At 42.7% G+C, this 72,089-nt stretch overlaps 2 protein-coding genes across 5 annotated transcripts; both read left to right on the top strand.

The window, feature by feature from the left end:
* Positions 1-11,877: 11,877 nt before the first annotated feature.
* LOC121855251 lies at positions 11,878-64,518 on the top strand. 4 transcript variants are annotated; one of them, XR_006086752.1, is made up of 10 exons: positions 11,878-12,230; positions 13,558-13,886; positions 17,859-18,066; positions 22,797-23,827; positions 24,833-24,891; positions 25,243-25,315; positions 25,535-25,569; positions 25,856-26,488; positions 26,651-27,562; positions 27,667-31,723. XR_006086752.1 is itself a non-coding variant. In XM_042350137.1 (10 exons), exons 2-9 carry the CDS (start codon positions 13,560-13,562, stop codon positions 64,224-64,226), a joined length of 2,511 nt encoding a protein of 836 aa, XP_042206071.1. In that variant the 5' UTR covers positions 12,029-12,230; positions 13,558-13,559; the 3' UTR covers positions 64,227-64,232; positions 64,379-64,518. The 4 variants fall into 4 exon arrangements, 2 of the variants coding, with proteins under 2 accessions (XP_042206070.1, XP_042206071.1); XM_042350137.1 differs by lacking the exons at positions 26,651-27,562; positions 27,667-31,723 and adding exons at positions 64,082-64,232; positions 64,379-64,518 and having other exon boundaries at positions 12,029-12,230; XM_042350136.1 differs by having other exon boundaries at positions 26,651-31,723.
* On the top strand, positions 64,383-69,860 carry LOC121855252 (histone PARylation factor 1-like). The gene is made up of 8 exons (XM_042350138.1): positions 64,383-64,568; positions 65,328-65,464; positions 67,097-67,237; positions 67,597-67,769; positions 67,801-67,820; positions 68,175-68,300; positions 69,051-69,178; positions 69,468-69,860. The coding sequence occupies exons 1-8, from the start codon at positions 64,385-64,387 to the stop codon at positions 69,525-69,527; spliced, it is 969 nt and encodes a 322-aa protein (XP_042206072.1). The 5' UTR covers positions 64,383-64,384; the 3' UTR covers positions 69,528-69,860.
* Positions 69,861-72,089: the final 2,229 nt, after the last annotated feature.

Here is a 72,089-nt window from a genome sequence, read left to right as displayed (position 1 = left end):
GGGGTGGTAGGGGGGGTAGAGTGCAGTGACGGTCATTCTATTCTGCCTTGGCATGACAGCCTTGGGAGATGTGTCATGCAGCTCTCTTTAGCATGACAGACTGCAGGGGGAGGGGTGAGGGAAGGGGAGGGGAGGGACTGTGGAGGGTAGGGGGGATAGTGGAGGGAAGGGGAGTAAGGGGGTAGTTCTCTTTGTTCTGTCCAGTCGCTGGCACCGTTTAGGAACTCGAGAACTGGCATCTGGCACCCCCTACCCCCTCCATAACCCCTCCCCCCTCCATAACCCCTCCCCCCATTTCTCTTTCTCTCTCCCTCCTTTCTATCCTTTCTTTTTTTCGTATTTCTCTCGTTTTATTCTCCTTCTCTCTCCCTCCCTCCCTCTCTCCCACGTTCTCTCCCTCCCTCCCTCTCTCCCACGTTCTCTCTCTCCCTCCCCCTACTCCCCTCCTCCACCCTAGGCTGACATAGCTCCTTCCTACAGTAATCTTCGTATTAAATTAAATCATTGTAGTCACTTGTAGAATATTTCCGCGTTGTGTGTGTGTGTGTGTGTGTGTGTGTGTGTGTGTGTGTGTGTGTGTGTGTGTGTATCCTCAATAGAAACTCGTATATACAGTTAAGACATTCCTGAGCTTGTTTTTCCTCCTAGTATAGTCAAGAGCATTCAGGTTAAACATCTGACACAAATAAGAGAGTTAATATATTTCGTGTCTGTCCTGGGAGAAAAAATGTGAATAGTATCGCTTTAATTCTCTCTCTCTCTCTCTCTTTCCAGCCCTCACATACAGTTGTGTAATTAAGGGTCATAAACGTGTGTAAATAAGGTCATACAGGTGTGTAAGTGAGTTAATACATGTGTGTAATTAAAGGTCGTACAGATGTGTAAGTAAGGTCATGCGGTAATAATCTAGAGTAAGGTCGTGTCGTATACATACTTTTGACGTGTGGCAGACAGTTGAGGTCACGACACACAGTTTGGGGTCATCCTTGCCCCCCCCTCGTGGTTTTATTGACCTTGTGTGTGTGAGAGAGAGAGAGAGAGAGAGAGAGAGAGAGAGAGAGAGAGAGAGAGAGAGAGAGAGTAATGCACATAATGGTACACCCCCACCTACCGCTTAACACCCCTACCCACCCCTTAACACCCCTACCCACCCCTTAACACCTCCCCCCACCCCTTTACTTACCCCCTCCCCTCACTCCAAGGTCAGGCCACGTCTTGAGGTCAACCCAAGATAGCTGGCCAATCAGGGTCACATATGTTAATTCTGGCCCCGGTGTTATACCTTCAAGGGTAATTACTGTCAGGTGTTCATCAAGGTAATTACAGGTAGGTGGTTTGTTCAGGGACTCGTCTCAGGTGTAGTTATTTTTGTTATTGTTATTGTCGGGATTGTTATTATTTTTATTGTTGTTTTTATTTTGTTTTTGTTGTGGTGGTGGTGGGAGGATTGGTGATGGTACTGTTAACCTCATAACTATATTGTGACCTCATAATTATATTGTGACCTCATAACTATATTGTGACCTCATAACTATATTGTGACCTCATAACTATATTGTGACCTCATAACTATATTGTGACCTCATAACTATATTGTGACCTCATAATTATATTGTGACCTCATAACTATATTGTGACCTCAACTATATTGTGACCTCATAACTATATTGTGACCTCATAACTATATTGTGACCTCATAATTATATTGTAACCTCAACTATATTGTGACCTCATAACTATATTGTGACCTCAACTATATTGTGACCTCATAACTATATTGTGACCTCCATATATATGTTGGCCTCGAGCATCTATGAAGTATCGAGGTTGACCTTATACTCGAGGCATCAACACGTTGGGGGTATATTAAGCTTGACTCTGTACTTAGAGGTCAGGTCATGATAGGAGGAACTACTTGGTGTTATATTTGACCTCATTTGACCTTTTATTATATTTTAAGGTAATTTAATTTTATTTTTAGTGTTATTTGAGGAAGTAATTTGTGTATATCTTAGTTTAACACACTCGAGGTGGTTGATTGTTATTGTAAGGTTATTGAAGACTGAGAGAGGGACTTCAGTAATTGAAATGGGTTATGGTGGTTAATGATGATGACTGATGGTGGTTGATGAGGGTTAGTGAGTGATGGTGGTAGTCTGTGAATGGAGTGATCGTGGTGGTGGTTGGTGGTGGTTGATGGTGGTAGTTTGTGGATGGAATGGTCGTGGAGGTGGTTGATGGTGGTAGTTTGTGGATGCAATGGTCGTGGAGGTGGTTGGTGGTGGTCGATGGTGGTAGTTTGTGCATGGAGTGGTCGTGGTGGTTGTGGTGCAAGTCGCAGGGGGTCGTCCGGAGGTGGTGCCAGGGACGTGCTCCTAGTCAAGTGCCACTGACCTAATTGGCACTTGGCACTCTCAACAACCCCGGGGAGAGCAGTGAGAGGGAGAGTGTGGGAGAAGGAAAAGTGTGTGTGTGTGTGTGTGTGTGTGTGTGTGTGTGTGTGTGTGTGTGTGTGTGTGTGTGAAAAAAAGAGACATGGGATAAAATAGAAAGAAAAATAATAAAGAGAAGATGAAACTTCACACGATAACGAATCACACACACACCACCACACACACACACACACACACACACACACACACACACACACACACACACACACTAAGACAGACAGATATACACGAAGGACAGGCTGACAGACAAACATACACAGGCCACACAGACAGAAGGAAAGACAGAGAAGCAGACAGACAGGACAATATCATGGTTAACAAGCAACTGAAGATAACTAGCTGTGAGGAGGCCCAAGTGGGTGCCTGACGCAGCTGCTGGTGGCACTGACAGCCGGTCCTCGTTCTTGGCACTCCCCGCCCTCACTCACACCCACATACACCCACCCTGACACCTCCCCTTGCCTAGTGCCCCCCACCCACACACACACACACATATACAGGTATATAAATATATACACGTACACATACACACGTAAATACACATACACACACGCGCTTATACCTACACCCAACCTATTTAACTAACCTAACCTAACCTAACCTAACCTAACCTAACCATTAGTTCTATAGGGTCTCAGTCCTGATAATATCGTGTAGGTTAGGGTAGGGTATTGGGTTAGGTTGAATGGGATGGGATTAGGTAGGTTAGGTTAGGTTGAGGTAGGTTAGGTTAGGGTAGGTTAGGGTAGGTTGAGGTAGGGGTAGAGTTAGGTTCCTATCAGACTTGCACCCCATCCTCCACCCCTGAGGCCCTCGAGAAATGCCCTCGTACATTGCAACAAATCTCACAAGACCTCGTATTTCAAGGTCCAGGAAGTGAGGCCAGCCGGAGATGACCTCACGAACAAGACCACCTCTCACGTGTGGTCATTACAGAACGATACCTGAAACAGTATAAATCGAGTTAATCTTTTTTTTTATTATTATTTTACCTACAAAAAATAACTACTGGAGAAAATGTCATTATTTCGAGGTACACATGATTATTTGGCACACACACACACACACACACACACACACACACACACACACACACACACACACACACACACACACACACACACACAAGAATCATAGGGATAAAAGTTGAACTGGGAGAGAAAAAGAGAAGACTCAGCGGACAGTAGTTGAGTAAAGGTGTTGGCACTTGGTGTTCCCTCCTTGACGTTGGTGGAAAGAACACTATCAGGGGTGAGTCTTGGCATCATCTTCCTCCCTCCTATCTCCCTATATCCTTCATTCTCTATCTCCCTTCATTTTCTCTCCCCACCTTCCTTTCATTTCCCTCCCTCCTCCTATCCTTCCCTCCCCATTCTTCAGGTGATCAGAAACATTGGGTCTGGTTAGGTTAGGTTAGGTTGGGATTGGGTTAGGTTGGGTTAGGTTGGAAGAGTTTATTTAACAGAAATATAGATAAATAATAATAATAATGTGACATAAAGCCATAACTGTTGTTGTCCTGTGTGTGTGTGTGTGTGTGTGTGTGTGTGTGTGTGTGTGTGTGTGTGTGTGTGTGTGTGTGTTGTGTGTGTGTGTGTGTGTGTGTGTGTGTGTGTGTGTGTGTGTGTGTGTGTGTGTGTGTGTAAGACGACACATGTCTCTTGGGGTTCCTCCCGGTGGTCCTGTGAGGTGAGAGGTGAAGGCAGTTCTGTTCAACACGTCAGCCTAACCTAACCTAACCTAACCTAACCTAACTAACCTAATAACCTGGAAGGAGAGGTTCAAGGTGTGGGGAGTAGGAGAGGGGTGTTAATAAGAGCCCCCAACCATGACAGATAGAAACTTAATCAGAAACTAAGGTCGATATTTGGCAACATACTTGGACCACCACCACCACCACTACCACCCCACCACCACCACTACCACTACTACCACCACCACCCCCTACCACCACTACCACTACCACTACCACTACCACCCCCTACTACCACCACCTCTGGCACGCTCCACTGTTTACAAGGGGGATACGGACCATGCTGCGAGAGACCTTTTTGAGGACGAGGAGATACGCGAGAAGAAAAACAAGATGGAAATATCTGAATGAGAGAATATATATATTGTACAGGTGTTATAAAAGGGCTAGGGAAGAATTAGTTGTTGATTTGCTTTTGTTTATGTAGATGTGTTTGTTTGTGTGTGTAAGTATGCCTGTATGTGTAAGTATGCCTGTGTGTAAGTGTGCCTGTGTAAGTATGCCTGTGTGTAAGTGTGCCTGTGTAAGTATGCCTGTGTGTAAGTGTGCCTGTGTAAGTATGCCTGTATGTGTAAGTATGCCTGTGTGTGTGAGCGTGCACTGTGTGTTTATGTCCTCGACCGTGTAGCTCAGTTTACACCATTGCCGTAGTAGAAGGTTTTGGCCTCAGGGAAGCATGTCAACCATCCCAAACACTTCGTGATGTGTACACCAGCCGCGACCTTGTGTTGACTTAAAGATTGTATCAAACACCTTATTTATTTATCTAATTCATGGTTATATACATTGTTTATATATCTGTACTGTATCTACCTTGTTTATATACCTGTACTGTCTACCTACCTTGTTTATATACCTGTACTGTCTACCTACCTTGTTTATATACCTGTACTGTCTACCTACCGTGTTTATATACCTGTACTGTCTACCTACCATGTTTATATACCTGTACTGTCTACCTACCTTGTTTATATACCTGTACTGTCTACCTACCTTGTTTATATACCTGTACCGTCTACCTACCTTGTTTATATACCTGTACTGTCTACCTACCTTGTTTATATACCTGTACTGTCTACCTACCTTGTTTATATACCTGTACTGTCTACCTACCGTGTTTATATACCTGTACCGTCTACCTACCTTGTTTATATACCTGTACCGTCTACCTACCATGTTTATATACCTGTACTGTCTACCTACCTTGTTTATATACCTGTACTGTCTACCTACCGTGTTTATATACCTGTACCGTCTACCTACCTTGTTTATATACCTGTACTGTCTACCTACCTTGTTTATATACCTGTACTGTCTACCTACCATGTTTATATACCTGTACTGTCTACCTACCATGTTTATATACCTGTACCGTCTACCTATCTTGTTTATATACCTGCACCGTCTACCTACCTTGTTTATATACCTGTACTGTCTACCTACCTTGTTTATATACCTGTACCGTCTACCTACCTTGTTTATATACCTGCACTGTCTACCTACCTTGTTTATATACCTGTACTCTACCTACCTTGTTTATATACCTACCTACCTTGTTTATATACCTGTACTGTCTACCTACCTTGTTTATATACCTGTACCGTCTACCTATGTTTATATACCTGTACCGTCTACCTACCTTGTTTATATACCTGTACCGTCTACCTACCTTGTTTATATACCTGTACCTGTACCGTCTACCTACCTTGTTTATATACCTGTACCGTCTACCTACCTTGTTTATATACCTGCACTGTCTACCTACCTTGTTTATATACCTGTACTGTCTATCACTCTCATACTCTCCTCTCCCCCCCACACACACGGAGCTTGACTCTATATTGAGCTTTTGCCGTGACGTCATCCATGAATTATCAAGTCCCACCCTCCCAGGCTTACAGGTAGTAAGGTCAGGGTTCACAGGTCACAGTTAACAGGTCACAGTTAACAGGTCATGAGTCAACAGGCACTACTTGTTGGCACTGTCCTTGGTGCCAATAGCTGTTGATGATGCCTGGATACACCCACATTGTGTCCTCGTGTAGTGTGTGTGAAGCTCGGGCACTTGTACTTGGTCTGTGTGTGTGTCAGTAAAGGGGCGGGGCTTGGGGGTGGAGCGAGGAGGCGGGGCTTTATGATGATTTGGGCACAGGCGAAAGGAGGAGGTTATAGGGAGGGGGTGGGTGGTTGATGGTAGTAGTGGTGGTAGTAATAGTGGTTGCTAGTGGTAGTTGTAATAGTGGTTGTTGATGGTGGTTGGTATTGGCAGTCTGTTACCTTTGGTATATTGTTTCACCTTTTGTTTTTATTCACAAGATTTTGTTTTTCTTTTATTATTTAAATTTTTCAATTTCCTCTTGTGTCTTTTATCTTCTTTCTTAATTACTTTCTGATTTTGTTTGTTTTATTTCTTTTATTAAATTAATTCCTTTATTTGGATTATTTTTTATATATTTTTTATATTTTATTTTCTTCTTGACCTCATTCGAATTATCTAAGGTCAAAGGTCAATATTTACCCCTCAGTTCCTTTGTGTTTTTGGTCAATAATGATAAGTTTGACTCCATGAAACAGCAACACACAACTCGGTATAATGATGTAATACGAAAGTCATTCTGGTTGACCCGAGAGAGGAAGGAGGTCATAGGTCACGGACTATCACTGAATTTGTTTGTTTGTTTGTTTTGTGGGGGTCAAGGATTTTTTTTTTTAGTATTTGTGGCATTTGTTTGTTGTGGTTGCTGGGGACGATGGTTAGGTTAGGTTATTTGACCTTTTTTTATTATTTTTGTCACCTGAAGATTTGCCCCTCTAGCTTATTTCACACACACACACACACACACACACACACACACACACACACACACACACGGACACAATAACACATACGCACACTATTGATTACATCTATGATTCAGTCGTAATCTTAATGGTTGTCTGATGTAAATATTCTATTGTATTGTTGATGTAAGTGTTCAGAGGCATGACTGTACGTGCTTCTGTGTGTGTGTGTGTGTGTGTGTGTACGTGCGTGTGTGTGTACGTGCGTGTGTGTGTGTATGTGTACGTGTGTGTGTACGTGCGTGTGTGTGTGTGTACGTGTGTGTGTGTGTGTACGTGCATCTGCGTGTGTGTGTACGTGCGTGTGTGTGTGTGTACGTACTTCTGTGTGTGTGTGTGTACGTGTGTGTGCGTGAGATACGTGTCTTGGCACTTCCTCCACAAAACGGTGTAAAATTCTTAAATACTTACAAGACACAAAAGGTTAATATATTATCCCGCATTTGACATTTATCCTTTTAAGGAAATTTCACGACGTTCAAATACCTTTTTCTTATTCATGTATACGAAAGAAATTAATTACCTCTGTGATTATTATACATGTGAAAGTGAATTAATATTTAGATGAAAAAGACGAGAGATTGACAACAAAACATCCAACACCTCCACCAGAAGAATTAGAAACAGGTTCGAATCTAAATCCTTTTTTATTATTGGTTTCGATCCTGCATAATGGCATTTGATCCAATTCCTCCGAGCATCTGTTGTCTCCAGGGACCTTATCTCCATTCCTTATATATCAAGGGTTACGACACTTATGCCCTATTTTTGGATTGATTGTTTATTTATTAATTTTCTGGTTATATTAGAGTGTTACTATAAGACAAGCAATAAGGGTACCGTTATATCGAAGAATAGTATTAAGAAGGTGGCTGGCGCGCGCTGAAACGAACGACGTACACTATATTTGTCCTGATTGGGCAGTGGGGCCCCAAGGACGGTGATGACGTCAGTTCCCACCTCCCGTGGTCGCTAACCCATGATCAATTGTTGCAAGGTCGACTTCCCTCCCTTCTTTCCTTCCTTTCTTTCTTCTCTCCCTCCTTCCTTTCCTTCACCCTCCTTCCTTTCCTTCACCCTCCTCCCCTCCCCTCTTCTCTCCGTCCATCCCTTCGCTCCCTCCTTCCCTTCTCTCCTTCCATCCCTTCCCTCCTCGTCCCTTCTTCCCTCCCCATCCTTCATTTCCCTCCTCCTCCCCTTCTTCTCTCCCTCCATCTCTTCATCCTTCCCTCCTTTAGTTAATATCGTAAAAATAACATAAATTATCGTATAAACTTGCACCAGTCTTTATATTTTAAGTGTAAAACAACCAAGCCTTAATTTATGTGTTATTTGTTTTAATTGATCATTGTGTTTACGGTTTGTGTGATTGATGCCTCTATTGCCCATTAAAACAAAAGATTTATTTAATAGTGTGCTGATATTAATTCCACTCGTCTCAGCTTACATTTGTCATCATCCTTCTCTCTCGCAAAGAATTTCATTGTTGATATCGCCTCAGGGAATATTAACTGGACGTAGATGACCATTCACAGTATAATGTTATCACTGCACTTCAACAATTCAGTCTTTAAGCGTATGTCAAGGTCCATGATAAATATAACTGTGTGTGGTTTAAGGCGGCGAATATGGTTGTTTTTCCTGTAGTTATCCCTGTAATGTTAGTAAAAGAAAACGATTCGAGTCACCGAAGGGACATTCTCTCATTTTAACAGTAACTTATTTAAAATGTTAGCATATTTAGGAAGGTAACAACAATAACGATGATAATAATAATAATAATAATAATAATAATAATAATAATAATAATAATAACAACAATAACTATAATAATAATAATAATAACAATGACTTTAATAATAATAATAATAATAATCAGGTGAAATAAACTGAAGTGCCTAATCTTCCAGTGGTTCTGTCTAGCCACAAGTGTAGATGTCTAGATTTATTAATTAATTCTCTAACCTAACCTAACCTCCTAATCACTGTCACGAATGATACTCACTCAGTCTTACTTATGTACTCATCCTGACACTTCACCATGAGTCACTTCTCAACACACTCATAGATACGAGTACATCCTGAAGGGTACACCCACAACTTGACCTTAAAGTGTTATATCTTAAGTGTCAACAACAAAGATGATATGAGTTAATTAGTTTTTTTTATTGGTAGTTATATCGTAATTAATTTATCCTTCAATTAATGTTTAAGTGAATGTTATCGAGTTAAGGTTGAGTCTCTGGGTAATACACACACACACACACACACACACACACACACACACACACATACACACACACACACACACAGACACACACACACACGCACACACACACACACACACACACACACACACACACACACACACACACACATACACTACTTCATTGACCACCGGAGGCACTGGTCCTGCTGTGGCGGCTGCCCCCGGCCAACGTTGGCCCATTCCCCAAGTCCCTCTCCCTGACCCATTCTCACCACCGGGATATCAACATAATCAAAAGTGACAATTTCGTTCTGGAAAAGAGTGGGACCAGTGATGAACAGTGATGAACAGTGTTTAAGTCAGTGAATTCAGCACCAGACAGTACCAGTGAGAGCCGCCACCCACCAGTGAGATAAGCACCCCTGGGAACTGACCGCCATCTTCTGACCAGGAGGTGTTAATCAGTCCACCCTGGGAACAACAGTGGATCGGCTTTACACCTGACTACTGTGACCACCACACCACTTGGTGTCTCCATAACCACGTGAGGTCCTTCATATTAGCATCTGCGGACGAGTTACTGCGCAAAACAACAGGAAGATCTAAAAAAAAAAAAAACTCGAGCGCTCTGAAAAATGGCAGATGAAATTCAATGTGGACAAATGTAAAGTACTTAGTCTAGAAGATGTAAACAGAGAAACCAGTTACCAGATGAACGACGATGTTATACCTAAGTCCGACTGAGAGAAAGATTTAGGAGTAATGATAAGGAGGAACCTTAAGCCAAGTAAACAATGTGTATTTGCTCGAAACAATGCTAATAAAGTACTTGGGTTCATACAAAGCAGTGTTAGTTACAAGACTAGCGAGGTCATCCTAAACTATATCTTGCGCTTGTGAGACCTCACGTGGATTACGCAGTTCAGTTCTGGTCACCTTATTACAGAATGGATATAGAATCCTTGGAAAGAATTCAGAGGAGAATGACAAGACTAATCCCGGGCATTAGGAACCTTGAGTATAGAGACAGGTTAAAGCATCTTAATTTGCACTCCATCGAGAGACGTAGAACGAGGGGCGACATGATAGAGGTGTATAAGTGGAAGTCAGGGCTGAACAAAGGGGACATTACAAAGGTACTCAAACTATCCAACCAAGAGCGAACTCGTAACAATGGTTTTAAATTAGACAAATTTAGATTTAGTCGCGAAATAGGTAAACATTGGTTTGGTAACAGAGTAGTGGATGAATGGAACAAGTTACCAAATATCATCATTAACGCGAATACTCTGGATAGCTTCAAACATAGGTTGGATGGATATATGAGCAATAGGGGTTGGGTGTAAACGGGACTGCCCAGTATGGGTCAATAGGCTCTCAGTTTCCCCTATTATTATGTTCTTATTTTTGTCGAATGTATATTTTCAGCTTTCGGGCTACAGAACTTTTTCAATAAACCGGTAAATAGCACACACACACACACACACACACACACACACACACACACACACACACACACACACACACACACACACACACACACACACACACACACACACACACACGCCAAAGAGTGTTAGATGATGATATTGAGGACCAGTGTTTGTAAACCCGAATAAATGTTAAAGACCCAATAGAAATAAACCTTTAAACTGCTATATATGAGTCTATCTGTCTGTCTGTTTAACTGTTTATTTATTAATCTGTTCTGTCTGTCTGTCTCTAAATTTAATCGGTCGACCAGGTTATTAAACACGAGAGATCATTTATGTAACAACATTTTGTTCTCATAAATCCAAAGAACATACGCTGATTTAAGATTATTTCGCTATATTAACAAACTTTACCGATGTTATATTATGTTTGGTTAGTACTGAGGATGTTTATATAAATGTTTCTACTATGTTATATATATTTACTCGTCGGTGACAATTTTCCAGAGCAAAAAATTTGAAACATTTTAAAATTATCGTTTTATCACAGTACATAGTTATCTTTCTACAGCACTCAAATTAATTTTCGTTATCGTGAATTGTAACGAGCAAACTGATATAACAAGAATTTCCCTCCGCCTTATCAGTGTTGCTTAGTTCCGTGATGTAAATTTATCTTGGCGGGAACACTTGGCTGGAATGAGAGCTCCGGCCGGACACTGATGACGTCACACCCTGTACCTGCCCACACACACAGTGGTGCCAGATTTTAGGATTTTTAAAACCTTTATTGTTATACCGCTTCTCTTATCAACCATAATTTAATATTCTTATAGTATTAGTGTATAATGTGTATTTATTTTACTTGTAATAGATTATATTGACCTAGGAAGGATATATTTGTAAATAATATTGTAGTGTGGCACATGGTAAGGCAAGGTTAGGAAGATGTCGTCACTAGTGTTTACGTCACTGGCAGTTGTCAAGTATCTCATTTATCATTATATTTTTAGCTATAAATCCGTTTCTGTTGAATAAATACGATATAAATTTATAAATATACATTGATATTATTATGTCTAAAAGGTTCATATTGTTAAATTGGTCTATTACGAAGCTCATTTAAATAGCAGAAAACAAACGTTAGCAACTGTATTTACATCACCAACGGTCTCCAAAACATTGACTATAGTTGTTCATTTGGAGAGAAATCCTGGTAAATTTATACATATTCCAAACCAATAACTCCAAAAAATAGGAAAATAACGAGAATCACAACAATATTCAGAAACATCCATAGGGGAATTAATAACCCGAGCTGAGTGTTAATGATAGGTGGCACCACTGCACCCGGCTACAGTGTTGTTGGCGTGGGAGACGAAACCTAGTGACCTTTTCCGCCTCCATTCATTAACTGGTGTACTTTCTGAGGAGCTACTGGGATACCGGGACGGGCAAACACCACACTTACCTCCCACTCAAGACCTTGTCCGCCTCAGTGTCGAGCATTTGGCCCTGTGTCAACAACCATTCTGACGCTGGTAATTCTTCTGTCCGACACCGCCAGCATTGATCCCGTCTCCTCCTCCTCCTCCTCCTCGCGGCTGCCACGACGTGTTCTGTACGACACTCTCCACCATCTCTCTATATATTTCTCTCTTTCTATCTCCCTCTATCTCCCCCTACCCCTCTCTCTTTATATCTCCCTCTCTCTATCTCAGCATCTTATATATATATATATATATATATATATATATATATATATATATATATATATATATATATATATATATAATTTTTTAGTATCTCTTGACCTTGTATTTTTCCCAAGCAATATAAATATTTTTCTATTGCTTTTTACCCCCTCCGCCCCCCCCTCCTTCCGCCCACCCTTCCTCCCCCCTCCCCCCCCACACCGCTAGGCTTTTGTTTGTGTTTTATAAGTAGAGTTGAATGCCATATATGTTTGTGTTTATAATAGGATCATTAACATTTCGTGTTTCTTTTGTTTTTAGGTTTAAGTGTTTGTTTATATTATCATCTGAAATAGGATAGTTGTTATTATTGTAATTGTTATTATTATTATTTATTATTTTTCTTATATTAATATTATTATTATTTTGATTAATGTTATTTTATTATTATTATCGTTATTGTTATTATTATTTTATTATTATTACAGGTATTGTTGTTATTGTTAATTTACAAGTGAAAGTGATTGACAACACTGCCGGACCGTGTTTTTTTTAGTGAGTGATTTATAAGGGCTCCTGGCTTGTGATTTACGAGTGACATTTGGTGACGCTCCCTTATCTGTGATTTACAACGGCTAGGGATTGACAACTTATCCTGAAGTGATTTAAAAAAGTACCAGTAAATGATAACATTCCCTGGTTGGTATTTTCCAAAGAACCAGTGATTGACAACACTTCCTGATGTGTTTTTGTTAGTGAATGTGATTGACAAGATTACCATTAGAAGCGACAGTGATTGATGACACTTTCTAAGGTCGTGATTTGCAAAAGAAAGTTATTGCCAACATTATTCGATCAGTGATTTTTACACATGTGAGTGACGAGAATATTTTTGACCGTGATTTATAAATGCCAATAGTTTACAGCACTTGCTAACCGTGATTTACAAGAGTGATTGACAACACTTACTCGTGTTTTACAAGGATAAATGTTTTACAACACCTCGACCGTGATTTATTAGTTTGTGATTGACAACATTTCCTAACCTGTGATTCATGTATACTGGTGATTGTTGACTTAGCCACCCACGAATTGTGATTTCTGCCACCCATCTCACGCCTAACGAGTGACGAGTGAGTGACCTTGAGTAACACACCGTTCCTCTTCCTCCCAGAAATGCTGATGGCCGCAGCTCCAGTACCAGTGATCAGTGCAACTAATCACCGCCCACACTCCCGCCCCGTGACCATCACTCGCCCCATGACACCCCTAAGTGACGCCCTTCCCCGACCCGTGCCACCCTTGCCGTCACATGCCACACCACCACCCGCTCTGCCCGTGTCCTTGTACGTGGGTGTGTCCGTGTCGTCCCAGCTGGTGGACGTGAGGAGGTTCCCAAGCGGTGGTCAGGGGGAGGAGCTGCCCGTGTTGAGGGTGACCCCGCATGACCTGACCTATCGAGGGGAGGGCGCCGACCACATCGTCCTCAGGGTCATTGGCAAGGTGAGTTTACCTGATTGATACCAGACTCCCGTACCTGTATTAATGGAGCTAATTATTTACCTTGGTGACTTGTGATATAACTTTTTACAACCTCGCTATAGTAAAATGTTATCCCGATATCGCCTATCAGATGATTATACACCAATGGCATGATTTTTGGTCGTTACGGTGCTGGGCGGGTGAACAGGTGGCTTATCCATGGCTTCTTGGTACAGTGAAACCTCTATTTAATGGACAATATGCGAGAGGTTAATCCGTTAAATTCCCTTATATTGAGGTGTCACTATTCAGGAGCTAGTGAGTTACTCCACCACTTTGACTGAGTGTACTGTAGAGCAGTGAGTGCCAATGTGTTTTATACTGGGAGTGCCATTATGGTTTATACTGGGAGTGCCATTGTGTTTTATACTGGGAGTGCCATTATGGTTTATACTGGGAGTGCCAATGTGTTTTATACTGGGAGTGCCATTATGGTTTATACTGGGAGTGCCATTGTGTTTTATACTGGGAGTGCCATTATGGTTTATACTGGGAGTGCCATTATGGTTTATATAGGAGTGCCATTATGTGTTATATTAGTAGTGGCATTATAACAACGCCAATTGACCAATCAGAGTGAGGGGTGATATAGAGGGTGAAGATATAAAGCCTAGTACAGACAGCACTGTAGTTCACACGTCTCTACAGTATACTCGTGCTGTAGCTTAAGTGTGTCTCGTGTCTTTGGTTACGAGATAATTTCAAAATTCGAGTCTTTGAGAATCTTAAGCAATTGGTTAAGTTATTGTAACACTTTAAGATTATCCTTCCAGCTTATTTCATCACCCTAACTTAACCTAACTTAACATTAACATTTCCTAACCTGAGCTAAACTAACCAGACCTAACTTAACATTAACATTTCCAAACCTAAACTAACCTAACCTAACATAACATTATCTTAACATTTCCTAACTTAACCCAACCTAATCCATCTTAATCCATGTTAGTCCAATGCAGCCTGACTTATTGTGTTCATTACTCGGTACAGCTGCCCAGGATAGACACGTGGCACTATCATGGTAAATTACTTATCACGGGTGGACGCAATATCCTGCACAGGTGTGACACTTAACACACACACACGTGCACGCACCCAAACTCATACACGCACATATACGTATCCTGTGCACTCCAACTTATGCATATACCCACTTATGCCTGCACTCAGATACAATGCTTGCACGCACTCAAACTCATGCATGCAGATCATTCTGATTCATTCAAACTAAAGGAACAGAAACGTGTTCTAGACATGAAACGTCCGTGGCTTGCGCTGTGTGTATATGTACGTGATCTGAGCTGTGTGTGTTTACGTCCGTTATCTGAGCTGTTAAGATTAAAGAAAAACATTCTTGTCTTTGTGAATTTTTAGCAGTTTGTGTTCTAGTGTTATGTAGTACAGATCAGTCAGGTCAGTCAGTGTGTTGGTGCCTCAGTCACCTGTACTCAGCAGCTGGTTGGGTGATGTGCTGAGGTGGTAAGTCATCGTGTGTTGACGTGTCTTCCAGGAGGTTATAAGAACTGTTTCCCCTTGGGACATTCATTTCCCCACAACCACTACACTACACCCACCACAACCACTACACTACACCCACCACAACCACTACACTACACCCACCACAACCACTACACTACACCCTCCACAACCACTACCCTACCCCCCCCACAACCACTACACTACACCCACCACAACCACTACACTACACCCTCCACAACCACTACACTACACCCACCACAACCACTACACTACACCCACCACAACCACTACACTACACCCACCACAACCACTACACTACACCCCACTACACACAACCACTACACACCCACCACAACCACTACACTACACCCACCACAACCACTACACTACACCCACCACAACCACTACACTACACCCACCACAACCACTACACTACACCCACCACAACCACTACACTAGGTAAGGCTGTGTTAGGTTACGTTAGGCTAGGTTAAGTTAGGTTAGGCTAGGTTAAGTTAGGTTAGACTAGGTTAAGTTAGGTTAGACTAGGTTAAGTTAGGTTAAGTTAGGTGAGGTTAGGTTAGGTTATGCTCAGATGTGTTCAAAACAAAGCAGTAAACAATGGTGAAAATTTCCTGTGTTGAAGAATGTTGATAACTGCATCAGCAACTTGCAATCGCAGCAATAACTGGAGACACTACTTTCTTGCTGACTCTGAATAATGTTGCAAGAGTGAGTTTAAACAGCCAAGGATGTAGTGTAGTGTTGGTGTCAGCTGATGTATGATGAGGGAGAGAGAGAGAGAGAGAGAGAGAGAGAGAGAGAGAGAGAGAGAGACAGAAAGAGACCAAATCAGTGACAGGGACAGACAGAAGGTTAAGGGTTCACACATTTCTCACATACTGAACCACAATGGCTGTCAGTGTCCACCACCACAGGTCGTTTCCCTGGGCGGTAGTGTGGACGAGTCATGGCGCCTCGGTTTCACAATGTGCGGTATGTCAGTCTAGTTGATGGCCGGGAAGTGATTTGGTTAAAGCCACGCGTATCTGGGCTTACCGTGTGTTGATTGGTTCTTTACCCGAAATCACGTGGGTTATTATCCCCTTCAGGATATTAATATTACTTTATTTCATTTAACCTCAAGGTGGTATGTATTTAAAGTTACATAACAGATCAAAATTGTCTTGTCTACCCATGTCGGTCAGTGATATCGTGGGGGTGCCAAGTGAACGATAACAGTCACATGCCAACGAGAGTTCTTGAGCGAGTGGTAATTACTGGTATATACTTGTTAGGTTTCGTGTTGCGTGTCTTTGGGGATGTTGTAAGTGACGTATTTTTTTATGTGTGTGTGTGTAAGAAAGAACGAAAGAAAGATAAAAAGAAAGAAGCAGACTTGGAGGCGCTGTACCACTCTACCACTACCATAAACAGAGTTGAATATATGACTCCAAGATCTAGATGTATAATATTATGTACCAAGTTGTCGGAGAAGGATTATAATATACCAGTGTTATTAAACCGTATCTAATCGTGGCTTCTACCCAACATAAGAGGTGGAAAAACAAAAGATTGCGAGAGATATGAGAGTTGAAATCACCCTGAGACACACTGAGACACCCTGAGACACACTGAGACACCCTGAGACACACTGAATCACCCTGAGACACCCTGAGACACACTGAATCACCCTGAGACACCCTGAGGCACACTGAATCACCCTGAGACACACTGAGACACACTGAATCACCCTGAGACACACTGAGACACACTGAATCACCCTGAGACACACTGAGACACACTGAGACACACTGAATCACCCTGAGACACACTGAGACACACTGAGACTTTTCCGTAATTTGAAACCCTCTCCTGCGGCTCATAGACTTAAATCAAGGAAAAACTTTTCTGGGGCGAGTGTTTGCGCATCCGGGTCCAGACTGTGAGTGTTTATACGTGTATATTTATGTATGCCTTATGTACTGTAGGTGCGTGTTATAAGTATTGTGATTGTATGTTGTTTGTATGCGTGTTAGTACAGCAGTAACTATCATACAAATTGTTATAACTTCATAATATCAACTTATAGCGAAGCACCATAGTAAGACAGGTACACCATACTGTAGTAAGTACTTTTGTTATATAATCAAACTGGCACCATAATGAAACTAGCACCATATTCAGTCAGGCACCATACAGAGATACACAACACAACACTACACAGACACACACACCACCATAAAACGCGCATCATGACCTCCTGCCCTCAACACTGCGCCTTTCACCAGTGCCGCCGCCGCATACCCCCTCCCTCCCTCCCTCCCCCCTGGATGCAATTGGTTGGTCAGGGTCGCCGCCTGGCTTGTAGAGCAAAACCTTTTCCCACTTTTCTCGTGTCGATGGTTGTTTGCGTCTGTTGTTTATATTCACGTGTTCCTACCCCCCTAACAGGGGCAGGTGGTTCGACTGCGCAAGACGGCCGTAGGGGGAGTGACCAGCCGGGAAGATCTAATCCTCCGGGCCACCAGGGATGAAGACTTCCTGCACAACGTGGCCCGTCCCATCCTCGGCCCCTTACTGACCGATGAGTCACGCCTTGCCATCTTAGACCCGGAGACTCTGACAGCCCTCAAGCACACCGTCGAACCCAGGAGACAAGGTAAGGGGCTAGGAGACACCTTTAGGGGCAAGGAGATAATATGAAGGGCTAGGACGGAAGGGAGGAAGTAGGAGATATAGTACCTTTATATGGTATGTCGATGGAGGTCAATTTAGAAGGCGTACAGGCAAGAGGACTGGCATGGGAGCATTATGATTCGAGACGATAAGGTAGTCAGACCCCCCTCCCCACCCCTCCCCACCCCTCCCCACCCTCCCCCTCCTATAAAACTGACTTAGTGTTATAAATTATAAATAGACTGAAAGGTGAGGATTTACCAACCTTGAGGTGATAAGATAATGCATTGGTGCTCTGAGGTTACGGTACAGACTCAGGTTTAGTGTATCACAGAGATAAGATGGGTGTTGGGATCTGGTGTCTGAGGAAGAGGGGATCAAAGGAGAGAGAGAGACAGAGAGAGTCAGGAAATTTCGCAAGATTGTGTTGCTAATCTGATATTGATGACTCTCTCTCTCTCGTTCCTTCGTTGCCTCCCCTCTATGGCTGCCTGACGGAGGGGAAGCACTTAAAAATGTACGCGTCAAGAGGGTAGGGAAGGGGGCAGCAGGAACGTCAGGGGATCAGCGTAGCGCATATAACCTCACGGGCATGACATCTTATTTGTGTTTCTTATTTTACTCTCTCCTGTAAATTTGTATATATTTACCTTTTCAATTTTAAATACCTTAAAGATTTACCAAGTCGTCGTCTGAGAGATATATTTATAATCAATGTTATTTTGGTCGGTTAGTTTACAGAATTAGCCCTCGCGTTTTCTCTTATACGAAAAAATGGTTTGTTCCAGTTTTTATTATCCGCCGCAGTAACATAAATAAGTGTTGTATTATATTGTTGTATTAACGTAGAAATACATTGTCATATTCTCTGATAGTTCCATTCAACTCTGTTAAGAAAGTTTGATAAAAGTAAATTTTTGGTCAGTATGAAGTGTGAGAACTGAGTGACTGAGTTTCGATACAATAATAGCAAAGGAAAGTTTGTTTTTTATTCATAGAAAATAAAAATTACTTGAAGGGAAGCTACTGCAACATTTAAATGGAAATTATCTCATAAAATCTGACGGTAGAGAGATAAAGTTCAGAAATTGTCGCGAGTTTAATCACTCCCAGATATTATTCAGTATTATTATTCGTACTTGTGTTCCTCTTCCTGTGTTGGGTTAGGTAATACAGTGTGAATGTCATATATTTTACTCTTATTGAATATAAACCCGTTGGTGATCTCTTTATCTTTGTATACGTAACAAGCAAAGCTAATATGGAAAATAATGCAGACACACCAAAGATATTATACGTTTTCTATTGTAGATGGTAGCGAGGTAAAGAAAATGGTGCGTTTTTAAGACTAACTTAGAATTCTGATAGTGTTAGGTATCTTTTTTGTGTTCAGTTTAATTAATTACGTTATTTTGATGTATTTTGAACGAAAGCTTCCTGCCTCTATATCCAAACCTCCATGCAATTGTTGGTATTTTTTGTATTATGTAAAATTATAGCTGCTGATTGGAAACTCTTCAGAGGAGGTACCCAGCTGGCAGTAGAATGATAAATACTGAAACTAGAATATTGTTAAATAATTAGTAATGTTGTCATATAAGCTCACAATGATGATAAATAACGGAGAAAAGGTTCTGAATAACTTTTAAAATCTCTTATGGTTCTTATCAAAACGTTCAACATCATTTTGCAACATCACCATAACCTATATATTCCTCTATCGATAAAACGTGAAGCAGATGAGAAAGTTTAACATACATTTCTCACGTTCCCTTTGACCGATGCACGAAGGAGGAAAACTTAAGCCAAGGGCAACAATAGAGAAGTGAAAGTAGTGCTTTAAAAATCTGCCGTGTCGTAACCGCAGGCGTGACTTGCTTCTCACGTTCACAGTTTCCAAAGTTGTGTTGACGGGCAGCCTAGTGTTGTATAATATGTACCCTAGTTAGCGTGTTTATATTACCGTGTGTGTAATCTGTGTGTGTGTGTGTGTGATTAGCGAATGTGTGTGTGTGTGTGTGATTTTACTCTGGTGTAACAGGTTATTCACTAGATGTGGGAGAGACTAATTACATATGAAAACACTCTTGGATCTGTGGTCTGTAATCTGTGTGTGTGATACGCGACACCTGGCCTTCCTGACTCTCCCTTTGTTGGAATAACGTGACGTCAACCCCACGCGACTGATAACGCAGGTTGATTCGTTAATTCTGTTACAGTATGTAGAGCGTTCGAGTGAGCACTGTCCTGTCTCTCGATCACGTAGAATAATATAAAAAGTAGAACCACCGGATGTATCAAGTTAATTTAATTTATATTTGCCCCCCTTTAGTTGTGTCCGTTGACCCTCGGCATACAGATTAGCACAAGTTTTCCGCGTAGCTGCAGCTGTTAATGAGTAAGGCAATATGTATTTTTGGGGAGGCGGATCAACATTAGAATTGACACCCTAACTTATTTCATCTGAGGATTATTAACCCCCCCTCTAACGCTACCTGGGAAGGTTAGGTTAGGTTAGTAGTAGTTAGTTATGTTGTCAGGTTAGGTTAGTAGTAGTTAGTTATGTTGTCAGGTTAGGTTAGTAGTAGTTAGTTATGTTGTCAGGTTAGGTTAGTAGTTAGTTAGTTATTAGTTGTCAGGTTAGGTTTAGTAGTAGTTAGTTATGTTGTCAGGTTAGGTCAGTCAGGTTAGTTAGTTGTTAGGGTTGTTGTTAGTTGTCAGGTTAGGTTAGTAGTAGTTAGTTATGTTGTCAGGTTAGGTTAGTAGTAGTAGTTAGTTGTTAGTTGTTGTCAGGTTAGGTTAGTAGTAGTTAGTTATGTTGTCAGGTTAGGTTAGTAGTAGTTAGTTATGTTGTCAGGTTAGGTTAGTAGTAGTTAGTTATGTTGTCAGGTTAGGTTAGTAGTAGTTAGTTATGTTGTCAGGTTAGGTTAGTAGTAGTTAGTTATGTTGTCAGGTTAGGTTAGTAGTAGTTAGTTATGTTGTCAGGTTAGGTTAGGAGTAGTTAGTTATGTTGTCAGGTTAGGTTAGTAGTAGTTAGTTATGTTGTCAGGTTAGGTTAGTAGTAGTTAGTTATGTTGTCAGGTTAGGTTAGGAGTAGTTAAATTAAGTTCTCAGGTTAGATTAGGATAGATGTGCATTAGGGTGTTTAATCTTCAGGTAATCTATGGTTTCACAGAATCAAATCTAGATTGACCAAAACATACACACAAAAACTTCTTATGTGAGGACGAATCTAGACTCATATTAAGTGATAATGTGGGGAATTTGGGGTTAGAAGGAAGAAAAAGAATTATAATACCCAAAAAAAACATAACACCATTCACAGGTTGATAAAATATAAACCAAAGATCACAGTGTTGGGTATAGTCTCGCTGGGCCTAACGTCATATGGCTTTTTGCGTCTCATAGTGGAAGCCTCGGTATAACTTTCACATTATTCCGCCTAGTTAACACAATATGTAGAGTTAACAGTTTCCAAAGTGATTAAGAAGGAAGATGTTTATAGTGTTTCGCCGGTTTGTGTCATTATGGAGGAACTGTGTTGTAAATAAAGGTACAGAATATATAGGGAGACAAAGGGTGTGGAGGGAGACAAAGGGTGTGGAGGGAGACAAAGGGTGTGGAGGGAGACAAAGGGTGTGGAGGGAGACAAAGGGTGTGGAGGGAGACAAAGGGTGGAGAGAGAGACAAAGGGTGTGGAGGGAGACAAAGGGTGTGGAGAGAGACAAAGGGGTGTGAGAGAGAGAGACAAAGGGTGTGGAGGGAGACAAAGGGTGTGGAGGGAGACAAAGGGTGTGGAGGGAGACAAAGGGTGTGGGGAGAGACAAAGGGTGTGGAGGGAGAGTATGGAATCACCACAGTTGACGCGGGATTGAAGCCTTGGTCATTGTGGACTTGTAACGTGCATGGTCAGTTGTTGATATAATGCTTCAACCCCTCAATCTTTTAACACTTAACATGGTGTGAAGAGTTATAGAGGTGTGGAGTGGTGAAAGGTGTGGAGTGGTGAAAGGTGTGGAGTGGTGAAGGTGTGGAGTGGTGTGGGTGGTGGTGTGGAGTGGTGAAAGGTGGGTGGTGAAGGTGTGGAGTGGTGAAAGGTGTGGAGTGGTGAAAGGTGTGGAGTGGTGAAGGTGTGGAGTGGTGAAGATGCGGTGCTATGAAAAAATAGTGGCGTGGTAAAGATATGAGATTGACTCGATTTTTACGACATGTTTCAACATTGTCTTCCAGGGGCTACAGACAAGATGTACCACACACAGCTTCATTCACCCTGCAAATTATACAACTGGAGTGAATTATGTACAGTAGCTAAAACAACTATCTGTGCAGGAAGGGGGTCGATATGCTCCGATGTTTTACGTGTGACTAGTGACAGCCTTCATATACCAAAATTTATCGTCCATGGTCTCGTATTGTTTCCCCACAAAGTATACACAGATAGTTTTAGCTACTGTACATTATCTGTTGTGGAAAAAGTAATATTATTTATGTATCAATATATGCTAATGATTTACAGTAGTTATCAAGGAAAATATAAGAATTAAGGCGTTGAAGATTTTTTTTATGTGATTTTTTGGTAAATATTTGTATAGGGATAAAGTTTAGCTACTAAGATATATATATATACATGATGAGATAAAAGTTACTCCACATTAAACTGTTCAGTGGATTGACTTCAATCTAAGATGGTGTTTTGTTTCTCTCTCTCAACAGGTTATCGTCAACACAAAGAGATCAACAATCATGGCGTCGCCTGCATCTGTCCCGACGCAGCCAGTATCTTCATATCCAGACGTGACACTTCTTCATCGTCTTATTTATCATCGTCTTATTTATCATCGTCTTCCGCTCTCCTGATCCCGTCGTCACTGCCACGCCCTCCTTCCTCTGTACCATCATCGCCTTCGTCATCGCCTTCGTCATCTAACACCGCTTCCCTCGACGCTAATTCATCACGTCTTTCTCCTGCACCTTCGTCAACGCCACCTTCTTTATTCTTGCCGTCGCCTCTTACCACCGCCTTCACCACTCTCTCCTCGTCGTCACCACAACGTCGTCCCTTTATGCCATCGTTATCATCGTCGTTGCCCATTGCCACTAGCCTCTTCACTCCTCCATCGTCGTTTGAGTTAGCACGTCCTCGCCAACAAGTGAGCATCGCCTCTTTAGTGCCACCCACAGAATCTCAAGGAATAAACAACAATGTGAATCTCAGGGAATTTCTACTCCCCAAGAAGAGTACAAATGTTAGCGGCGACACTGCCTCTAGAACATCACCTGGAGCAGGTCTACTAGAGGAGAATGGTAATATAGGAATGTCAGCAACTAGAAGTAATAGTCTAGGAGAAGACGGTCTTCTAGATGCGAAACCATCATTTAGAGAAAGTCTCCCGGATAGAGAAAGTAATACCAGAGGCTCAACTAGTAGGAAAAAGACTGTAGGGGTGGAGAGGAACCTGGAAGCGACGTCATCATCCATAAATGGTTTTCTAGACAGTAATAGTGAAATGTCGGCGAGTACGTCTACAAATCTAGGACTGGATGGGATTATTCTAGAGAAGACACCAACATCTTGGAGAAGGACGCAAGGAACGGATATGTCTCTAGAAGCGACTCTCCCGGGACCCATTGAAGCTGTGGAGCCTAAGAATGTGTGCATAGAGATCAAACCCAAGCAAGGCTTCCTGGACTACTCCACGCCGGAGCTACCACTGTGTCGCTACTGTGTGAAGCAGTTCCTCAAGGTGAGTGCTTGTTCTCTCTCTCTCTCTCTCTAAATGGTGTTAGTGAATGTATTTTATAAAGGTAGGCTCTCGGTAATTCGATGCCACACTGTGTTATTTTTGCTTTAAGTGATGTGGGTAAATATTTTTTTTACATCTCTGATTACGAGTAAATTTCAGCAGACTAACCTTGAAGATCTCCGGGTCAAGAGCCGAGCCCTTGACTGAAGGGCTCGGCTCAGCTCCTCAGATGTTACTACGATAAATATCTTTGTAAATGGAGGTTTAAGATTACATGCAACTGGTTGACTTAACAGCTTGAGCATAAAGGAGCGTCCCAAGCCAAGGGCGGTTACCCCATTAAAGCAGAGGACCAGACCAGCCCATGGGTGTGTGGAGGACGTGTTGTGAATAAAGCGATTACTGTATGTACAAGTTCCTTCAACACAGTCATCGCTTGTGTTGGTTTAGTTCACCATATTTACACACCACTGGGATGATCTGCACTAAGAGTCATATCTTTAAGTTGATTTTATGTTAAAAAATAACCAATGAGTTGTTAGAAATGATCTCACTTACAATAAAAGTCAATACAGAGATATAAAGAGAGTAAGATAGCTGTTAGTAGTGAGTGTGTTGACTTGTCGTTTACCGCACCAGCATAATCGATCAGCCAGCCTAGTTCAGTAGTGGCTTATGATAATGTGGTGGTGATAATGGCTACTTTGCTCCACTCTCTCCTGGTATACTGGTTTTGTTCCCTGGCCTGACGAGTGAGGAGGGTGGTGGGTGGTGGGAGACGTACTTATCATCTAATATTCCATACAGTTGTGACGGGTCTACATGTTCCATTAAAACAAGACACGACTCACTGTTTACATTATATGGTACGGGCGGCACATACACACACCCACCCACCCACCCACCCACCCTCCCTATTAAACAAAGCCTAAATACCATGACTACTGAATCACCATAAGTACAGTACATTACAACAGCAATTTAACCTCTCACTCTCCCTTCCAGCGGCGCGTCAAGGATGGTCATGGTCGAAGTAGTTACTGCCCATTGGATCTCTTCTCTGGGTCAGTCTAAACCTTTAATTATGTATAGTTATTCTCTATCACTGGTACTTAATTTAACTCATGCTAATTATAAGTTTATAGTCATTACTTATGGTTAATTATGACAGCTTACGGGTTAATTATGGTTGTTTATGGGTTAATTGTGGCAGCTTAGGGGTTAATTATGGCAGCTTTTGGGTTAATTATGGTAGTTTATGGGTTAATTGTGTTAGTTTATTGGTTAATTATGGTAGTTTATGGGTTAATTTTTGAAGCTTATGGGTTACGGGTGGCAGCTTTGGTTAATTATGGCAACTTAGGTGAATTATGGCATCTTAGCAGCCCACTAACTCATGTATTGTTCCGCCACAGAGAGCCGGAGAGGATGAGACGGGCTGTGAACGGCCTCATACTGTCACCCCAGAACAACTTCAAGGTGTTTCTGGTGTGTCATCTGTCTCTTATTATTGTTGTAGTGCTTTTATTACTTATTATTATTGGAACTATGATTGTTTTAATGTTTGAAAATACAAATAAATAATAGATTGTAGTAGGCATTGTCTCCGTTCACTGGGGTTATATTTCATACTGATAACCTAACCTAACCTCCTGTTGTGGCCATCATGTTATATGTTGTTGAGTATAATTCTTCTTTTTTTTTCAGGATGGTGAGCCAATGGACGACTGTAGACCATTCAGGTGAGGAGCTCTTGTTTATGTCCTCAAGACTCAACTGGGAAAAAAAAAGACTTGTTATTAATGGTTATATTATTGTTGTTTATTATGATCGCTTAAAGGAAGGTTATGTCATTCATGTGTTTGTTAGAAAGGTTGACCAGGTCCTGACAGTGATGTAGTGACTCCTGGGGAAAGAAAGTGTTGGGCTGATAGTCGGTCTTTAAGTGATAGAAATGTATTAAAGGATAAATGTTGAATGAAGTTATATTGAGATCTGTTACTTGACCTTTTTTCTTCTTTGTTTCAGTTACCTTCGAGATGTGATCATTGCGGCCCTGAGGTTTGATTTCGCGTCAGGCACCGCAGTCATACCTCAGGGCCCTGGATCGTTGAGCCCCAGGTCACCCCTAGGGAGAATCCTGGCCTTCCAGACCTTGGACCAACTGGGTGTGTTCAGGGCCAGTAGACTGTACCATAGTTATGTGAGACGTTTGGGTGACTCCAGGGCCGCCGACGCCACACTCCAAGACCTAAGGTGCTGGACGGGCGACACACAGTACTGCCGGGCGCCCCGTGACCTCCAGCAGTGTACCAGGTGTAAACAAGATGACCAGCACGATGCACCCCTCCTCCACGCCGCCACCAGGAAGAGGAAACACCACCTCCTGAAAAACGAATCCAGAAAAACGATGAACACTGAATCTCCAATGAAAACAGACAAGCTTGTCAATGTTGTTGCAGCAGGTGACCACAGTGACGGCAGCTTACGGAGTACTGAGGAGCTGCAAGTTAAGAGTGTATCAACTGATGACGATGGAGGCAGTGAGGATGAGGAAGACATGAGTGAGGAGGAGGTGGTGAGGAAGTTACAAGAGTATCTGCTCTCCACCACAGCCAAGGACCTGTCCCTCATGATCCTCCTGAGTGGACCTCACACCAGGTATGTTCTTCTGTTTGTTCTTCAGCGTTACACGTGTTGTTCCCCATTACTTATTCACTTGTTCTATACTGATGTGACACTTGATGTGGTAAAATACAGTTAAGTTCATCACAAAGTTACCATCTTGAGGACAGATTTATCACAATGATTTGCCCTCACCAGTGCCCCTCCACCCAGCACTGGACCCAACACCTCACCCTTCATCATCGAGTTGGAGGCCGGGGTGTGGTTTAAGTGTCAAGTGACGGGGGTGGACCTTGTCGCTAAACCCTCGAGTAAGATCGTCAAGCACGAGCGGGACTACAAGCGGTTGAGGGATGTTTTAGTGGAGCTGAGGAGTCGAGGCGAGGAGCCGATGTGTTGTGAGGTATAACGTTGCCTTACTCCTTAACAGCGTCCCTAAACTTCCCTCGACCGTCAACATCTTCCAAATTTATACAGAACATCATTGTGCCTGAGTTGAATAATATTTTTTAAGTATTTATTAATCATCCGAAGTGCTTATCATATCGCTGGGTCTTGGTGCTAAAGAATACATAAATTAAACCTTCGAATTATCGTCATCTTTTACACAACAGGTGGTGAGGAAAGGTGATGTCATGAGTGTTACAAGTTAATGTGTGTCCGTACAGCCGCAGGAACCACACGAGTGTTTTACGGTTTAACGAGAGTGGTGTGAGGCAGCTGGTGTCTGTCAGGTGTACGGTAAGAGAGGTGTGGCAGGTGTGAGTAGTAGGTGTGGCAGGGACAGGGAGGTGTTTTTGTGGGTGTGGTGATGGAGAGGGTGACGTCACTGGTGTGGTAGGTGTCTAGGGATGACGTCACAGGTATGGAGAGGGTGACGTCACAGGTGTGGTGGTTGAGAAGGTGACGTCACAGGTGTGGTGGTTGAGAGGGTGACGTCACATGTGGTGGTTGAGAGGGTGACGTCACATGTGTGGTGATGGAGAGGGTGACGTCACTGGTGTGGTGGTTGAGAGGGTGACGTCACAGGTGTGGTGAGGGTGACGTCACATGTGTGGTGGTTGAGAGGGTGACGTCACATGTGTGGTGATGGAGAGGGTGACGTCACTGGTGTGGTGGTTGAGAGGGTGACGTCACAGGTATGGTGAGGGTGACGTCACTGGTGTGGTGGTTGAGAGGGTGACGTCACATGTGTGGAGAGGGTGACGTCACAGGTGTGGTGATGGGGTATGTGTGATAACCATACCATTGCACCATCTTGAGGTATTGTGATAACAACTGTCTCTAATACTTGAAATATTTGTTCATTTGCATTCTTGTGCCTTATGATTCTCCTACATATTTGTTTTAGTTGCTGGGCGTAAGGACCTCAAGTCTAGTAGGCCCCGGTTCTAATATGCTCGAGTCCTAATGGGCCGCTATCTTAAAAAGACCTCAGCTTCAATAGACACCAGTCCTAATAGATTACAGTTTTAATAAGTGCCAGTACTAATGGCCTCCAGCTCTAATAGGCCTCAGGTTCTAATTGGCCACATTTGACCAATTACTTTTGTTTGAGTCCAGTGGTTAGTATACTCTTTATGGGCCAATAGTTAGTAGTGGCGTTGGAGCCATTTCACCAGTTCACTTAAAGACTAAATCACCCAGAGTAGAATTGAGAACGGAAGACAATTATGAGTATTCTTATTATCGTAATATTTTTTTTTTCTAATTTACGATTCCCGTCACGCGATTTTTAGTTTACATTTACGCTTAAATTACCATAAAAAAACAACATATTTATACGGATTTTAAAGATATATTCCCCCCAAGAGAGAACAATTGAAATACCATACAATAATCCCATGAAACAAAATCGCATCAAATCATCTTTATTTTAATTGTAATCATCCATTTAGGTTAAGTTAGATCATTTTATGTTAGCTTAGGTTAATTTGGGTAAGTTTCTTGGGGATTGTTTTTCTCAGCCGCAACTATTGGGTTCCCGGTGGATGTGAAAATTGCTATAGTGATCAGCCGCAAATATTGGGTTCCCGATGGATGTGAAAATTGCTATAGTGATCAGCCGCAACTATTGGGTTCCCGATGGATGTGAAAATTGCTATAGTGATCAGCCGCAAATATTGGGTTCCCGATGGATGTGAAAATTGCTATAGTGATCAGCCGCAAATATTGGGTTCCCGATGGATGTGAAAATTGCTATAGTGATCAGCCGCAACTTTTGGGTTCCCGGTGGATGTGAAAATTACTATAGTGACCAGCCGCAACTATTGGGTTCCCGGTGGATGTGAAAATTACTATAGTGACAGACAGGTGTTCGTACTGTCTCTGTTTACATACACTGCCATATGAAGCCAATGATTTTATTTAATAAGAGATACAGGTAATTCTTTATTGTCCTCTGTTAAATGTTGAGTACTTTATTACACCACTGAGTACGTTATTATTGTTCTTATTTTACTATTATTTGTTATTATTTTTACTGTTACTATTGTTTATGTTATTTCTGTGGGTTTTAAGCCTGGTGGTAGTAATAATATATTTTTTTATTATTATTATTATTATTATTATTATTATTATTATTATTATTATTATTATTATTATTATCAATTATAGTAGTAATAATAGCCAGTTGAATTATCGGTGTTATTCCTATTATTATTTTTACCTAGACGTAGAAAACAAGCAAACACCACTAATCCAATTCCACAAATTACCGAATCATATTAATACCGAATTATACTGATACCCTATACTGAATTATACTGATACCGAATTATAGTGATGCCGGGTTATTTTGATACTGTAGAGACACATTGTAAGAGGGGAAGTTCTTAGGCCAGTTTATTATATGTCATCTGTTTTCTTTCCATGGCTGTGATAATGACGGCAGCTTCAAGTGGTGGTGAAGGGGATTAGGACAGAGAAGGAATACCCGTGCATCTTAGCTCCCCCCAAAACCCACCCAACACCCCCAAAATCCCACCCCACCTCCAAAAACCCCACCCCACCTCCAAAAATCCCACCCCACCCCACCAACACACTCCACCCTCATTTAACTTCTTTTTATTATCGAGGATTTTCTCTTACCAATAAAAATAATAAGTAAAATAAAATGATGTATTTACTAAACTTTTTAAATTTGAAATAAGGAAAATAATTGGTGGTTTATGTTGCTGTGTTGAAGAGATGTTTGATATTGAAATTTTTGGCGTCTGATTTGTCAAATTTTATCGTCCTGTAATACAAAACGTTTCTTATTGGTCAGTCTGTGGCTCACCATCGTCTCTTATATCAAGCTTCAGGACCCAGAATCATTGACTTAACCCTTCAGTCCGATGACGACCGCTTGATTATATAATATTCAAAAGGTTGTCATCATACTCAAAAGGTTAAGATTCTTACATTATTTCTTCCCTATACGTTAATGAAATCGAACTGTTCTATGGACTGTAAAATCCCAATGCTATTTTGTCTATTAACGTTTTATCAAAATTAAAAAAATGAAGCTCTCGAATCTGCTGCTAGAGGGAGATGTTTATGATGTTCCCGAGTGACGAGTCAAATGAGCTTCGTAAATGATTATAGGTTTGACTTGGGGAGGGCTTATCAGGATTATAGGTAGCCATTTGACTCGTTATACCGCGTAACTGTGCAACAACGAACCAACTGTGCTATTTCCCACGCAGAGAAATGTGAAACTGCCATATGCTAAACTAGTCAAAGGTTATACCACCACACGCTGTCATTGTGTACAACCGTCCACATTACACAACGAGATGTAATACGTTTGTTTACCTCTCACGTGTCACTTCCTTGTATGTTCATTTTTGTTAGTAATTAAGGGTAAACATAATGTAGTAGCAGAGACACAGCCAACTGTTATTATTAGTCCTGGGATCGAGTTGAGCTATGAAGATTGCCATCATCTTAGCGCGGGTATATGTACGTTAATTATTTTGGTCTGTTAGTTATCGTCTACTCAAGGGGTTAAGGAAAGGGTCATTATTGTGTTAGATCAAGAAGATAAGGAGGGATAAGATGGCCCAGAGACATTCCAGAATCAGTGTAATAGTTTGTTCAATATTTTACTCGTCTAAACTGCATAAAAAATACATTTGGGTAAAGAAAAACTAGATCCGAGAAGTGAGACATGTGAGGGAAGACTGGTAAAAAAAAAGAAGAAATCTGAAAGATATTAGAATTCTGATTATTTATTCAGAAATAAAAGGATAGATAAAGGAATATCCACACAGTTCCAGTATATCAATATGGTGCCCCAACCTGTGATGTTCTTGTGGGTTTTGACATTTAGAATTTATTTGGGAACATCAAGAGGTCGTGCCTTAGTCTAGATATGAATGAATGCAAATAGAGTTATAAAACAATAATGAAAATACTTAAGAGTTATTAAAGATAGAGAGGGAGAGGGAGATCCGGTACTGGATAGATCTGGATGAACCTCATGTGACCCATTGTGTTTTGGAGAATGAATTATGTTTTTCGATGTGAGAAGTAATGTAATTGTTGCTTCTTGCCTCCACACCTTGAGGCGGCTCCGTCATTCATTCCATTTCTCTATTGTTTCTTCTTTTCCGACGTCTGTTTATTTTGAAGTTTATAAAGTATATTTGGGAGTGAAAAAGACGCTCAAGTCGCATTTACTCAGAAAACAAATTTAGGGATGACAGGAGGAAGTTTCACCTGCCAGGACGAGAGGCAGTACTGACACACACACACACACACACACACACACACACACACACACACACACACACACACACACACACACACACACCTATTTCGTGGTATTTTTTACCAGAAAGTGAGAATTGTTATTTACAAGACAATAAAATATACTAATATAATATCATATGCAGGATTTAATCAGGATCTCTATTTTAAACCTTCTCGCTTGCAAGATTTAACAATATTCTGCACAAAAGATTTTAATTACAAGATGCATGACTAATAACATCAGTTTTATTGGTCAAATGTTTTTAACTAATGTATAACACTGAGCATCAAGTATTCTGATGTTATAATATATATAGTCGGGAACACTGACTTACGCATGTTGAAGGAGAAACTAAAAGTTTTCTCCCCTTTTATGTAAAATTTGGAAATACTGAAATAATGCAAAAGGGCGTTGCATAATATATATGTAGTGTCTGTTTTTCTATTATGTGTATAAAGTTTAAAGCTTATTACACACCGTGTATTATTTATTTTTACATTAACTGCATCACAGCAATAAAATGATAAGGTGAATGTGCTCAGTTTTTCTCACTCCTTACAGACATATGGTGGCGTGTGTGGCAGTGGTCTAAACTACCCGGTGGCCACAGAACTTGGTTACATTTGATATATTTTCGAAAGGTTTCCATAATAACCCTGAATTGTATGTTTTCCAGGGATGATCTGCCTACACGATAGGTTGTTACCTTGGTGTAGTCTATTAGCCTACGATCATTGTGGGGGGGGGGGGCAGTAATTAACACTCCCAGCCTATGATAGCCTATAGCCCAAGGTGATACGTGACATTATAAGGACTCACTTTTCTGGTCATTATCACCAAGTTTATTCTATTAGTATTTATTATGACTAGTTATGCTGCATAGATTTATTCCAAATAAACTTAGATGTAAATTTATATGTCGGGGTGATATTAAAACGTCGTAAAGCATTACTGTATATACAATCTTTCCCTTTGTCATTCACTACATACACACACACCTTACACACACACTATACACACAGGCACGTTCAATTCATCCTTGACATACATACACACACACACACACACGTCTTGACCAACTCGTCAATCAGCACACAATAGACATGTCCAGCAAATTCTCTATCAAACCTTTCACCACATCTAACGTTCATTACACTTCCTGCCCGTTTATCGTGTGTTGCTTATAGTCATTTATTTTTCCTTTTCCCATTCATAACATAACCTAACCAGACCTAACCAGACCTAACCATCATATGCAATCTGTTGTTTAATATATGTGGTCAGTACAGAGTTTAAATAGGCTGTGAACAAGTTATACCACGGTTAATACATACATACATACATACATACATACATACATTACCCAAATCTAATGTAGACGTTGATTGCTCTGTATAAATAACTAAATATCGGTAAAGGTGTAATTTATGGCTACAGACCTAGTAGTGATTTTTTTCCCCTTGTGATTCTCGCAATAACGTTCATTTTATTGAGTTGAATCAGTGACATTGGCGGGAGGGGAGAGGAGCGGGCCTGGACCTTCCTCTCTTCAGGGGAATTTATTTAAACCTTGACTCACCTTTTAACCTCATTGCATCCTGATTCATCTGCCCACCTACCCACCACCTCTCCACCCCATCTCCCCACACCTCCTCCGCCCCATCACCTGCCCGCCCCACCTACCCACCACCTCTCCACCCCATCTCCCCACACCTCCTCCGCCCCACGTTGTTAGTGTAAGCAAAACAAAGACTAAACTCTCACCCAAAGTCAATATTTCTCAAACAAGACCAAGATGAGATGACATGGTGGTAAATATAACTCGTATCTTAAATAATAATAATAATAATAATAATAATAATTAGGCGTATTTTTCTGACACATTGCCACAAAGGATGTTATGAGACCTTGACAACAGTTGTACACACACACACACATAATTATATGAGTGAAGGAGGAAAATTGCAAATGTCAGGGTGACCGGAGGGGGGGGGGGGTGAGGATGTTCTCTCTCTCTCTCTCTCTCTCTCTCTCTCTCTCTCTCTCTCTCTCTCTCTCTCTCTCTCTCTCTCTCTCCTATGAGTAAGGTGTGATTTATTCCGTGGTTTATACAGGGTGGTCGAAAAGTCTGGGACCTGCAATAATTAACAATGTAAGTGGTTAGGTTAAGGTAGGTTAGGTTAAGGTAGGTAAGGTTAGGTTAGGTTAGGTTAAGGTAGGTTAGGTTAAGGTAGGTTAGGTTAGGTTAGGTTAGTCCAATGTTATGACCTCTCCCCCAAGACTCTCAAGTTTGTGTGTCCTTCCCTCACCCCCCTCCACTCCCACTCCCTCCCTCCACACTCAGATTTACGTTCATCCATGAGTGTGTTGTGATGGAGTGGGGTATCTAACCTTCTCTACTGATGATCTTGATCCTCCCTTGTGCTATGTTCTACTACGGCGTCAGGAGCAGGGGCAGGGGCAGGGGCAGGGGCAGGGCAGGAGCAGGTCAGGGCAGGGGCAGGGTCAGGGGGCAGGGCAGGAGCAGGTCAGGGTCAGGGGGCAGGAGCAGGGGCAGGGCAGGGGCAGGGGCAGGAGCAGGTCAGGGGCAGGGGGGGGTCAGGGCAGGGGCAGGGTCAGGGGCCATTATGACACAACTGGAGGTCATGGTGGGGGGGGGCCTTGGCGCTCTATCTACCGGATGTTCTTATTTTTTCCTGCCTCTGTGTTTGCTGTTAGTGTTCCTGTTTTTATTATAGTATTGATGATTTTTGTTGTTGTTGTGATGATGGTTAAGCATATTACTTTTGGTGAGGCAAAATTCGGAATGCAACTGAGCAATCTAAATATTTCAAGAAATTTGGGGGTGAAATTTATCGCCTTATTACTGATGTTTAACAATCTCTGTCGTTAAAAATAATATAGAATTGTGTAGAAAATTTATACGTGTTTTGGGTCGAGATATTAATTAGGGCAAGGAGTTGGTTTTTTTTTTACGGGGATTAGCCCACTCGGGCACAGGTCTCAGTGTGTGCACCAAACACTCCTGTAACGGTAATAGAAGGTATTCCTGCTATAACTAATTGTTGTAGTTATACCCACGGACGATTGTTGTGTGGTCACCAAACCTGTGTGTCATCTTCCGCGTCACAGGAGGAAGGTGCGTGGCGGCCATCACGTATGGGCTGGTTGTAGTCTAATATCAATATGAGTTTGGAACACAACTGCACATAGCCTGGCACTGTTGCTACTCTACTCTCAGGTGCCCCAGTTATTGACCTCACTTTACGTACAGGTATTAAATTATCTCAGTATTTTAGTTCATTGTTGGTCAGTGAAAATTGTTTATGTAATAGTTATATATAATAAAAAATAGTTTGTTTCTCCGTACAGTGTTCGTGTGGCTGAAAGTCTAGAGGTGTTTTACTATGTAAGATTACAAAAACAAGCTGGCCTGTGATTGGTAGTTTAATGTGCAGCTTGGGAGATCCTGACTGTTATTGGCTGAAAACGTAAAATCCCATGTTGTTTTTCGTTCATGAAGTTCGCTGATTGGTTCTTTCCCTATACTATTGGACCAACTGTCTTGAGTAACACTGAACTGAGTGACTGACTGGGAGAACCAATAAACAGAAGGGAGGTATTTAATTGAACAGGTTGACTGGATAAAACAAGGCAGCAGTATTCCTGTGAGCTGACTGGGTTAAGACTGGTAGCCTTCCCGGGACAGGTGGGCGAGTGACTTTCTCCTTTGACACATCACCACCAGTATGAAGTGTCAAAGGGAAAGTTATTGAACTATTGGCTGGGTTCAGATTTGACTAGATACCATTTTTTCAGAACCTGTGTATGTGTGTGTGTGTGTGTGTGTGTGTGTGTGTGTGTGTGTGTGTGTGTGTGTGTGTGTGTGTGTGTGTGTGTGTGTGTACATGCTGACTCTTCAACCACCATGTATACTCATATACTATACCACGTCATCTACTATACATACACAACATTATCTGGTATACATACATGATAAAAATATCACATATAGACGTATTCTTTTACTACATATGATATAAAGTCATGTATTTAGGTTAGGTTATTGGTGGACATGAACGGGATGTGGATGATAGATGTGTGATTTGTGGTTTAGAATGGAGGAAAAAAACGATGTGTGTGAGATGAAGGAGACAATGATGGATAAATGTGGGGCGGAGAAGGAGGAAAAGTACACCCGAGCGTGAATTGTAGTCTCCCCCTCTCCCCTAACCTCTCCCTCCCCCTCTCCCCTAACCTCACCCCACCCCACTTTCTCCCCTTCCTCTCCTCTCTCTTCCTCCACTCCTACCCCTCTTCCTGTCTCCCCTTACCTTGCCCCCTCTCTCACCTGCCCCCTCATTTTCCTGCCTCCTTCCTCCACCCTCCCTTCCTCTCCTCCCCCTCTCTTCTCCTTCTACATCCCCCCACACACACACACACACTGTTTCCTGGGCCATAATTCATCATATTGACAACAACATGCCATGGTAACTCGAAGAACCTGTTTAGTCGTAATATTAATTTAATACTCGACCTTCAGGCTGCTGGTCAGTGTCGTTGCGTTGTTGTTGTGGTAGTGTGGTGTTGTGGTGCTGTGGTATTATGATGTTGTTGTGGTGTTGTGGTGCTGTGGTATTATGATGTTGTTGTGGTGTTGTGGTATTATGATGTTATGGTGTTGTGTTGTTGTTTTTGTTGTTGTAGTGTTGTTGCGCCATTCGCTTGGGAGTTACTTTTTATTGCTGTTATTTTTGTTAAGTCATCCCATATAATGAAGTCATACGGCATCATTATCCTCAACACTACGGACACGTGTGGGGGTGTGGGTGGGAAGAAGGGGTGTGGATGGGTAGAGGGGGTGTGGGTGGGTAGAGGGGGTGGGGTGGGTGAGGGGTGTAAGTGGGTAGAGGGGGTGTGGGTGGGTAGAGGGGGTGTGGGTGGGTTGGAGGTGGGGGGTAAGGGATGTGTGGGGTGTTTGTGGGAGTCGGGGTAGGGGGTGTGTGGCAAATCAGGTGAAATAAGCTGTGGGGGCTAATCAGGTGAAATAAGCTGTGGGGGCTAATTATCAGGTGAAATAAGCTGTGGGGGCTAATTATCAGGTGAAATATGCTGTGGGGGCTAATTATCAGGTGATCTAATTGGTCTTATGGTGACTCCTGTACCGTATTCAGTGATTCACAGGATTCATATTGCACCCACACCTGTAACCTGTTTCTGGGGTTTTCTTTGTTTCGTCTGGATTCATTTGGATTCGCCAGGATGCTTCACTGGCCTCGAAAACCCTTGTCTCAGTGGTGCCGACTCCCTGCAGCCACACCACTGTCATCCTGCTTCCCTCTCCCCCCTTCCTTCTCCCTCTCTCAATCCCCCTTTCCTCTCCTACCCACTTTCTCCTCTTCCTCAATCCTCCCTTCCTCTCCTCCACTACCTGTCACTGCCCACTACTTTCCCCCACTGACCCTCACACTTTCCATTAACCTCGTTAGCAATTTATCCTCTGTTTTGTATCGTATATAATCGTCTCTCAATTATAGATATTTTCCCTCAGTTATGTTCTATAATGCCGAGTTTAATTTTTTATTTTTTTTTATGTTTTTACTGATTTAATACTAATTTTTACCGAGACTCGAGTGATTAACCAAAAATGATAAAGATGATGAACTTTCACTTTTAGAATTCAATGTTTTGGATCATTCGTGTGTGGAGGAAAACACGGGATGGTGGGTCGTTTGTGACCTTTCACGAAGTGCCAGCTCAACGAATGCTTCCTCATTTAATATTTGTTTCTAGGTCATATACGTGATTTCTTCGTGATTGTTTCTGATGATGAGAAGTTGTTATTCATTATAATTCTTACCCAAATGACTTTTCTTATTTCCTCTCTCCGACAAAAACCTCCATTCTATTCCCTCCCCCATCCCTTCTCCCCTCTCTCCCTCACTTCCCTCTCCCCCACCTCCTGGTCTCCCTCTCCACCTCTCCCCCATCCCCTCCCCCATCCCCTCCTCCCTCTCCCCCTCAGTCGATGAATATACAAATCCTAATCTCTCTTACTCACATGACCCTCAATAATTGGGTCCACGGCCATACACCAAGAGTCTGTACATGCCTAATACCTGCCAAATATCTGCCTAATACCTGCCACCGCCCACACCATCTCCAACACCTGCCAACAAACCGCCACACCAACACCCGCCTACACCTGCCTAATACCTGCCAAACACCAACACCAACACCCGCCCAACCGCCTAACACCCCCAACCTGCCCACACCAATACCCCACGCCCACCAACACCTGCCTAATACCTAACACCCGCCTAATACCTACACCTGCCTAACACCTAACACTCCGCCTAATACCTGCCAAATACCTGCCTAATACCTGCCAAATACCTGCCTAATACCTAATACCTGCCTAATACCTAATACCTGCCAAATACCTGCCAAATACCTGCCTAATACCTGCTAAATACCTGCCTAATACCTAACACCTGCCCGATAACCATTGCCTGCCAACAGAAATTAACAGAGAACCAACCGAACACATTAACACTGACTGACGTGAAGCAGCAACTCCAACTTGGCTTATAAACTGGTATACTGTAGAGGCTAAGAGGGCGAGTGTGGTGAACGTAGAGTGTGTTATATAAAGGTGAGTTATCATAGTCTACACCCTCCATGACCCCTCCTGGAACTCTCTGACCCAATATGGACCGGACTCTGTAAAGGTCTTACTTCAGGGTAACCATTGAACTCAAGGGGTTAAATCATCGTACTCAGGGGTTAAATCATCGTACTCAGGGGTTAAATCATCGTACTCGAGGGGTTAAGTGATCGTACTCAAAAGGATAAGTCCTCGTACTCAAGGGGTTAAATCATCGTACTCGAGGGGTTAAATCATCGTATTCAAGGGGTTAAGGGATCGTACTCAAAGGGGCAAGTCCTCGTACTCAGCTGGTTAAAGAGGTAATTTCAATGGTACGCTTGCTGTTTTTCTCGTCATAAGTTCGCACATCTCTAAGGGATTTTACTCTGTGATAAAATTTACGAGGATATTTTCAAGATTTAAACGTCGTAGCTGTTTCCTGAATGTGTTTTGTGAGGTGATAGCGTTTTGTAAGGTGGGCGTGGGGTGGATGGGAAGCAGTTTGCCACAGGTAATGAGAGAGTTCTTTATGTTTATTTCCGGCAAAGTGATTAGAAGTGACTTTTATATATATGATGATTACGCTACATAAGGAGAGAAAAATATGACTCAATGACGGTAACGATGTGTAATGATAGGTGTACCAGGTGTTGAAGTGACGAAATCTTGTTATTGAAATATAATTGTAGGGAAGAAACTCGGGTTTGTGGTTATAAATTCCATCCTTAGACGAATTAAGTTTATTTTAGGATTTTTGTTTTTTCTCCCCTCGTATTTTCTTCTTCTTTATAACAGTAGGAATTAAGACTTGATAAGACCTCCTGTTGCTTGTGTTGTTTTGTTGACATATTGAAGACTAGTTGGTGAAGATCAACAACAAGTCGTGGGAACTAAATGACACTTTTTTGGCACAATTTTCATCAGATTATTTACACCACATACAATATTTTGTTTACCCGGTAGTGAGTGTAGTGTTTGGGGGAATACATTTAAGGAATATATTTAATAGTTTCTAATGGAGATAATGATAGGTGGAGGAATGTGTACACGAGATGACCGTATAGGGTTTAACATGGACCAGTACACACCCAGGGAATATTATGTATATTTTCGACACACAGACTTGATATTCATTTATCCTCAGTTACTGTGTGTGTGGTAATAATTAGCAGGGTAATCACAGAACGACTAAAATTATTCCTGAACTAGCAGCCCGTTAGATGAGGCTTTGTAATGGTTTACGGTTAGTTTTGATGACGAGGCGGAAGGAGGAAAAAAATCGAGACAATGGAATCGGTGAGAAGGAAAACCCCATTGATGAACTTTTAGGAAATGGACCTGTGTGTGTCTCTATTCTTTAAGGGTTTATAAACTGTGACTAGTACCGCACTTTTTACTACTACTACTACTACTACTACTACTACTACTACTACTACTACTACTACTACTACTACTACTACTACTACTACTGTGTTAGGTTTTCGCTACCATCCACAGAAAGTATATAGCCTGTCCTCTCTCTCACACAACTCCCCTCCCTCTGCCTCTCCCCCTCCCCTTACGACTTCCAAGTGGTAAGGGGAGGGGGGATGGGAGGGGAGGGGGAGGTGCAACAGCTGGGTAATGACGTAGCGTTAGCCTGAGGACGTTACCTAATGAACCAGTAGTAGGAAAGATCTGGTTAAACCTCGTGGACCCAAAGATATCCGCATGGTGAATCTATACTCGAGAAAGCATACACCCTGATTGGCTCAATAGCATCAATGTGGGAGGTATATTATGACGTGTAAGCTCCTGATTGGTTCATTAATAGCCCCCTGAATTAGGAAGTTTCTGGAGTCTCACTCTGACAGTATGGCGTGTATGGTAATCGTTCAATGTTGTTATTCGATGTTTTGATCTATTTATTTACATAATAAGAGGATTATATCGAGATGACCTGAAGATTCAACCCTCCAGATTATTTCACTTGAAGATTAAACACCCTTAACCTAACCTAACCTAACCTAACCTAACCTAACCTCCCTTTAGTATGAATAGTTTGTTTTTAATCTTCAAGTTTGTGAGATTTCGGACTCAGTGCTAGAGAGTATAATTATCAAGTTCTCAGAAGGTTCGTACGCTGAATACCACCTGTCTGTCCCAGCAGGTGTTGTAATAACGCACCTGTTGTTACACTTGGGTTATAACACACACAAATATCATTAACTAGACACGTGAATTTTTCTCTTCAATAACCAATTCTAAGTGAATGTATCTGCTGTATAATTAAAGGGAAAAATATATTTTAGTTTTTAATTTTTTTTTTACCTGAAGTTAACCAATTAGCTTTAGATTGGGTTAAGTTATGTTAGATTAGGTTAGTTTAGGTTAGCGTTATGTTTGGATAGGTTAGGTTAAGTTAAATAAGGTTAGATGAAGTTAGGATAGCATTAGGTTTTGTTAATGTAAGTTAATGTTAAGTTAACATTAGGTTAGGTCATGTTTTGTCAAGTTAATGTTAGGTTAGGTTAGGGTGGTTAATCTTCAGGTGATCCATCTTGATAACACACTTGGTGTGCGTGACAACCCACCCTCCTCCCACCAGCTGCACAGTGTCCCCTAATAGGCTGCACGCCGGCCCTGGCTCGCACTGCGCAGTTCTTTGCGGCCCTGGCTCGCACTGCGCAGTTCTTTGCGGCCCTGGCTCGCACTGCGCAGTTCTTTGCGGCCCTGGCTCGCACTGCGCAGTTCTTTGCGGCCCTGGCTCGCACTGCGCAGTTCTTTGCGGCCCTGGCTCGCACTGCGCAGTTCTTTGCGGCCCTGGCTCGCACTGCGCAGTTCTTTGCGGCCCTGGCTCGCACTGCGCAGTTCTTTGCGGCCCTGGCTCGCACTGCGCAGCTCTTAGTTCTCGCTACATAGGTTCTTGTTGAAAGAGCATAGTCTTTTTTTTTGGGGGGGGGGGACGCGGATTGTACTTGCAGGTACTGTAGATTGCGCAGCTGTTTGTTCATGATAGATGACCAGTGAAGCTGTGCGTATTAGGGCTCCTTGTACACTCTGCGCAGTTTCTTGTTTTCCCTCTACTGATAAAAAGTTAACTGCGCATGTATACATTATATAAATATATATATATATATATATATATATATATATATTCCTTGTTTCACTCTGCGCAGATTGTTAGACTGCGCATGCCCCTGTTCACTTACGGTAGTTACTCTTGCTGGCATTGCGCATCTCCTAGTCCTCTCCTTCATTGGAGGGGAGGGGGGGGTCCTTATGCGCAGTTTATATTCCACTCTGTGCAGTAGAGTTGCTAAAAAATATGCAGTCTTTGGCCCACTGCGCAGTTAGGTATGTTACATTGCGCAGTTCATATGTTGCGTTACAGACACGCGATGGCTGCAGGAGTCCTCATCACCACACCTCTGCGCGCCTCCCCTGCCTGCCTCACACACGGCTGCGCGCTGTGCCACTTTACATCACTTGTTGTAGATCTTGTGTAATAGTGTAATGGGTGACCAGTGTGCATACAATAGTCCCTTGGTATGATAAATACACAAAAAGATAGATATTTATTCAGCAAAATCATTATGCATGTTTATAATTGGTTCAGCATGTATAAGACAATGCAAATGAGCATAACCTAACCTAACCTAACATGTCCGTAACACGACCTAACTTGACCAAAGACGTGTGTGTATGTGGGAAGGTGTGTGTGTGTGTGTGTATGTGGGAAGGTGTGTGTGTGTGTGTGTGTATGTGGGAAGGTTTGTGTGTGTGTGTGTATGTGGGAAGGTGTGTGTGTGTGTATGTGGGAAGGTGTGTGTGTATGTGTGTGGGAAGGTGTGTGTATGTGGGAAGGTTTGTGTGTGTGTGTGGGAAGGTGTGTGTGTGTGTGCGTGCGTTTTAATCCGTGTTTAGGGTGGAGATGACGTCAGAGACCAATTGCATTATACACTCTCTCCACCCTCGACCATAAACAAACCAGAGACCCACGCCCTCTTACTCCTACCCTAACCTAACCTGACCTAACCTAACTTACCTAACCTAACCTAACCTAACCTAACCTAACCTAACCTACCCTACCCTACCCTAACCTAACCTACCCTAACCTAACCTAACCTACCCTAACCTAACCTAACCTACTCTAACCTAACCTAACCTAACCTAACCTGACCGAGCGAGAGGTTAAGTTCTTCCGGATATCACTGGCAAGAGTCCGGAAAAAGCTTGCCACGTTATCATAATTAGAGACAGGTGATGACTAGCGTATACGAGTATGGCTATTGTAGGCGTATATTAAGAGAGCTATCGTAATCTCATCTAGCAGGTTAGGTTAGGTTAATATTAGCGTGGTTAAAATTAGAGATAAAATATCCTGATCCTTGAGGGAGGGGGTGGTAATCTTCAGGTGATGCCAGGTTAATTGTGTCATGTTCCCTGACGGTACCACGTGTTTGGTTGAGTGAGTCAGGTATTTTATGGACCTTTATTACTCACAGCTGAGGCGTGAGGGTATAGGAAAACAAACACACACACACACACACACACGCACACTCCACACGCACACACACACACACACACCCACACGCACACCCACACGCACACACACACACACACACACACACACACACCCGCCACACACACACACACACACACACACACACACACACACACCACACACACACACACACACACCCTCATGACTTGTTTCTCCCAAATTAACTTTACCTAAATAACTTCTGATGGATGTTGCTATCGTTTGCAATTGTTTATTTTTTGTTTGTTTTGTTATTTGTTTCTTCTCTTGTGCTTGCATGAGTGATCCTCTCTCCCTCCTCCCTCCTCCCTTCCCCCTCCCTCTCTCCCTCTCCTTCCCCTCCCTTCCTCCCCCTCCCAAACAACAAGAAAAAACAAAAGCTCTCATTAAATTGATGTAACGTAGCCAGAGTGTTTAATAGAACCAAGGCTCTTTTTATGATGATGATGATGACGATGATGATGATGATGATGGTGAAGATGATGATGGTGAAGGTGATGGTGAAGATGATGGTGATGATGATGATGATGATGACGACGATGATGATGATGATGGTGATGCTGGTGATGATGATGGTGATGGTGATGATGATGGTGATGTGGTGATGATGATGGTGATGGTGGGATGGTGAAGATGATGATGATGATGATGGTGAAGATGATGATGATGATGGTGAAGATGATGATGATGTGATGATGATGATGACGATGATGATGATGATGATGGTGAAGATGATGATGGTGAAGGTGATGGTGAAGATGATGATGATGATGATGGTGAAGATGATGATGATGATGATGATGATGATGGTGATGATGATGATGATGGTGAAGATGATGATGACGATGATGATCCAGTAATAATTAGTTCTCATTGAGTTACTAATGAACACCGCGCCATGCATGTTTGATTATTTAGCTGGACACATGGACGGACTCTCCCCCCCCCCTCTCTCCCTTCTCCCTTCTCTCCTCTCTCTTCTCCTCTCCTCCTCTCTTTCTACCCTTTCCCCACCCTACCTACTCACCCTCCTCCCTCCCCTCACCCCAGACTACCCACACCTCCTCCCACCCCCACACCCACACCGCCCACCCACTTAATGCCCTCTTTAGTTATTTTTGGCTGTGTTAGTTCCACCTTTCTCTCGACTGCTGTTGTATACTGTGTTCTCCTTGATATGTTCACTAATATTCGTCTTCTTCGTCTTATTCTTATTCTTCTTATTAAGTTATGTGATAATTATATATTGTTGTCGTTTCTTCTTGTTTTTTCTTTGTTTCGTCCTTTCCTTTCCCTTTGTTCTCTCAGTTTTTCTTCGTTTTATACATATATATTTCTCTCTTTCCTCACCTCCTCTTGTCAATTTACTAACCAATAATTTTCCTTTTTTTTTTATTCCGATTCAAGTTCATATCCGCCATTGCTTCACCATTTCCCTCTTTATCTCTCTCTCTCTCTCTCTCTCACACACACACACACACACACACACACACACACACACACACACACACGCAGAAGTCAAGGTAAAAAGTGGTATTGCGGCAGCCGGACGGAGAGACATATTATGCTATGTTTGAGATCTGGTATTCAAAAGGGCCGCCCTTGCATCAGCTGCGTCAAACATGAATAGCGAACAAGCGTTTAGATCCGGGTTGAGAGAAGGTGATTGTGTTTATTAATTTTTTATCTTTTTTATGTCTCAGATAATTGGTTTATTTATTTTTCTATTAGTTTTATAGTTTTGTTAATTATTTTGTGTTTTTTTTTATTGTTTATTTGTATATAAAGTGGATTGGGATTGTTGGTGGCGTGGATCCGTGTTGCATAAGAGAGATAAACAAAGACATGGTAAACAATTAATTTATATGGTTTTGTGTTTTTGTTTGTCTAAAGTGACATTTGTTTTGCCTTTTTATAGATCCGGGTTGCTATCTCTCGTGCTCTGAGTCTAATATCGTAATCTTATTTTTTCATTACTTAATCATCAGGTGAAATAAACTTGGAGGGGGGGGGGGCCTAAAGTTCAGGTAATCTCTTACTTTACCTGAAAACAAAAGATCAATTATACCCTCAAGGAACATATGAGTTTACTTAGCTACTCTTATATCTCACAGGTATCTTACAGGATAATATTGGAAACGGAGATAATTAAGCGTAGGTACGGTAATATTGAACGCAGGTGAGGATACCGTAACCGTACACTGAATAATCTAGACGTCTTTGGAATCAGTTATTCTTGAGGACGTGGAAGTATCGACAGGTGAGTTGAATTAGCCAATTCACCTGTCGTCCTCCATTCGGGAAGGACAGATGATATACAGGTATTATACAGGTGGTGTAGGTGGTGTGGTACTGTATGTCGAGAAACACCTGACAGTAACTAGTTTATGAGGAGGGTTAATGACATGGGGGTCATTCGAATAACATTGGTGTGAATAGTATAAAATAATATTAAGTGGCAGTATAGGTGTGTGGTAAAAGGGGGAGGGGGTGACTCTCTGGATGATTGGAGGAAGTAGTAGGTCTTCACACAGTCATCCAGATCACATCTAAGCAGGAACACATCCAGAACACTAAAACCCTGCTAGACGTGGCCAGCCGCCTCCTCGCGTATAAAGTGGCATGGGCAGGCAAGGGGGGTGGCAGGCAGGCAGGGTGGCAGTGGCATGGCAGGTAGGCAGGTAGTCTCCTTGGACCCAATATAGGACCATCAGCGAAGACAAGATTCTGGAAGGATTTGCCCTGACTGGGAGGGAAGAAGCGTTGGAGAGTGAGCTACACCTCTCAGGAGACACTTAACTCTGACCTCACAGTACCACCACAGTACCACCACAGTACCACCACACAGTACCACTACAGACTAATACCACACAGTACCACCACACCACCACAGACTAACAATTACAGTACCACCCACAGTACCACACCATGCACCACCACAGTACCATCACAGACTACCACCACAGTACCACCACAGAGACTACCACCACAGACTACCACCACAGTACCAAATTACACAGCACCAATTACAGTACCACCACAGACTACCACCACAGTACCACCACAGTACCATCACAGACTACCACCACAGTACCACCACAGACTACCACAGACTACCACCACAGTACCACCACAGTACCACCACCGACTACCACCACCGACTACCACAGTATATACCAAGATGGAACACAGTCCTTGATGGCCGAGCGAAAGTTTATGAGAAAGAATTATGACGCCTTTAACCACGGGGTAGTGAAGGGGATTACCAGCACATGAGGAATATAAATTTGAATAAATGTGGTGGATGTGAAAGAGGAAATCAGACACAGATGAATGGTGGTAAACATGTATAAATATCCTGAGACAATAATAGAGGAATGTGTAGACCGGAAGTGAACGAAGAGAAGAAGTGAGACCAGATGGATGTTGAACCACAAACTCCGGAGAACAATTAAGAGAACATAATAACTGGTAGAAACAGCCAAAAATAATAATAATAATAATAATAAAATAATGTGCGTTTTAAGTGGTGTACAATTCGAGAAGAAATTCGTTCAAAGTATAATGTGAAATATGAAGTCTTTTTAAGCATATATAAACAAGTAATGTGAATACGAAAGCTAACTTAACCTAACCAATCAAACGCTAACCTAACCTACACAAAACTTATCGAGAACAAAGGACGATTTCTGCTTACGTCACTGGCCCTCTCCCCTCTCCCTTCCCACCCTCCCTCCCCTACCCTTCTTTCCCCACCCCTCCCCCTCCCCTCTTCTACCCTCCTCTCTCCCTCCGTCATGGTAGATAAATAGAAAGAAAAACTAATAAAAACATAAGTGGCAGAAACTCCAGGAAAATGTATTCGGCAATATGACTAATAAAGACTCCTTGAAGAATAAAAACTCCTTGAAGAATAAAGACTCCTTGACTAATAAAGACTACTTGAAGAATAAAGACTCCTTGAATAATAAAGACTCCTTGAAGAATAAAGACTCCTTGAATAATAAAGACTCCTTGAAGAATAAAGACTCCTTGAATAATAAAGACTCCTAAAGAATAAAGACTCCTCTTGACTAATAAAGACTCTTGAAGAATAAAGACTCTTTGGACTCACAAAGACTCTGAAGAATAAAGACTCTCCAGCCGTTGTGCCAGCACCCTGTCAGCCGTTACAAACAGCACCTAGCCACCTCGTCAGCACCCCATGACTGGCCAAACACCCACAGCACCCCAGCCAAAATAAAATGTTAAAGACCTTTAATAATAAATTACAACAAGACCTTTGAAATGAAATAAAGACTCTTTGGAAGAATAAAGAGACTCCTTTGAATAATAGACCTTGAAGAATAAAGACTCGAATAATAAAGACTCCTTTGAAGAATAAAGACCTCTTGACAAAGACTCCTAAAGAATAAAGACCTCTTTGAATAATAAAGACCTCCTTGAAGAATAAAGACCTTGAAGAATAAAGACTCCTTGAAGAATAAAGACTCCTTGACTAATAAAGACTCCTTGAAGAATAAAGACTCCTTGAATAATAAAGACTCCTTGAAGAATAAAGACTCCTTGAATAATAAAGACTCCTTGAAGAATAAAGACTCCTTGAATAATAAAGACTCCTTCACTAATAAAGACTCCTACTACTGTGTAACTGCGAGACTTATTATTAAAGTGTTAGACAAAGGCATAAAAATGATATAATGAGACTAATTGTTGTTATTCTTACTTACCAACTATTAAGCAGGGAGGGTGGAGTGTGCGAGTTACACTGGTCGAAAAGCAGCGAGAGGAGTGTGTAAGGTGTATGTGGTATGTGGTGACCCTTCTGCCACGCTTCTGTGGAATACATCCTGTCCCCTTCCTTCTTTCCCACTCTCCCTCTCTCCTCCTTCCACCCACCCTCCTCCTCTGCTTCCCTCCTCTCCCACCCCCCCCTCCATTCTCTCTCTCCCTCCTCGTACAAGTTTTCCTATTGTCACGTGACGAAGGGGAACCTACTCAACCGAGTCATTTCTGTCACAAACTGTGCGTATGTTGCAACATTACTATGTGCAGATAGGTAGATAGATAGACAGATAGACAGATAGACAGACAGACAGACAGATAGACAGACAGGCAGACAGATAGACAGACAGACAGACAGATAGACAGACAGATAGACAGATAGACAGACAGACAGACAGATAGACAGACAGGCAGACAGATAGATAGATAGACAGACATGCAGACGTGTTTATATTCAATCAAGGTTGTGTTTTGACAGTTCTGGTATACAATCCTTTAACTCATTATTACCGTAAATAGTTTGTGTTTCGCTTGTGCTTCTAAATTTCACAAGAATATTTACAATTGGTAATTTATTGTACTTGTTTCATTATACTAATTTAATTACATGGTTATTTATTTATTCATATATTTATTTTTCTGTTGTATTTGTTTTATTTTGGGGTAATTTTATTAATTTATTTACAGATTTTTATTATTCTCAGAGTCATGTGTGGAGTTGGTGAACTAACACGCCTGTGTGTGTGTGTGTGTGTGTGTGTGTGTGTGTGTGTGTGTGTGTGTGTGTGTGTGTGTGTGTGTGTGTGTGTGTGTGTGTGTGTGTGTCTGTGTGTGTCTGTGTGTGTGTGTGTGTGTCAGGAAGTGGTATACATGCCTGGGAGACATCTGGGAAATAACCTCCCAAACCCCAGCCAGGGGCCAGCTGTTGTGCTGTGCCAGACAGACCAGGCCAGGCCAGGCCAGGCCAGGCTGCAGGCTGGTGCCAGCTGCAGGCGCCAGGCCAGGCCAGACCAGACCAGGCTGTGCTGGTGCTGTGTACTTGTGCTGTGCTAGGCTGCAGGCTAGATTGTGTTGTGCCAGGCTAGGGGTTAGCATTGTTGATCATTTTCCCGTGACCTGATTAGTTATCCTGCTAACCTCTTTATTATGAACTGGGACAAGAAGACAGAGGACAAATATATAACGACGTCTTTTGTGTTTGTTAAGGTGGTCCTTCGCCTGCCAGTTGAGTGTTGTTTTTATAATTGATAACATCTGCCACCACCACTTGAGGCAATGTTCCCGGCCTGCCAACACCTGTCACACCAGCCATGACAACAACAAGAGCTATTACTGTCACACCAGCCATGACAACAACAAGAGCTATTACTGTCACACCAGCCATGACAACAACAAGAGCTATTACTGTCACACCAGCCATGACAACAACAAGTTATTATTACTGTCACACCAGCTATGACATAACAAATAAGAACTATTACTGTCACAATTGTGCTATGACAAATAAAGAGCTATTACTGTCACACCAGCCATGACAACAACAAGAGCTATTACTGTCACACCAGCCATGACAACAAGAGCTATTACTGTCACACCAGCCATGACAACAACAAGGCTCATGCCACCGCCCGCCATACCAAACAAGGCCGCAACCCTGCCCACCACCAGCCATGACAAATAAATAAGAGTTTACAACTGTCACACCAGCCATGACAACAACAAGAGCTATTACTGTCACACCAGCCATGACAACAAGAGCTATTACTGTCACACCAGCCATGACAACAACAGCTATAACTGTCACCAGCCATGACAACAACAGCTATTACTGTCACACCAGCCATGACAACAAGAGCTATAACTGTCACACCAGGAAGAATAAAAAGTCAATCTCCTCTCTACACTTAAGAGTAATTTCGCAAAGAGGAAAAACAAAACAAAAGGAGGAAAACTTAAATATCTTATCCACGTCATTATCTTTTTCGTTTTTATGCTATCAGTCACATTTGTCCTCTCTCCTATCACTCTATGTCAGGTCTTTATCTCAGGTCTTTCATCCTCTAATCTCCCACTTCCTTTCTCCTCCTCTTCTTTCTCCCCTCCTACTCGCCCCTTTCCTACTCAATGTGTATTTCTCCATCAGGAAAGTCACCAGGTCGTTTAACAATGCAATGTAAACAATCTCTGGGGTTTAGTATTTACTGTGTGTGTGTGTGTGTGCGTGTGTGTGTGTGTGTGTGTGTGTGTGTGAGGTTAGGTTAGGTTAGGTTAAGTACTGTACTGTATGAGGGGCAGGGACGTGTAGCGTGATATAGAGACAGAGACAGGCTGGCGAACAGAGAGAAAAAGAGAGCCGTGTCGTGCATGAGACAAGGGTCACCTCCTGCAGTGTGGGGGCGATGTGAAGGAAGGAGGGTAAGGGAGGAAGAGGCGGGGTTTTTAGCGTCGGATGGGAACAACTCCACACTCTCTCTCTCTCTCTCTCTCTCTCTCTCTCTCTCTCTCTCTCTCTCTCTCTCTCTCTTGTTTTTTGTTGGTGATTGCAACTGTCCTCACCTGTTATGTGTGATTGCAACAAGTCTCTAGCCTCGCGTGTGTGGCGGCATGTGTGTCTAGTGTCTATAGTAATCAGCTGTTGTGTTTTGGCGGGAATCCTGTCCAGTGTTTACAAGAATCAGCTGTGGATGTTGTTTTGGCGGGAATCCTGTCCAGTGTTTACAGGTATCAGCTGTTGTTTGGTTTAGGAGTACTGTAGGTCCACAAGGCTCCCCAGTGTTAAAAGAATCACCCTCCTTTGTCGCCGTATATGCATAGTTCAAGTCAATACAGACCTAAACTATGTAATTGCTGACCAAGATTTTCCTACTTCTAACCGGCCGTGTGTCTGGCTCAGGGGTTACGCAGGGCTGGTTTTTGTAGCTGATGTAACGAACTAACCTTGATATTGAGGTCATTTTATAAGCGTTGGCCCCAGCAAGCATGTAGCTATCAAGAGAGAGAGAGGGGGCTTTTTCTTCATTTTTTCTATCTTAGTCTCTCTTATTCCTTACTTTACTGTGGGTATATTTTTTTTATAGATTCTTCATTTTTTCTTCCATCATTATCTATTTGTCTTGCATCCCTCTTTTCTTCCTTTCTTTGTTATATCCATGACTCATAACTATACAGTATGTTGACTTTGTTAATTGATTCAGACAGTTTGGGCGAGAGGTCGTGGATAATTAACAACATTAAGGTTTTCTGTTTGGTCTATTTCATTATGTTGGTAGACTGACACGAACGGATATCCTGTGATAACGCCTTTAGACGAAATTGTTAGATGGCTTGTGCTATCGTCTCTCTCTCTCTCTCTCTCTCTCTCTCTCTCTCTCTCTCTCTCTCTTTGTCTGTTTTCGTTTATATGATTTTTTCCATTTTTAAAACCTCAGTTATTGAAGTATGGTCTACTTATGTTATTATCAGATAAAATACCTCACACACACCTCCACCCCTCCCGCCCATTCCACCACCCTCCCACCCACTCCACCACCCCTCCCACCCTCCACCACACCTCCCGCCCTCCACCACCCCTCCCCACCTCCACCACCCCTCCCACCACTCCACCACCCCTCCCCGCCCTCCACACCCCTCCCGCCCACTCCACCACCCCTCCGCCCATCCACCACCCCTCCCCACCCCACTCCCACCACCCCTCCCGCCCCACTCACCACCCCTCCCGCCCACTCCACCACCCTCCACCCTCCACCACCCCTCCCACCCTCCACCCTCCCGCCCCTCCACCCTCCCGCCCTCCCACCACCCCTCACCCACTCCCACCCCTCCCACCCCTCCACCACCCCTCCGCCCACTCCACCACCTCCCTTCCTTCACCACCTCCACCCTCCACCACCCTCCTCTCCCCACCCTCCCACCACCCCTCCCACCCTCCACCACCCCTCCCACCCTCCTCCACCCTCCCACCACCCTCCCACCCCTCCTACCCCTCCCTCCACCACCCCTCCCCACCCCTCCCACCACCCTCCTCCACTCCACCACCCCTCCCACCCACTCTCCCCTCCGCCCACTCCCCACCCTCCCATTCACCCACCCTCCCCACCCCACACCTCCCACCACTCCCACCCCTCCTCACCCTCCACCCTCTCCCACCACCCTCCGCCCCTCCACCACCTCCCACCCACTCCACCACCCTCCGCCCTCCACCCTCCACCTCCTCCACCACCCTCCCGCCCTCCACCACCCCTCCCTTACCCACCCACCCCTACCACCCCTCCCACCACTCCACCACCCCTCCACCCTCCCCCCCCTCCCGCCACTCCACCACCCCTCCCACCCTCCTACCCCTCCCGCCCACTCCACCACCTCCCACCCTCCACCACCCCTCCCGCCCCTCCACCACCCCTCCCACCCTCCCACCACCCTCCACCCTCCCACCACCTCCGCCCACTCCACCACCCCTCCCCACCCTCCACCACCCCTCCCACCCTCCACCACCCTCCCTTCCCTCCACCACCCTCCACCCACTCCACCACCCTCCCTCCACCACCCTCCCGCCCACTCCACCACCCTCCACCCTCCACCCCTCCCTCTCCCCTCCACCCATCACCACCCTCCGCCCACTCCACCCCTCCCTCACCCCTCCCTCCTCCACCTCCACCACCCTCTCCACCCTCTATCCCTCCCACCCTCCACCACCCCCTCCGCCCACTCCACCCCTCCCACCCACTCCCACCACTCCTCCGCCCACTCCACCACCCTCCCACCCACTTCACCACCCTCACCCTCCCCACCCTCCCCACCTCCCACCCTCCCCCACCTCCCATCCACCACCCCTCCCACCCTCCCACCACCCTCCGCCCTCCACCACCCTCCCACCCACTCCACCCTCCCCTTATCTACCCACCACCCACCCCTCAGCCCTCCACCACCCCTCCACCACCCCTCACCTCCACCCACCTCCACCCTCCACCACCTCCCACCCCTCCACCACCTCCCCCACTTCACCCTCCTCCCACCCCTCCACCACCCCTCCCTCCTCTACCCTCCACCCTCCACCCTCCTCCCTCCCACTCCACCCACCCCTACCCCACCTCCCTACCCCCTCCCACCCCCCACCCCTCCCACCCTCCACCCACTCCCCACCCTCCTACCCCTCCCACCTCCACCACCCCTCCTGCCCTCCCTCCACCCTCCCACCCACCCTCCCACCCTCCCACCACCCTCCCACCCACCCTCCTCCCCCTCCACCTCCCTCCTCACCCACCCTCCCACCCTCCCTCCTCCCTCCTCCACCTCCCACCCTCCCACCCACCCATCACCACCCTCCCACCCCTCACCACCCTCCCACCCTCCACCCTCCTCCTGCACACCCACCCCTCCCGCCCTCCACCCCTCCCTACCCACCACCCCTCCCGCCCTCCACCACCCCTCCCACCTCCCCCTCCTCCCTCCACCCACCCTCCCACCCTCCACCACCCCCCTCCACCACCTCCCTCCTCCCCACCCCTCCCACCCCTCCACCCTCCACCCCTCCCACCCTTCCTCCCCATCACTATTACTGCTGCTATTTTCCTTAATTTTTTTCTTTCTTCACTTGGACGTAATTTCTTTTGGAAAGTCCGTGTTATATTTTCCTTGTCCGTCACAATTATGCTGTCGTCAGCTTTATCAAACTTATGTATGCTGTATATAACTGTCAGGAATACACACACACACACACACAGGAAGTGGTGACTGAGACAACAGAAACAACTCGGAGAAAGTAATGTAAATGTGACTAAAGAAACGAGAGAGAGAAAAAATGACGAATCACGTAGAAACATGAGCTGAGGAGGCGGTGCTCGGTGAAAAATGTGAGTCATACAAAGATGCAGACACACACCCACTCCCCCATGACGTAATTTCCATCATATGACTAACCAGTTCTAGCTAAGACAACATCATGCAATACTCACTCATGAAATTATTCCATTTAAAGTGACTGCTGCTCCTAGACGATAAGGTGAGGAACCCCACAGCTTGTCCTGGTCAGCGATAGATGGCGCTGTTAGTTTAGTCTCACTAAGGAGAGGGGTCATAGCACACACACACACACACACACACACACACACACACACACACACACACACACACACACACACACACAATAAGTAAAATCTAGACAAAACTTCAATATAATTTCTCGTCTCTTACAGGGGTTTGCCCAACAGATGGTGTGTGTGTGTGGTTGTGTGTGTGTGTGTGTGTGAATACTTGTGTGTGTGTGTGTGCGTGTGTGTGTGCATATGTATATCAATAATGTATGGTAGGTCCTAAGGGTAATTTTCATATAGAACAAACGAGCAACAGGGAAAATTTATAAGATAGTTACAAGGAAAATTTGAAGTTTTCCCCTTAGGTGCTTCCTGTAACGAATCTAGTGCTAAATCATCTGAGTAAATTTTCCTCCTTTTGGCTGATTTATTTCACTTGGATCACGGGATTCCACTCAGGTGTTACTCTTATCTTAGTCCTCCATTCTGGTTTTCTCTTAAGATTAATTTTATTCCCTTTTGGTTTTCTTCCCTTTTGCCATACCTTTTACGTATATTAAAATAGCACTGAAACAGATACACACATTATTGGATACACCTACAGTAATTTAGCTTATTTTTACCTTGTGTTTTTTTCTTGTTTATTATCATACATCAGACATGGACTCATTGACAGATACCACCAGAAATTATGTTTTTATTTCTCTTCCCCCTCCCCCCTCACACCTCCCCTCCCCTCACCCCCTCCTCCCCCCTCCCCTCTTACCTCCTCCCCCTCCCCCCACACACAAAAGAACGACAATAAAAACTCACACAGGATAAAACAAATTTACGACAATGACAATTTTTCTCAGGAACTTAAATATTTTCATGTACGTCATCAGTTCAGTAGTTACAGGCATATCACCTTTCATCCGGTAATGCTGTGTCGTGGAGACTTGGAATGGGGTTCACATGTCGGATATATTTTTTTAACATCTTGAAGCTACAGAGGAAATTTGTTGTGGTTGGTGGTATTTCAACCTTAGTGCTTTACAGATATTGTTGCCTTAAAGGACTCGGAGACTAAGCAAATCTAACCTAACCTAACCTATCTAACCTAACCTAACCTAACCTAACCTAACCTAACCTAACCTAACCTAACCTAACCTAACCTAACCTAACCTAACCTAACCTAACCTAAACAAACAAACCTAACGTAAACCTAGAACTTTAACCACGAGACAATAATGTTTCAGAGATTGTAACATTAACCAAGTAGCAATTGTCAGTAACACAAGAACAAGCAAAAATAATGTTAGTTTCTCAGGAAATATAATTGAGGATGGCTTTTTATTTTCTGTTGGGAGTCGAATGGATTGTAGTGGGGAGAGTGGTGGTGGTGGGTGAGGGAGTGGTGTGGTGGGTGAGGGAGGAGTGGTGGTGGTGGGTGAAGGGGTAGTGGTGGTGGTGGGTGAGGGAGGGAGTGGTGGTGGGTGAGGGAGGGAGTGGTGGTGGTGGTGGGTGAGGGGAGAGGTGAGGTGTGAGTGGTGGGTGAGGGAGGTGAGGTGGTGGTGGGGTGAGGGGGGAGAGTGGTGGTGGGTGAGGGAGGTGGTGGTGGGTGAGGGGAGGTAGTGGTGGGTGGTGGGTGAGGAGGAGTGGTGGTGGTGGGTGAGGAAGGTGGTGGTGGGGAAGGATGTGGTGGTGGTGAGGGAGGAGGTGGTGGTGGTGGAGGAGAATGGTGGTGATGGGTGAGGAGGGAGTGTGGTGGGTGGGTGAGGAGGGAGTGTGGTGGTGGGTGAGGAGAGGGTGTGGTAATGGTGGTGGTGGTGGCGGTGGTGGAGGGTGAAGACAGGAGAAGAAGAAGAGAACAGTCAGGGAGGGAGAGCAGTGAGATAAAGAGAGAGAGAGAGAGAGAGAGAGAGAGAGAGAGAAGGAGAGGTGAAGGTAACATAGTTCGATATCTCTTAAACCCTAATCACCATTCCTCGTCACTGCTCTAATTACCCCCTAAAGATATGATCATTGTTTCCTATAAATCACCTGAAGATATCGACTGAATTAATTAAAGCAAGTTACTGATGGTAATGTAGATATGTGGTGATAAAGTTTATGTTTTATGTTGCTTGGGTTCGAACACACACACACACACACACACACACACACACACACACACACACACACACACACACACACACACACACACACACACACACACACACACACCTGAAGCACTTGGGTAATTTGCACTAGACAGTCACCGGCTAACTGCCTTCAGCGACAACGACGCTTTGGTACCTACTTTTATTGTGGTTGGGAGGTGGCAGAGGAGGGGGGGCTGAGGTTAACGATCGTTCGTCATAGTTAAGAAGGATGTAACTGTCGAAGAGGCTCCTGTAGTCTAGTTATGTGGTTTGGTATTGTACTTCACCTCGACACTCAGGGGCCAGCAAACTGCCGCATCTGCAACCACGGTATTACGACAATCATTTCTGTGGGTGTGAGTCAGGAGGTGTTTGTGAGCTAGGAGGTGTTTGTGAGCTAGGAGGTGTTTGTGAGCCAGGAGGTGTTTGTGAGCTAGGAGATGTTTGTGAGCTAGGAGGTGTTTGTGAGCCAGGAGGTGTTTGTGAGGCTAGGAGATGTTTGTGAGTTAGGAGGTGTTTGTGAGCTAGGAGATGTTTGTGAGTTAGGAGGTATTGTGAGCCAGGTGTTTGTGAGCTAGGAGGTATTTGTGAGCAGGAGGTGTTTGTGAGCTAGGGGGTGTTTGTGAGCCAGGAGGTGTTTGTGAGCTAGGAGTGTTTGTGAGCTGGAGGTGTTTGTGAGCCAGGAGGTGTTTGTGAGCTAGGTATTTGTGAGGCCAGGAGGTGTTTGTGAGCTAGGAGGTATTTGTGAGCCAGGAGGTGTTTGTGAGCAGGGGGTGTTTGTGAGAGCCAGGAGGTGTTTGTGAGCTAGGAGATGTGTGAGCTAGGAGGTATTTGTGAGCCAGGAGGTGTTTGTGAGCTAGGAGATGTTTGTGAGCTAGGAGGTATTTGTGAGCCAAGTGTTTTGAGGCTAGGGAGGTATTTGTGAGCCAGGAGGTGTTTGTGAGCTAGGGGTTGTGAGCCAGGAGGTGTTTGTGAGCTAGAGGTGTTTGTGAGCTAGGAGGTGTTGTGAGCCAGGAGGTGTTTGTGAGCTAGGGTGTTTGTGAGCCAGGTGTTTGTGAGCTAGGGTGTTTGTGAGCCAGGAGGTGTTTGTGAGGCTAGGAGGTGTTTGTGAGCCAGGAGGTGTTTGTGAGCTAGGAGGTATTTGTGAGCCAGGAGGTGTTTCCAGCTAGGAATGTTTGTGAGCTAGGAGGTGTTTGTGGAGCCAGGGGGTGTTTGTGAGCCAGGAGGTGTTTGGTGAGGAGGGTATTTGTGAGCCAGGAGGTGTTTGTGAGCTAGGAGGTGTTTGTGAGGACCAGGTGTTTGTGAGCTAGGAGGTATTTGTGAGTCAGGTATTTGTATTATATTTTTTATCTTGAATGTTCAATTTAATGAGTCCAGGGTTCATTAGTCTAATTAAAGGTAAGACGTTGTTAACCTGACTTACCTTCACCTTAGATAGTCTTATAATGAGAGGGTGGGAAGGTGTGGTGTGGGTAGGTTAGGTTAGGTCAGGTCAGCGTCAGTTTAGATTAGGGTGGTTGAACTTAAGATGAAATAAGCAGGCTAAGCTTCATGTGATTTAGAGTTGTGTTATTCCTTTGTTTATGAATGGATGTGGGCGGAGCCTAGTAAGAGAAGTAACGCCCCAGTCACACTAAGCTCCGCCCATCTTCACCCAGCCTGCATATATGCCACTCCACCCAGCTTACTCGCTTCAGTTCTGGCCGAGTTTTTCGGAGGGTTACGCGTATGGATTTTATTAAGTGGACACATCATGGAACGCCACTCACGCACTGAGTGTGGGGGAGAGATGGAGTGCGACTCGAATACAGAGTGTGACCCCAACACCGAGTGCAGTTCAAACCCAGAGTGTGATGCTGATGGGCTAACAGTCATGGATTACTTGCGGGAGAATTTGCGGCCAGTGGTCAGGACAGATACGTTCGGTGACCTCGAGTTTTTGTAAAGTACTGTGGTGGTCGGGGTGATATTTCCAAGATCCTGGATGTGCGAAGTTGTTTTTGTGTATGAACTCATGTTGTATATTACCCTTAGCTCGTGTGTGTAAGCCAAGGTCCTGGTGTATCCCCTTAATATGTCAGTGTGTCATCCATTACTGCCCATCTGTATTTACCCAGGTGCGACGCTAGTGTAGTTATTAATCTGGTGAATTAAATCCTGGGGGTGTCTAATCTTCAGGTGATCCGGGAGTTAATTGAACCACACACACACACACACACACACACACACATGAACTTCCCACACTTCGGTTCTATCCAGGTAGGAATAGAATTTATTTATCTATTAAACCTTTAACGAGAGAACCACATAATGGGCAGTTTGTGGGTTACGCCTGCTAGTTGTGTCGTAAACAATGAGGAGGGGAGAGAGGGAATGGCGTCGTTCTAGTCCAGGTGTGTGATTATCTTAGTATTGATCAAAAATCATGTGGGGGATGGAGTGTGTCTCAGTTGGTTATGATTTTATTTTCTTATCAATACCTGTGTACATATATAATTGTATTGTATTAAGTGATGCCCTTACTGTGTTTGTTATCGTTATCGTCGTCATCAGGGAGGAAGATGGGTCTCTGATTGTCCCTTTTTACGGAGGGAGGAAGGGTGTGAGGGGGGGGCGGTAGGAGGGTAAAGAGGGGTATTCCTGGCGATGAGGTAATGTGGGTACAGTGACCACACACACACACAAGACACCCATCCACCACCCCACCCACCACCCCACCCACACACCACCCACCCACCCACCCACCCCCACCCACACCACCCACCCACACCACCCACCCCCCACTTACTTTGACCGCCTACTCACCTTGACACTACAGGAAATACTTGGGTCCTACCTCAAGCCATCCTTCTCTCCACTACTTAACCATGAGAGGAAATACCTGTCCATTGTGTACCTGTGGCCACCCATACACCACGCTGGTATGTGTGTTCTCTCCCCTACCACTGTAAGGAGAGAGAGGGAGCAAGACAGAGAGTGAGAGTAAACAGAGACAAGTAATACAGACAAAGGCAGAGAGACAGGAATAACACCAGACAGAAGTAATAGATAGAACCAACCAGACACAGAGAGACAGAAGTAATAGACAGAAGTAATAGACAGAGGGAGATACCTCAGACAAGTTTCAGAGGGTCATATACTTACAGTCTACGGTAAACTCACTCCTCGTTCTGGCGTCAACAGAGAGATGATGGTGACGTCAGCCCACAACATTAGGATACATCCTCCCTCCCTTCCCTACCCCTCCCTTCCACCCTTGCTAACTCCTATTTCCTCCCTCTCTTATCCTCCTCCCTCTCTCCACTACCCGTCCACCCCTATCCCCCCCTCCCTATCCTTCCCTACCCTACATCCTTTCTCCTCGCTTCATATCCTCCCTATGTGCCCCCCTTTCCTCCCTACTCCATTCCTCCTCTCACCAGCCACTTCCTCCTCACACCCGCCCACAACATTCTTCCAGTGAGTGTCTGACCCATACCGCTTAACCTAACCTAAACTTAAGACCATACAACTGTTTTGACACGAGTTGGGGGAGTGTGTGTGTGTGTGTTTCGTCAAGAGAAGTTGGTACAGTATTTGTTCTTCCATAATCTGAAGAAACCAACTAGGAAAACTTAGCTGTTTGTCTCAGTGGATTAAAAAGAAAAACGTTTCCTGACTTAAATTTTAAGAACGTTTCCGGTGTTGCATGTGATAGTACATTTCAGGCCTTGGATTATTATAGTGAAAATAACTATTACAGCCCCCTATTACAACTCCCTATAACAACTATTACAGCCCCCTATTACAACTCCCTATAACAACTATTACAGCCCTATTACACTCCTATAACAACTATTACAGCCCCTATAACAACTATTACAGCTCCTATTCCCTATAACAACTATTACAGCCCTATTACACTCCTATAACAACTATTACAGCCCTATAAACTCTATAACAACTATCCCTATTACAACTCCCTATAACAACTATTACAGCCCTATAACAACTATTACAGCCGCCTATAACAACTATTACAGCCCCTATTACAACTCTATAACAACTATTACAGCCCCTATAACATTACAGCTCCCTATAACAACTATTACAGCCCTATCTATTACAGCCCTATAACAACTATTACAGCTCCCTCTAGCTCCTATACAAATTCATCCTATAACCTTTACAGCTCCTATAACAACTATTACAGCCCCCTATAACAACTATTACAGCTCCCTATCTAATATACTATAGGAATAGCCGTGTGTGTGTGTGTCTGTCTGTCTGTTCTGGGCAATCGAAACGGCACAATCGTTTTTCATCAGACTTGGTGGAAAAATCGCAACAAAATTGGTAGAGTGGAACAAACCTGGTCCCAGGTCGATGGTTTCTTTAGGAAGGCATTAATTAACCATTTTGTCGCTGTACGCTCTCAGCCAGACGGCGGTTGTGTGCTAGCCAAGCGCGAGCGTTCAAACTTTGGGGCACAGAAGGGCCCACGTTCACTTGTAACAACTATGCTATATAACTTAGCCCAAGTTTCTATACTCTAACCTAACCTAACTTCTTATACTATATAACTTAGCCCAAGTTTCTATACTCTAACATAAGCTAACTTAATACTATATAACTTAACCCAATTTTTTTGTAGTCTAATCTGACTTAACTTTATGTAATGTACTTAGCTTTCTATAACTTAATCTAACTTAACGCCACAGTCTACCTAAGTTACCCTTAATTCTGCGTAACTTGACATAACTTAAAGAACATTATTACCTGAAGTTTCTTTTTGGTGGAAGTTGATGACTCAGATGTGACTACTACAGGTGAGAGAGAGAAAGGGCAGACAAATTGACAGAGAACCAAACAAAGAGCTAGATAGACAGGCAAACAGAGATAGAGAGAGACAAATAGACAGAGATAGACAGACAGGCAGATTTATCAGATTCGCGCCTCACCCACATACAGACAAAGCAATACATATGACCTCTCGACCTCTGCGTGATTCAGTGGCATCCCCCCTTCGCCCCCCATTAACGGCGTCGTGTCGGAGAAATAGGAAATTTTTGACAGGAGGAAGTGGTCGTTAGGGGGTGAAGGGAGAGAGGCGGCGGTGGTTTATAGCGGTTGGTGGGTGGGAGAGAGAGTTGGTGGGGGGAGGTAGGAGGGGCGAGTGTACAAGCCTCGTCCCTCTGTTTGGTTCAGTCAGGTGAGAAATTTAACACGCTAAAAATGTTAAAACTCGTTCATATTATTGGTATATTTCTCACATCGGGATTAACTATATAATCTTCACGTTTATACACAGGTTGTTATGACTCACGGGGGGTTATAGCGAGGTTCAGGGATACCTCACAAAAACTATAATGCTGTGCTCACTCTGGTATTTATATTCGTTATCAAAAGCTTCTATCAGAATCGAACACTTGTCAAGGGTTGTTGCCTACACATGTATATTTATATAATATATCAAATATCGGTATAATAATTCACATGTGTTACGAAGTATAAAGTTTGTGTCTGTCTGTCTGTCTGTCTGTCACTCACTTGATGTACTATATACTGTTTACGTTATTTATCAGGTTAAAATTCTCTCTCTCTCTCTCTCTCTCTCTCTCTCTCTCTCTCTCTCTCTCCACAAGTGACTCATGCAGGCCCGCCCACAAGGACTGCCTTTCCACAAAAAAATACTCACCCTTTTGTCAGGCAAACACAAAGGAAAGAGCTTGACGTGTGTGTAAACAGAGAGACACACACTGTACATGGCGTCAAGGTGAGAATGTCAACGGGCTACTGTATTGTCTTCATTAAAATATACTGAACAATTACAGTCCATTACTAGAGTACACAACATTACAGGAAATAGTCATTAAATATTTTTCTCCAACTAAATCTAAGTATAAAATGTGTGTTCTGACCTTGAGATGAACTGTTGTGTAGCTTTTTTTCTTCTTAACTGGGTGTGAGTGTGAGACGCCCTGTAGTGGTCGCGGTATTGTGTATAATTTCCCTCACTGTTGTTATCCAGTGTGAGGAGGGAATCAAGTCATGAGCCTTTGAGAACCTGAGTCTGTGTCTTGTATCCTTATGGTAAGTATACATCCGTTCCCTCCCTCCTTCACCCTCCCCCTTTCTTCTCTCACTCTCTCCCTGCTTTCACCCCTTCACTCCCTCCTGTTCACTCACTTTCTCTCCCTCTTTTCATTCCATCCTTCCTTTCCTCCCTTCCTCTCCTTTCACTGCTCTCTCCCTCCTTCACTCCCTCCGTTCCTTCCTCCCAGAAGAGATTAGATAACGTATATCTACTTGTGATAAAAACCTCTATAATTTCGATGTCATTTTCTCAACCAATCATGTACTCTAATTTAATTGAGTTAAAAAAAGTTTCCCCCATATTTCCAGTTGAGAAAACCCCCAGCAGTATGAGCCTGTGAGTGTGATGAGTGATGGTCTATAAACATCATCACTCTCCCACACATCACCCATAGTATCACACTTGTTAGAGCCGGTTTATGACCACCCACCCACGACCTGTACGTTACATTTTCCTCCTAATTTGAGATGTGAGGATGACTGCACCTCAGTTAACAGGCCAGAACAGTGGCGGCTATATGCTGCCCTGAGTCCCTGGACGTCACCATGCTGCAGAAATAGACTTGTTTGAACTGTCATTGCTAAAAGACCGGACCGTTCTTGGTGTCAGTCATCATTATGGGGTCGCAGTGTATACAGGGAAGGTTTGTATGTTTGGTTACGACCACGAGAAACATCAGCTACATATCACCAACTTTGGGAGGTGGTATTTAAGATAGGATAGAGAGTTTGGTGGGTTATGGATGAACTTAATGCTAACTACATATTTGATACGTGACCCGTACTTGACCTCCTGTGAGGTCGGATAGACGTTTGATATGAGGCTGAAGTTCACACAACACAACATTTCGGGTGTTTTAATGGTGTTGACTTCAGTGATGTCACAGTCACATATGACTTACACTTGATTCTACCAGTGCCTTATAAGGTCCCAGTTTTGTATTGAAGATGTCCAGGTTTTGAAGAATAATTTGGCCGGTGAAATAGGTTCACTTTTCTTATATAATGAACCCGAAAGTAAAATGAGAATTTATTCGTAGACAGTTCACTTTTTCCCTTGGGCTCTGGCATTATCATACAGCAGCCAAAAGCGTTTGTGTAACATCTGTTTGTCCTGTTGAGTGAAGAGGGTTGGTGTGCACTACAGAGTACACCTGTGGTCCACACACACAGATATGGTACTGCTGGTGTGTGGAGCTTGAGGGAACTCTTAGGGTATGAACTCCAATGAAAATTTCAGCCATAACTTCATCTAATATTGTGTCGTTTAGGACTTGCAAAATATCCATAAACTCCACACTGAAGACGTGCACCGTCGCCAAGGTCACCTTTGTCGGTGTTGGCCGCCCCAGTATTGGACCTCCTACGTGTCTGCCTCAGACCGCCAAGTCTAGATGCATATCTTATCTCCAGTACCAGGAAAACTAACACACAGAAGATTGAAGATTATTTTTCTGTTTCAAAAGACGCTATCATCTGTGTCAGTCGTGTTCACATTCTTGAGCGTGGCCTGATGAACACTGTTATGATCCGTCACTTTTTATGGAGGAACTATCTCTTCGCCTCTGATCGGTGATGCTCAAACATCCGTGCGACAACTGCTTCCTCTGACGGTGAGGGGAAAAACGTGTCGTTACCATGATCTCATTTCATTTTCGACACTTATTTTAGCTGCCGTTATCGTGTTGTAATTCAGGTTATGTAGCTACTTGTGCTCTTGTCACCAGTGAGGGGAGTGATACTGTTCTCATAAATAATTGGGCTTGTTACTCGTGACTCATTAAGGTGCGTGATAACTGTCACACCTGTGATATACCCCCCCCCACACACACACTTGTCTGTACAGTACTCTCAAAAGGTAAACGTCTAGCTGAATCTGCAGGCAGTTGATGTATAAAGCATTAACTTGAATTATGTAAACAAACGTAATTCAGTTAGGTGTAATGATTAGTTAGTGACCGTAGAGTGACAGCGACCCTGATATAACCCGACAGGTAAACTAATTGGATATTGGGTGCGGTAATTGGTGTGTGAATATAATTAAGTTGTTTGGTGTTGTTGGTGTGTTTGTTGTTATAATGCTGTATAAACTCTGGATATTTCGGTATGTATCTGTTTATAAGAGACTGTTTCTGTTGAGTCATCCCGGTAAATGAATATTATACTGTATTCGTTAAAAGTGGGGCACCAATTTAAGTAGAGCTAATTCTTCTCATCCGAACTACTGTATAGCAAATAAAGAAATTAGAGCTGTACCGTATTTAGAAGTTTATCGAAAATTACAGAAAATGTGAAGAAGCGGCGTTACTGAACATCACAGGTGTGAATTATTGACTGGCATGAAGAATGAGTGCAGGTGGTACTGTGAGGCTAGAGGGAGAGGTAGTGCTTCACCTCACTCCTCTAGTAAATCAGGGAACCGTGGGGAAGGGTGCAATGGGGGTGAGTTAATTTTCAACTGTACATTTTTTATGAGAAGTTATGATAACCAGGTGACGCTACGTGACCTCTCCCACTTGATGTTGTAATAGTATTAGTAAAGCATCAGTGGTTATTAATTTAGTGTACTGTACAATATTAAACATACGGCAGTGTGTCAACATGGTATGTATGCTGTACTGTACTCAATTGAATATTTACTGTATTGTAAATTTATATTTGTTTTATATTTTTTAAGTGTTACATTTTCCATTACTCTGTTTCAGGATATGTGGGGCCCTTGTAAGAAAAGAAAAACAGAACCCAACAAAAGAGAAACTCCTAAAACTTCATCAGATACAGAAGAGTTTGTGGTGCCCACCAGTGGGGAAAGTTCATCTGACTCTACCGCTATCACCGATGAAAAGATAAATAAAGGTTAATACTATTTATAAACCATACATGATATGGCTATGATATGAGTTGTAATATTTTCCCACTTCTGTATAAACTTTCATATTCATGTCTGATGATACTCTGCTTTTTGATACATTACCAATACTGTATATGAAATTACTTTGCAGCCAATGATGATGATGAGGATGGTAAATTACCCATACCCATGTTTGAAGATTCTCATGACGACAGCGTTAAATTCTCTCCTCTCCAGAAGACATTCAGCAAACATTGAACAGAAGTTTCTTGTGGAAATGCCAGATGATTTCTTTGATTTCTGGGATTGTTGTGTGCGGCTGAACAAGGAAAAACCAGAAGGTAATTCATTACGGTATAGGTTTTATGTTCAAATGCTTATATTTTGGACTAGTTTTGAAAAACATATTCTGTGAACCTGTAAGCTGTTGAGCCATCATTTAAAAGGACAAACTATTTTTTAAATATCCTTTAGTTACCATTAAAAGAAAATCTTGATTGACAAAATAATTGCTGTATAGTAATGAAAATGTTTCCTACTCAAAGCATGCCTCAAATTTTAGACATAGCATCAGAAAGTCTCATATTTTACTTGTTTATCAAACTTTTTGACATCGGAGTTTGAGAATTCACTGGATCTCATATTGTTTACCAACACTTGCTGCAGCTAACTTAAACTATTGTAGTTGTTCATTCAGTGTGTTGGTGCTAAATCTTCACTTGTCATCATTTCCTTCACCAGCAGGTTTAAACTTATTGTGTGCACCATCCAGTGAACAGTGAGATAAACTCCTTGTAATATCTTCACTCTTTCCAAGCAATAAACTGTGACTTCACAACTCAGGCCCTCTCTGTATTAGTGTAGATCCAAGGCTTGTGATTGTTCATCACTTTTAGTAACCTATCCTTTACTGTATAGTGTTACATTTTCAGACCTGAAGTCCATATACTGTGTAGCCTTTTGGTGCTTTCATTCATTCCTCTATACTGTACTATAATTACAGCCATATCACCACTAATACATTGAATTTAGAATTCAGAGTAGGATATATACTGCACTGGCAGGTAATGAGAACAGTAAAAAATATTGTTTGTTTTCAGAGGCACTGAGCAAAGCTGGTCTAACACTTGTGGGTCCATATGATGTCCTCACCAGGAAGTTGGATGGTTTAAAGACTCGGTGTAGATCCAGTTATGCCTGTCATTGGCGCTACTACTACGATCCACCAGAATTTATGGTACAGTATATATATATACATATACCCAATATACATTTAAATGTTTACAGGTATATGACTTTTTAATAGTTTTGCAAGATGTGTAAAGATGCATTTACAAACATAAGCAAAGGATTGAGAGCAGCGGTGGACACACGGCTGGTTTAAAAGCTCTGTGTAGATCTGTTACTGGTATGCCTGTCATTGGTCATGCATGAGTGAGACGAATCTCTCTATCATACTCATCCACTCTTCTGACATATAATCAGGGGCCAAGTATAGAATAAGTAGACTACCACTGAGCTCAGGCAAGGCATCCATGCTACCCAGGCAGTTTTCTTGCCATAACTTACAAAGGTCACACAGTATCACAACCAGTCATTGGGAGGGCAAGGGACTTGTCTTGTCTGAAAGCAGTAACTAATGCATTTTATATGCTGCCAGAAAGCAGATCCCCTTTGCCGTTTGAAAGGGTATCCAGAACTCAAATTGGAGAGGCAATGCCTGTGGGAAGTATTCTCTGGTGGTTTTGTGATGCATGCATAGCTTGGGGCAGTCAGGGGTGTCTGCCTTTTCATAATTACATAGATGAGGAAAGATCCTCTTGAGTAGGAACACAGGATTTGCTGACTATCAGCAGCTAAGATTCCCTTTTCCTGTTTATTGCATGAACTCGTGATATTCCTTGAAAAAATTCTGCATTTCCAAGTATGTACTGTATAGTGGTGCAGAACCAATGATATGTCAGCACACCCTTTTCACATTTTGCTTAAGTAGCAAATTTTAAGCTGTCCGGGACATAGCTATCCCACACCAGGTTAAGGCATTTCACTCATTAAAGTTGTGTTTTGACACAGAATGAACACATTAAATGGCTTTGCTGTTACTGGCTTCAACAGTTCTGTCAACAAATGTAAAAAAAAATGTATATCGTCTGTAATGATACAATCCATACAAGTAATATCTACAAGAAAATAAATAAATATTAATGCATATTTACAGAATGATATACTGGGTATGTCAATATAATGCATAATACTGTACTTGTACCTGTGAATAAATTAAACTCGGGATTAAAAAAAATCAGTATTGGGTTTACTATTCTGTACTACTCTCCAAATTACCCACCTGAGTTGCTGAAAAAAACATTACTGTATTGTATTTTGACAAAAGTATGAGTTCATCGATCAAATTCGGACACTTTGGATAATTTGGAGCCTTTGGGTAATTTGACAAACGTTTTGGGGCTGATCCAGGAATATCATGGGGTGCAGAAGTTGTGGGTGGGGAAGTATGGCAAGCACAGTGAGCCCGGGGCATTTTGAGGCCATGTGTATTAGGAGATATTCTGAGGTTAATAGTATGGGTAATTACTTTTTACTATACAAAAACGTCTGAGTTCAATACTGGATCCGCCCTTGAACAAAGAACTCAAGTTGTTGAATTAGAAGGGTTCTAGTTTATTTCACTTCAGTCATTCTTTCAGCCACATTCTTCATATTAAACTGTCACATCCTAGGATATATAATTTACTTTGTCCTTATCTAACACAATATGATACACTACACTAATGTCTCCATATTTCCATTGCTTCTAAAATTTATATAAGAAATTACAACCAACTTTTAAAAACCAAATATTTAACACTTACAGACTGTGATAGCCGGTGATGAAAAAGAATACCACATTGGCTATTATCGCGACGACCCCTTCGAATTGCCAGGTTTTGTAGGTTCAATGTCGTCCAAAAACCAAGGAGTTATCAAAGCCCTCGGTGGAAATATCTTTGGTGCAGTTTGGTAAGTTTATTATTTCAAGTACTACTGTATATAAAAATTTCAAGGCAAAAATAAATAAGTATTTGTTGATCATTTAGTCTTACTGTAGTAATACTTGTGAGGGAAAACCTGGCAATTGTTATATACTAATTACTGTACAGGTATATACCACTGACATACATTATACTGTAATGCTTGTTGCTGTATTGATTTCCCTTGTATATGACCTTACCCATTCCATCAAAGTAAAAAATTATAAAAACTCGTGTATGGATTAATGTGAAAATGTACTGCAGTACCATATATCCAAACAGATTTTATTAAATTTTGTTATTTTACACTTTTATATCCTAATCTCACTATCAATCCATTCAGCTTCATTATCTTAGAGACAGAATGAGAGAACACTCAAAGAAAGCTCCACTTCAGAGATTATACAACGAAATTGAACTGTATGCTATGAAGAAACTCCATTCATTGGAGGTCGAGACAAAGAGCATGAAGGAACGAAAAATCGTAGTTTCCCCGACCTTCCATGGGGGCGTGTTGTTATTGTGACAAGGATAATTTTGGATACAGAGCACTTCCTACGACAAATGGTAAAGTTAATTATTCAAAGTTTGTACAATTTGTTTGTGTCAGTTATGATGTCCTTTACCCAGCCTGAGTATAGTGACTCATGCAATCTTTGCTAAATTCTTTTCCATCTCTTTATGTCAATATATTCCCTGATGCTGTATGATGCACTTACCTATAAACTTGATTTGTTGTTCATGTACAAAAGCATTAATTTGAATTTTAGTCGGTGTAAAATAACGATATTATTTGATAGAAATTGAATTATGTTTCCACTGGTTGACTTGTTAGACCCTTTCTGTAAAGGGTAATGCAGACTGTAACTGACGGTGTATATTTGTTACCAATGCTCTGCTAATCATCCATTCCTTTTACAGCCAAATTGTGGAGAATGATGAACAGGGTTGTTGGATCCAAAACTGACTGGGAGAGAAGGAAACATTTTGAAGTTATTCAAGACTTAATAAAAAATGTACAGTTTGCTTATGATGCTGATGACATTGGTGAGTAGTATACTGTATGGAGTTTGTTGCTGTCCTGGATTCAATTCCTGGCCCAGGACAGATGTGAGAAAGATGTTACCCAGTGTGACTCTATCAACACCAGACATCACAGGTCTACTCTTGGTACTCTTATTTCTTCCTGTACTAATTCTGGACAATAAAATTAACGAAAAAGAACAACTACTTTACACCAAATAAACTGCTGAATTATATGAAAAATATGGTATTGTACATAGATTTCTACTACATAAAACAATAGTCTGTTCATTATGGAAATGTCTACTTCAACTCACCCAGCAATACTGTCTGATGTACTGTATAGTTTTGTGATTGGATAATGTGGCAGTATCCTCTGTGGAAGTAAATTTTAGTCAATTTAAAGTGTTAGTACAGGTGGAAACTGGAGTCCGTGAAAACTGTGATGTTTGGTAGTGAGGGTCACACTGTATAACACCCTTCTCATGTGTGTCTGGGCCAAGTTGGACTAGAGCCATCGGCATATTAGTTGAAACATATGCTCATTACTGCTGTACTAATAGTTATTTTCTTCTTCAGGTATTTTGCATTATGGTCATCACAAAAGGGCAGGAGATATGGACTTGAGATTCATTTTGTATCATCTTCTTTTGCAGCCCTATAGAATATGCTAATCACCATTTATGTAGACACTGTTAATATCTTTTCCACTCTCACTTTCTCACTCTATCTTCTATGCCTTGTTTTTACATTGAGTAAATTTTATATCCACAGGTATGGGACTAGAGCTTGGACTTGACATGTTTACGTTCGGCCATGAGTTGTTTCACAAGCCTGTTTACCATGTCCTTGGTTTAGCATATGACATGTTAGGGAGAGAACCTTATATTGATATATTACAAGTAAGTGTCAAAATATAGAATCCTTATTACATGTACTGTATATATTACAACCATCCATTAGTACTGACTTACCAATACCTATAAAATGAAGAGATTTGTATTACTACAGTACAGATACATTCTGGAGCCAGTACTTGCCAATAGTGTATAACAGATATACGACCGATCGCACAAGCGGCTAACAGACCGATCACTGGCAAAGAGGATAACGTAAAGTAATCAAATGTAACTGGAATAACTGTGGGATAAAAGATTCTTCATCTTTTTTAAATAAGCTCTTTTATTACAGGCTCATCTGAAGAACAGACGACAGGGCAGCAATTTGAGCATCATGGAAGTTGTTGAATAGATGACAAGATGGATCACCTTTGATGTAGCTGTCTTAAGTTCCTCATGCTTTGCCCTTAAGTTGTACACACTTCAGTACAATGCCAACTCTCTTACTTATTGGCATTGAAATCACTTAAGTACAGGTACATGTAAAATTGGCTTCACTATCTGTTTAGCTAATAGTGTCATGTTCTTAGTTGAAATTTTGTTGATTTAAATGTCAAGTTAGTGTCTTTGTACTGTATTCCTTCCTTAAATTATACTGTAGTTTAGTATCTTAGGTTTAGATAACAACAATTTTGTAAAATATACATGTAAGTGCCATGCATTATAAAATGTAAGTGCCATGCAACATTGTGTTTATTTATCTATTAATTTTTTGGGTAGTATAAGAGACCAGTAGTTTTGTTTCTTATTTGCTCAGTTGGTCATTCGTATACCTTTGTATTTATGGATTAGATGAAAAGTTTCTATGGTGGGGTGAAAACACATTATAGTAGCCTTGTGCTTAGAAAAGGTAGAGGTTCAAGTGCCCAAAGTTTCTCAGTCAATTTTAAAATGAGTAGAATTTGAAATACAAATGGATGCTGATGAAATATGAATTTTTAGCAGTAGAAAACTGTTTAGATTAAGACTAATTTATGGTAGAATGTGTGTAGCTAGAAGAGTATTCTTTCTATTATACTAACAAACCGATGTTAAAGACAGACATTTATGATTTTGTAGTGAAAGCTCTTGTAGATAGAAAAGTACAATATACTATGTAGTAAAAGGAGGATATTATGTTGAAATGTAGGCAGCTTATATTTATTTAGTACAGGGTACAGTATTGTATTGTCTCAGACAGGACTGTGTTAGAAGTTTAGAAAGTGATTCATAATTCTTAACATTGCAGTCGTTTTGCTAATAATGTATGAAACAAATCATCTTTTGGTAATCATTATTATTTATGAATACTGTACCTAGTAACAATATTGGCAGGTAAACTTTGATTGCCTCGGGGAGTAACACACTGCCTTGCCAGCTAAGAGAGTGTTTGGAAGTCCTACATTTATTGTACAGTAGTCCTCAGTCTCCAGTGGGTTGATGATAGGCAGGGAATCTTGCTGTAAAACTTGCTTCATATTTGCCTGATAGGAACCAGGATGCAGAAGAAAAGTAACAATGACAAAATTGGAAAAGGTTAACAGAATTGGAAAAGGTTAGCTGTGGTACCTGTGTATACTTCGTGAATGTACTGTATATGTTCATAGTGGAATAATCTACCTGATACAAGGAAATAGCTCAGTGACCAAGTATACTGTACAGTTGAAGGTCCAAAAGCAGTGGTTATATTTTTGCAGGAGAATTCTACCACATGAGTGAGGGATTCACCTGCTGTTTGCACTAATAAAGAAACAACTAAATTATCAAACCTCACCATGGTCAATTTAGGCCTTATTAACACTAGCCATCATGTAATATTATCCTTCACATTTAATTCTTACAAGTTTTGGAGGAAATGGGGAGCATTGATTGACTCAGTTTAATGAACATTAAGAATGTAGGCTCCTCCTGGGAGATAAATGTGAATTAAGTGAAAAATCTGATTGAAAACTATACAGTATTGTGCATCTAAAAGCAAACAAGTGAGTTTAGGAGTAACCTGGGAAACCTTTAGACATGAGTTATTAGCCTGACTAGAGTTAAGAATACCGTATTGTAGTCTTAATTTCAAGAGATACATTGAAAACAGATGCACAAGATTACTTCCTTTCTTCTGTGTTTACACAAGAGGATGCATCGGACTTAGACAGTTTAAGGGTAGACAGTCAGCACTATGTTACAGTACTTGGCATTCTCATAATAGTGTATCAAAGCCAAGTTGAATAAAAGCACAAAGGTAGGAAAATGGTCCTTCAACTGTACAGATCCCAAGTAGCCTACATCCCAGTCTGGATTCCTGTAAACAGACAAGGAAACCCTTTGAAAGGTCTAATATACCTAGAATAGGTGGAACACAGAGCGACAAAGATGATTCTGGAACTATGTCATCTCTTATTATCCAAGTAGACTGATGGCCTTAGGACTAACTACCCTTCAGACAAGGCACAATAAGACAGATCTCATTAAAACATGCAAAATCCTGAAAAGACTGGAAAACATGAACCCGGACATTTCTTTGTGATGTTACGCACCACCAACATGAGAGGACATAACTACGAGCCTGCCAAGTTATGAACAACGGATACTGTATAAGGAAATACTTTTTAACACAAGAGGCTAGTAGACCTTCTGGAATGGTCTACCAGCCCAAGTTAATGAATCAACAGTAGTACTGGGCTTCAAAATAGCTCTAGACAAAATTGCCAAGAATAATGGAGGGGGATCATACACAGGCCACTGGCCTCCTTTCCTCGACATGGCCACCTCTAGTGGATGGCCATTAGGTAAATAAGGTAAGAGAAAACCTGTGATGCTTGGTAAGGTAAGGTCACACTGGATAAAACCCATCTCACAACCAACCCATGATACAGTGGTGAGAGGCAAGTCTACTACTGCCCAAAATCCAAATACTGTATGGTACAGTACTTTTTCTTTG

The sequence above is a fragment of the Homarus americanus genome, unplaced genomic scaffold, assembly GCF_018991925.1.
Source record: "Homarus americanus isolate GMGI-L3 unplaced genomic scaffold, GMGI_Hamer_2.0 scaffold24430, whole genome shotgun sequence".
In the NCBI taxonomy this organism is placed as follows: domain Eukaryota; kingdom Metazoa; phylum Arthropoda; class Malacostraca; order Decapoda; family Nephropidae; genus Homarus; species Homarus americanus.
The sequence above is the reverse complement of the archived record's forward strand: the minus strand, read 5'-3'. Positions and strand labels throughout refer to the sequence as shown.

Bases quoted from the DNA above. Each gene is read 5' to 3' on its own strand.
- LOC121855251 (XM_042350136.1), top strand. From the start codon at position 13,560: ATGCTGATGGCCGCAGCTCCAGTACCAGTGATCAGTGCAACTAATCAC. The intron at 18,067-22,796 runs GTAAGGGGCTAG...CTCTCTCAACAG, and splicing joins CGTCGAACCCAGGAGACAAG to GTTATCGTCAACACAAAGAG. The intron at 25,316-25,534 runs GTGTGTCATCTG...TTTTTTTTTCAG, and splicing joins ACAACTTCAAGGTGTTTCTG to GATGGTGAGCCAATGGACGA.
- LOC121855252 (XM_042350138.1), top strand. From the start codon at position 64,385: ATGATGATGAGGATGGTAAATTACCCATACCCATGTTTGAAGATTCTC. The intron at 68,301-69,050 runs GTGAGTAGTATA...TTATATCCACAG, and splicing joins TTATGATGCTGATGACATTG to GTATGGGACTAGAGCTTGGA. The intron at 69,179-69,467 runs GTAAGTGTCAAA...CTTTTATTACAG, and splicing joins CTTATATTGATATATTACAA to GCTCATCTGAAGAACAGACG.